We start from the raw sequence: 71,832 nt of genomic DNA, 5'->3' as shown, positions 1-71,832 counted from the left end.
CCAGAAGGGAACAGAAAGGAAGAAAGGGGCATCAGTCATCCTCTCCAAAGGCCTGGGCGAAGAACCAGGTCTTTAAGGCCCTTCAAAACACCAGCAGGGTGGGAGCCATTCAAATCTTGGGGGAACTTCATTCCAGAGGGCTTACTCAGGCTTCTTATGAAGTTAGCTTCTAAGCAAATATAATGATCATATTTATTGCTATTCTTGCTATTGTTGTCCAAGACATCCAGCAGACATCTTTCCTGATCCTTAATGTTTGACGCTCTTTTGCATGGCAATACTGTGAACTAGTTTAGGACCACCTTCATACAAAACTTGTGCAAATTCATAAACCAATTCCCAATCCAGGAACTAATAAAAAATGATCTCCTTTTGAAATTAATTCAATTATAACACATTGGGAATCATTACCTTCTATCTGTGCCATATTTCAGTTGTAACCAGAGAAGTTTCTACCATAGAGCTCGTAAGAATGTGTGGAATATTCAAACTAAGCATTCTCATAGCAAATTGTCCCAGGAAGAGAAAGTTATCAGTCTGGAAAAGATTAAAAGTATATGCTAGGACAAGCTCGATATCAGAAAGATATTTAGACTTAGCAAAGGTACAGAATAGGATCTCAAAGTAAGGTTATGTCAAGTAGGCTGAGTTTAATGTTAAGCTATTTGGCAGAATGTGGAGAACACCATCAAGTGGGAAAAGCAGGCTTTTGAACAGATGGAAAAGTATCAGGAAATGTGTGCAGCAGTTTCACCTCACAACAACAGTTGACCGTTTGGCTGCTATTTATCACATTTGGGAAGATATTGCTGTTCAACCTTGAAACTATGGAAGTGAAATCTCTACTACTATTGGTCCTACTGGTATCAAAATAATGAGATAGAAAAGAATCACTGAGAAGTAGGGAATTGTTATCCTCCGTTTCCCAGAGAATCTGTCAAGGAGAAGTGAATGTGTATGTTTGAGGTCATGAGGATTCTGACTTAGCATCTCATATAGTAAGAGGCAAAACAAAATAAAAGTGTAAGTCTTTTTACAGGGGTGTAAAAAGACCATCCCTGGTCCTTTGCTAGTTTATTGTTCATAGAAGTTCTTTTTTGCCTATCATGTAAAGTCTTTCTTTTGAGCTACAATGTCAAGATACAGTTTCCTAACAATCTATTAGGATACTGCTACTTGTATGGTAAAAAAAGATCTGGGGAGTTCTGTAGGGCTCTGAATGGCAGTGAAGGAACTAAGATTGTAGGCATATCATCTCAGGGGTGCAAACATCTAGATGACTACTAGGTGGCAGCAAAGAGCATCTCTGTGCTGTAATCTAGTGATTGTTCTATCTATTGTTCTATCTCTGTGCTGTACCTAGGTGGTGATTCAAATTTTTGTAGCTTGTTATGATATAGCTATAATTGAGCTTTGATGAAACATGAACTGGGTTGGATCCTAACATTAAAATAAGAATGGGCTGCATAACATGGTAGGGAAGAAAGAAGTACAACAAAGAATATAGTATCCATAAAAGAATATAACAAAATAATGAGTGATAGATATGTTGGAATTGATTGGAATTCAACCAGAACCTTTTGCAATTGAACATGAATTCCCTCACCAAGATAGAAACCTCTACCCGCTGCAATACTGTGAAATTCTAAAGGAAACTGAATTAGTTATTTTTAATTCAACATTATTTTGTATTTTTCTTTGGGAGTGAGCTTCTAGTAGACTGTAATGAGATCTACAATCTCTAGTAGATTGTAATGAGTTTTGTAAATCTTGTATGTTACTATTATACTACTGATGGTGATCATATCTTTTGATAATGAAGAATAAAGGATGTGACTCTCCTTTTTCAGCTCTCAGGAAAAAAAAAGAAAAGAAGTTGCCAAAAAGCTTCTAAAAATTTACAAGACTTATATTGACAACCAACCTTACTCTGATTGCTGAAAACCTAAGGGGCAGTATGCAGGCTGCTTTCTATTCTGACACTCTTGAACTATACAGATTACGCTGAAACACAGAGCAATTAGAAATAAGCAATTTTCGATACATAATCAGCTTAAAAAAATCACAGCAAATCACAGAACCAGTGTGCTTTCTTGGAATCAATTGCTTTCTTTTTTCACTGTTGTGAGCAGGGGGTTGATAAAAATACTGTATTTTATTGCACTGTAATTTTATTTCTGGATCAGTTACCCTGATAAAGGCTTTATTTACAGTTCAACAACTTAAAGTTGAAAAAAACCTGTAATGTGTGAACTACAAAAATATAACATAAACATATAATGGTAAAACAGAAATACAAATTTTAGCATGTAAATCTAAACAAACTCGCCTCCAAATGTGTCACAAAGATTCCTACAAGGGTGGTGGTGGTGATGATGATGATGATGATGATGATGATGATGATGACAACAGCCTGAGTGTGCTTGTAGTCATCAGGAGTCAGACTTCAACACTGCTGACCTCCAAATGTGTTAGAAGTAAAGTTCTTCAAATTACAGGCAAATATAGCTAGAATTCTGGGAGCTGTAAAATATGTGGAGGATGCCTGATTTGGAAGGGCTGTTTGGGAGGTTATGTTCAGCTACTATGTAAGAAACTCCCTTATCTACTGCATGGCTCTAGGATTATTATTAAGCTTTTACATCAGTTTTCAGTTCCTAGAGACCTTGATTATGGTACAAATCCAAAATAATGTAGCCCTGCTGGAGTGATTATGGAGGATTATGGCAAACAGAAAACAATGTTTCACCCCTTGAATAATATAATGGAATATCCTTATGATTATTACCTCTAATAATATTATAATACCTATTATAAGAAATTATAAAAAAATTATTAAAACCCTTTTCATAAGAAGGGTTACCGTATCACACTTATCTTATGGCTTTGTGTAGGTCAGCCAGGAAAATCAGTCCCTTTCTCTGATAGTTCTATAGCTTTAAAAGAGCAAGTATGAATAAATCCTACTTCAATGTCTCCCACAGCCAATATAGGCTGGAAGTGTTGAACAATCTCCTAGCATCTATGAATTGACATTCAGTTTTTCTCATGCTGCTTCCTTAATGGTTAACCAGGTGATAAATAACAGAAAAGGCTCCTGAAAGATAAGCAAGATGATCCTGTTTTACTCCTTTTTTCAATGGATACACTACTATTTGCAGACACTCTTTTCTTTCTTTCCACTGGGTTGGGTAGAAATGAACAAACCCACTCACCAGTATACTAGGATCATGAAGAGGTAAATACTGTAATGATTTTCCCTACAAGTCTGTTGTTCAGAACGACATATGCACATATACACATAGTTATTTTTGTTCGTAGCCTCATCTATTACATATGAATCCATTTGCTTGTAAGCTGTCCAAGATTGAGAATGAAGAGCAAGAGTTTTGAATTATGAAGGAGCTATAGATATAAAGCAAGGGTGGATGCTTGCAGAAAGTTCTCATGTACAGCAAGAAATCAATGCCCTCCTTTCATATGTATCAAGCATTCACTATCTAGTATTTGAACCTGGAATTAGCATCATTAACTTCACAAATTTGTCTAATTCTCTCTTAAAACAACCTTTCCCAGCATGATGCATTCCAGATATATTGGCTTATAATCCTCCCCACCCTTGGTCATCATGCCCCTTCATGACATCTAGTGTCTAATTTAATTTTTTTATTCGTTTGAAGATATAGCTTTCTTTCTTTTTTCTTGACCCTTCTTCATCTGTTGCTAATCAGTTTTGATGACAAGCCCAAATATTAGCTTTGTGAGGAAAGGAGAAAATCTGCAACCCTTTATTCAATGGGCTGAGTTGCTGTAAGCAAGATATTATCCTTTGGGCCCAAGCTCTAAAGATATGGGAGTTAACATAGAGAGTTAAGAGATAATATGGAATTTCCTGATCCTTGTTTATTCTTGGTGATCTATCAAATAGGACAGATCATCTATTTGTAGGCTACATTCTACAAATAGGATAGATAACCTGTTGTAGGATACATTCTAAATGCACTGGGAATCATCATCTTTGCCTTTTCAAACTCAGCTGAAGTTGCTTCAGTGACCCATTCTAGGAATGATTAAGTACAATGGTTGATCTTCCGAGGAGAAACATAAAAATCTAGATGACCTTTGAGAGTTTTGGAATACATAATCTCCACTTAACAGACTTGTGCTAATAACAATACTTTCATATTAAAACAAAAACAAAAATATACTATGTTAATTCTGGTTGCAGCAAAATGCAGACAGCTTATTTTAGGGAAAAATTTAGACAAAGCAATTGCATGAATTCTTAGGAGTTTTATCTCCAAATATATTCAGAAATGTTTACTTTTTATTAAATAGTCACAATACCTGAACGCTTTTCTGTTCTTATTGTATCAGTTGTGCCACAATCACCACTCCAGCAACTTTCCCCCCACTATTCCAGGAACTGAGGTTGAAGGCAGGAGAAGACTTCTTTGTTTCCCCTCCTTTGGTGAATCTTCATCTACTGTAAGAAAACCCTGCAGGAGAGGTGTCTAATAGTTGATAGGCATTGTGCAACCATCATTTAATTTCTTACAATGAAGTATAAAGAGCAAAGTTACACATGTTTTACACACAAACCAAATTTCCTTTTTATATGGCGCCTGCCAGTGTTATTTAGTGTTATGTCTGAACTGGAGAGAGAGGGATCTGCATTCTTGCTTGTGTTTGAAATCACTATGTAGCTTTGGTCTAATTACTGTCTCCATTTAGCTTACCTCCCACTATTATTATGGGAATAAAATCTCTTTTCACTAAGTAGGAAATCAATTGGCAGAGTGAATTCCAGCCAAGTTCTGATTGCCAGCTCTCCTTCTCTTGCAAAAGAATCAGTACATTGCCCCTGTACTAGACTTTAATAATCACCATCACCTTTTCAAACTACTTTTCATCTCAGCAAATGTCAGAATAAATTCTTTTCTTTCCTGCATGAAACAATACTTGGCACAATCATTCCAGAAACCAATTGCATAAGCACCTAAATAAATCTTCCCTTTTATTAATTAGAGCCATATATCTAAAAGCCAGGCAAGTACCGGACTTTCTGAAATTATCTTTTTCCAAACTTACAGGGGCTATTGGCTCTAAGAAACATGGCAGAAGATCATTTGGTATAGAAGAAGCCTATATAATCATCAAGCAACCATTGCCTTAATGGTATTTTTACTTTTTTTTCCAGAAAAAAATAACTACGGTACAATAATACACTAGCTAGTCCAGTTTGGTGTAGTGGTTAAGGCCCCAGGGTAGAAATCAGGAGTCCTGCCTTAGGCACAAAGCCAGCTGGGTGACCTTGGGCCAGTCACTCTCTGTCAGGCCTAGGAAGCAGGCAATGGCAAACCACTTCCAAAAACATTGCCAAGAAAAGCGCAGGGACCTGTCCAGGCAGTGGCCAGGAGGTAAGACTGACTTGAAGGCACCAAAAAAACAATAAACAAAACCTGGTGGTGGTTTTCCAGCTCTACAGGATCATGGTGAAAGCAAGCAGACTCACTTCCATCAGTGTTCAGTCAGGTAGCATCTGAAACAAACATGAATTTATTCCATTCTGGGAGAGAAACGAAAGGGTGATATCCCACTCCAGTACTGCAACCTAAAACAGCTATCTGCAAAGGACTAGGAAGTAAAGGACGGCCATGTTATTTTCCAGAAACATGAGACAAGGGAAGTGTTAGGAGGGAGAAGTTTCTACCAATGAAAGTGAATATCCGTCCTAGGCAATCCCTTTACATGGTTGTTGCTGTTGTTATTGCTGTTGTTGTCGTTGTTTTAACCTCCATTTTTCCATGCTTTCTGAAAAATGGCCTGCAGTTTCCTAAGAAGCTTTAAGAGGGAAAACTATATTAAGAGGACTCCAGAAGCAGCTTACAGATATCTATAATAGTGCAGTCCCTCAAGCTTATTATAAAAGACTGTACGGGGAGTCTCCAGTTTAAGAATGAGTTACGTTCCCAAGTCTGTCCTTAAGTTGAATTTGTATGTCAGCCGGAACAGTATTACTGTATAATATGTATATGCAGTATTGTGTATTTATTTATTTATTTATTTATTTATTTATTTATTTATTTATTTTTCAAATTTGTCACCACCCATCTCACTGTGGGGTGACTCTAGGCAGTTTACAGTAAAAATAGAATAAAACATTAATTAAAATAGATAAATATTAATTAGTTAATTAAAATATGCTAAAAACAAACTTCCTTTATAATACTTCCAAGAGGCAGATGTTAATTAATGGTTCAATTAACTTAAACCATTGTATATCTAACTTGAATTTTGCTACATTAGGCTTTGTTCTTAACTATGGGTCGTCTGTAACCGGGTGTTCTCAACTCAGGGACTACTTGTATTTCTGCAGCTTGCTAAAACATAAACCATGGCTTTCAAACCACACTGTTTAAGCCAGAAACAAACAAACAACATTAAGTCTTAGTATGATGATAAGCCCCCCAGAGTCACCCGTTGGGGGAGATGGGCAGCATACAAATTTAATAAATAAATAAATGAATTGTGTTTTCATTTTTTTTTTCTTTTTTTGCCTAGTCACAGTGGTTTTTCAAAACCACAATCAATGGTTTAGTGCGTTTTATGAGCAAAACCACTGAAATGCAATGGAAAGAAATGGGGTTTAAGAAAAAAAAACAATCTCCAACTCAGGGACATAGTTTCATTATTCATTTGTTGATATTACACTATTTCTTTATCTTCAGGGGAGACAAACTAGGCCACTTTCAGAACTCTTTCTTGATTTGGTAGTGCATATGTTTTGGGCTACATATTCAAAACTAATCTCATACTGCTTTGAAAGAGACACTGTCATTTCAATCTGCTGGATATAAATTATCAAATCATCATAAGTGGAGCCCTGGAATTGTCTGTTCTCTTTCATACTCCGCCTGTTGATCTGTGTTGTTCTTGCAATATGCCAGAGCCAATTTATTAACATTACAAATTTAGTGAATTGGTGTCAGATAATGGAATGGACAGGTGTCAGATTGGAGCAGGATAAGAGATTATGACTTCAAATCAAATTGGTATGTGATACGGAAGACTGATGATACTTGAATCACAATAAGCTTTTCCTTCTTCCTTTCTTTTGGGCATATCGTTGCAACCATTTGCGGTATATATCAGTCATCGCTAAAACAGATCAAAGTGGATCATGCTGTAATTATTTTCATTTTTATTTTGCAGAACTGCCAAGAGGCAGACTTGATACACCTTCAAGATGCATAAGGATGCTTTAGATCCTTAAGAAAGGATGCTTGAATTCCTCAGTCATTTCTATTAACTACTTTGCTAAAGAAGATGGGTATTTTTAGCTGCTTAAATGGACTTCTAACACCATTACTCTCTTCTGTCCCTTACTTCTTCAGCATTAAACAGCAGCTTCAGCAACTTCAGCAAAATAATTATAAAGAATAACATTGGTAAAATGAACTTTGCTTTTAAGTAGTAGGGATCCCAAACCCTCATAACGTCAAAAAATACTTCCGTTATTTATTTGCTTGTTTGTTTCTTATGCTTATATTCTGCCTTTCATTCAAGAGCTCAAGATGGTGTACATACTACTCTGTTCTTCTATTTTTTCCCAAAACAAAAACCCTGAGACATATTGGGCTCAGAGAGAGTGATTAGCTGGAAGTCACCCAGTGAACTCCTGTGGACAAGAATCGACTAGAACCTGGGTCTCCCCAGTGCCAGTCCAACATAAAATATTTTAAATGTACTTTACTTTCCTTATTTTGGCTAAAATGTTGAATTATTTTTTATGTATGACTTGGCATAACAGTTTATTGTTTCACTCTCTTTTCTCCAGAGGGGAGACTTTCTTAACCAAAGTATGTATAACAAATTAATATTCCAGTCTGTAATCTCTAGAGCAATTTTTAAAGTTTCTTTTAATGGAGCCTAAACAAGTCCTTTGAATGTCCAACACTGTTGCTATTCAATACTGTACTGGAGTTACTGCCCAAGGTAGAAAAAGTGATAGGAGTACAAAGTGTCAGGCAATTCTAATTTCCTCACCCTCTTCTGCATTTATTATGAAAATTGTGTTTATTCTTTTCTTGCTTTTATGAGCTAGGTATATGCATTTATCATACTATACTGTTCCAGAAATCAAAAGAAATAAGAAAGCTCAGACATACCCCCAATTGTGCTTTTTCATCTTTGTAGCTGTGTTGTCTTCCATGAAGTGTATTCTGAAGAGCCAGAAATTCTTAATCCTGGCCTGAGGGAAGTCAATGCATTATGCATAATTATTAAGCTGTAGCTGGAGATAGACAACTTTGTCCTGATAAAACTCGGGGTGTAAATTGGAGATAGGTTTGCATGTGAACATTTTGGCCTCATTTTCATAGTTCCCATAGTTCATAAATTAGCTGGGTGGCTCACTTTAAATAAAAAATAATAATAAAATAATAAAAGCAATTAAATTAAGACAACATCACTAAAACAATCCATGTGACATATTCTGTTATACATCTATATTACTATTATTAATTCGGGATGAAACAGAACCTCTTTTATGAAGGAAAGAGATATGTGCCTCTGATGTGTATATGGATGATGTGGATGGTGTATGAATGGGGCAAAACTGAGCTGGCAGTATGTATAACATCATCCAAATCTGAAAACGAAACAACTTCAAAGGAGCAACAGGAGCACTTTGAAGTAGTTTTCCCCCAGCATGGCTCTGCTTGCTAATACTCAAGCAGCAGAAAAGTCAACGAGTGTGGTTCTTTCTGAACTTGGCAAACTAATAATCCTTCCTTGCTTAGAAGGAGATATTAAGAGAGTCTCAATATCAGAAGCAGGTTCTCCAACTAGGACTCCTGCAAATGCAGCTCTCATTAATTTTGACAAACGCAGGGAAAGTCCCAGGGAACCAAGCAGAATTATGCTGGTCTTCAATGCTAGATGATGTGCTCAGAGCTTAGAAGAAGCTTTGCTCATAGAGCTACATGCTGGATAAGTCAGCCTATAGATTGGCTTAAGTCTGTAGTTTAGAGGTTGCCCATCTCTTTTCATGAGTACAGTGGGAGAGGATTTTTTGTAACTTGAAGAAATGTACCTTTAGAGGGACCAACTCCTTCTAACCACCAAATCAAACTTCAGAATTTGGCCAAATTATTTTCTAACTTTGCTGATATAAAGCAGATAATATTTCTTTATTTCTGTTCTCCAGCAGACCATATGGCTGTACACTTTGCCAATGGATCTATGTGAACTGTCTTTTTATATGCCATCCCAGTTACCTACGCTCTAAGAATCTTCAAAATAGACTCCTGCACGTGTTACATGTGTTCTGTCTTGGAAGATCAATCAGAAGTTTCAACCAGTATATCATAGGTCCACCTGGATGTTGTGGGCAGAACATCTGAACATATTCCTCCAATCTTTCATCAGCTGAACTGGCTACCAATATATTTCAAGGCCCAATTGAAACAGCTGCTTGTAAATGTCTGTGATTCATTTTATATATTAGCAGAACAACTTCATAAAGCAATTGTTTGCTATCTCTCATACGATCACTTGTAATTGCACTTATTTCTCTTTTTGCTCTATTACTTACAGTTGGGAAGGCACAACTGTAAAATATTTTTTTTAAAAAAAAATACTTAAAACAAATTAGTAAGAAATAATAACTGTACTAGATACTCTAGGCTCTAATCATTTTGTATACGAGAAAATACCTTGGTGAAATGAAAGTTATTTTCTAGGGTTAGATTGTGTTTTCAGAATGTTCCCCACCCAACTCCAAAAGCACATGTATTTGTGGCCAAAGAAGCTGGGGCGGGGGGGAAGATTGTGGTGATAGAGAGGAAAGTTGACTATAAAAATAGCATTTAAATCTACTCGTAATTTGGCTGTAAGCAGATTTAAAATCTATTTAACAGGCATGCCAAATGCATCTCATACATATTTTAGTAACCTCAAAAGCAGTTACTTTCTTTGGGCTTATTTTTTTTTAATTTTATTTTTAAATTTCTCATTATTGTCTTACTCATGCAATCAAATCTTTCATTTGTAGTTAGATATGTAGTTTGCAAGTCACACTTGCAATACCAGAGACTGAGAATTCCTATTACCTCAATTCTCTAAATCAATGTTTCTCAACCTTAGCAACTTTAAGAAATGTGGACTTCATCTCCCAGAATTCTCCAGCCAGCATTCTGGGGGTCGGGAATTCCCCATGCTGGTTGAAGAATTCTGAGAGTTGGTCCACATATCTTAAAGTTGCTAAGGTTGAGAAACACTGCTCTAAATCATTGCTTGAAATGTAGTGGATAAAAATGGACTTCTGAGATAATGCTATGTGGGATGTGAGAGTTGATACACATCTTATCTTTCTATTCCATAGTAGAGTTCATTGTAGCTAACTGCAGTTCAATTAAAACAATGATCAAATTCTGAATTAAAAAGTCCAGACAATAAAAGACAGTGGAGTGAGTAAGAAAGAAGCTACTAAAAGAAATTGAATGAGTTTGATCTTAAACATGTATGACCCCCAAATCCTTCATAAAAAGGTTTTAACAATATGTTAAATTAAAGGTTTGGACAAGAGAAGCTAATTAAGTCTCCTTGGAGAATGAAAACTAGAGTCTAGGTACATCCATGGAGAAGGCTGTTCTTTTCATACCAATCATAGGTACTCCTGTGGCTATTGGAACTAATGTAGGTTTTCACTCGTCTCATCTCATGTCAGAAATGCAGGAACTGTAATGGAGATAATTATTAATCTAAATTTTAAAAAATTAAAAACTTTAATAAAAATATAGATTTATATAATTCTTTATAATATATATATTAAAAAATTCCCCTCTCACTCCTATGGATGGTACATGTCTTCCTCAATCTCGGGTCTTCCACCAGAGGCCTGGGAGTTTGCGCAGTATCTGAGCTGTTCCTAGCACTGCCCTCTTCTGGACAAAGAGCTCTGATTATGTTCCTGGGATCTGTTGGAGCCATTCTCCCAGCTTAGGAGTCACGGCCCTGAGTGTTCCTACCACCACTGGGACCAGTTTGGCGCATATATATATATATATATATATATATATATATATATATATATACACATACATACATGCATACACATATACATACATACATACACACACATACATACATACATACATACATACATATACCTACATACATATAGGTTTTCACTGAAATGAAGGAAAGTGACCATTCAAATATGCTTCTCACAAACTATCAAGAGGGTGTCCTAAGTATCCTATACAAGCGGGATCTCTATTTACACAGGGATACAATTAATTACCTTTTGCAATTAAGGTTGAATTCTTCTGCTCTCTCTTCTCTACAACATAATTCACTTGTGTAACAAAGTTTTTCACTGAATGTCTTTGCAGGGGAAAGCCATCTTAACAAATTTTTGCTATAAGATAGGATTAGTGAAAAGATTTTTGAGATAAAATTCAGCTTTCATTATTCAAGAAACTTACTTTACAATGGATTCACAATATACTGAATTTTATTTGGAATACGTATAGCTTTATTTACTTTATTTCTTTTTCTTTTTAATGTACACTGTCTCTGTACATACCTAGGGAATGTACACAATATAAAAATTAAAATAATATTTTAATGCAGTAAAATATATAGATACATTTTAAAATAAACATATTATAGATAAAATCAAGGAAGCAAAGAGAATCAGCAATTACAGATCCTGGAAAAGCCAAGTTTTATCTAGACATATAAATCTGCATTTGGGCTGCAGATGTCTAATATAGTTTGCCATAATTGTATTCCACAGACATGGCGGACTGTTATTCTTATTTCCAACTCATGCTGTAGTGAATGGAGTAAGTGTTGTCCAACACATTTCAAGGGCAATGTTTGGGGAAGATCGCTTTTTCGTATGAACATACACACACACTCTGTCATCTCTGAGTATTCATTGACTAGTATTAAAGAAAGTTAGACTTATTTGAGACTGGGAAGGGTGTAGCTAGTTGAAGAAAAATATTGTAGAAAGATTTTTAAAAAGGCACTTGGCTTCTCTTACTAAATGACACTTTTAGCTGTTTTTCAGTAATTGGAAACAGGTCCAGGCTTTACAAATTTTCCTTTTTCTTTTTCAAGTCATCATTTAAAACATATCAGAGCAAATATTTCTTTCCTTTTAAAGCAATTGTTTCTTCATTTCCCATCTAGTTACTACAAGGTTGTTTTTAAAGCAACATGTGAATGTGCTTCTGCTTCTTTCACTGACCAATTCTTTCCCTTTTAAAGATGGACATTGTTACTCCTTCCTAAAAAAACCATGAACCTAGGATCTAAAGAATAATAATGTTAATTCTGTTTGGCGTTTTTTCTGGAGGTTTTTTTTTTTTTTTGCTCAGATTGATTTATTCACAGAAGCATCTGCATCATGACAAGATCTACCCTAATGGAGAGCACTGCTTTATCACCCTCTTAAGTCTGTTCTTGCCTATATGATCCATTTTCCCTATTGAAGAACTAGTAATTTTTAAAAAGAAAGCTTGTTCTTTGTTACAAGAAATATTTAATAATTCTTGCACTTGGCAAAATCCCTATGAAAACAAAATGAAGCTAGATATTATATAAACTAGATGGATGGAATTATCCAAGTTCAATTATCCAAGTTAAATGATTGTGTTCTCTTTGCCAGTGCCCTTTGCTAAATGCCCCTCAGAAGCTATTCTTCCCATTGAAAGGAAAATGTTCACTGATGCTACTGAAGGCTTCCTCTGAAGTTCAATTTAAAAGCAGAGCAGAAAAATTAGTGAAGAGAGTAAGAAAGAATTGTGCTCCAAAAATAAATTTTATATAAAAAAAATTCCCTTCTCACCCCTATGGTGGTATGTGTCTTCCTCAATCTCGGGTTCTCTACCAGAGGCCTGGGAGTTTGAGGGTTCTGTGCAGTATCTTAGCTGTTCCTAGCACTGCACTCTTCTGCACAGAGAGCTCTGATGTTATTCCTGTGATCTCTTGGAGCCATTCTCCCAGCTTAGGAGTCACGGCCCCAAGTGCTCCTATCACCACTGGGACCACTTTGGCCTTTACTTTCCACATCTTTACTCTTCCACATTTCCACATACATTTCCATATATATATATTGTCCTGCTACATCTTCCTCTACTGTAAGTGACAGTGTAGGCAGTAGGGAACAACTTGAAGAAGCCAGTAGAGTAATACCAAGAATCAGCTTAAGGACCAGGTCAGTACTAGCCTGGGGTTAAATTTCAGCACCATGGAGAGCAGTTTTGCAACTAAATTATAACAAATGTGATCCAGAACACATTCAGAGCTACTGTTTCATAGTAAAGCCACAGGAAGCCTTTTTTTAAAATATAATTTTTCTTGAAGAAATTTTAACAAGATAAAAGCAATACAAATATTAGAAAAAGCAAATAAAATAAAGAAGAATTGTGAATAAGAAAATAGAAATAATAGAAATAGAAAAGAAAAAGAAAAATATGATAAAGAAGTGGCTTCCAATCTTTTTGATGGTAGTTATAGCTCTTTTCTAATTGTCTGTCCATTGGTCCCAGCAAAAAAAGTTCTGGTTTCAGTTGAATATTAGTCTTTAAAATTCTTTGCATCATTGTATGTATTTGAACCCAAAATTTTCTGGCTTTTTTACAAGTCCAGTAGGGCATGATTGAAATGACCCTTCATGTTGCCCACATTTCCAACATAAATTTGAAGTACTTCTATACATTCTGGAATCATATACCAATGGTGCATCATTTAGTAAAACTTCTCTTTAATGTTATAACGTAATAAGAATTTCAATCCTTTCAACCATGTTTTCCCACTGTTCCAACAATATGTTATGTCCAAAATTCTTAGCCCATTTTATCATACACTCTTTCCCTAGTTTGTCCTCCAATTCAAATTTCAGCAAGATTTTACACATTTTGGCAACATAATTCAACTTCAAATTCTGTCTTTTGCTGCTCAATTCCAAATGTCCTGTTATCTACCTTGAATCTTTTTCTTAGCTGTACATACAAAAACCATTGAAAACTAAATCCCTCTGCGTCCAATTGTTCTCTTGATTTCATCTTATATTCGCCACACTCTTGTTCTAACAACTCTTGATAAGTGAACCATTTTTCTTTACCTGCTGTTTCTTTCCTATAAAACACTTCTTGTGTTGAGACCCATAAAGGCATTTTCAGGCACTGTCTGGGGTTATATCTGTTCCATATTCTCAATATGGCACTTCTAACATAATGATTCTGAAAATCTACATTAATCTTAACTTTATCATACCATAGAAAGCCATGTCATCCAAACCTCAAATTATGAGAACCCTTTTTGGATGTTTCCTACTCTGAAATGCTGCAGCTAGTTCTTAAACAAGGGAGACAGAGGACTTAAACTGTTATCTCCAAAACTACTTTTCTCCTTAGTTGAACATTATAATTTGATTTAATAGTTTGAAAAACTGAAGGGAGTGTATTTATTTTAAAGCCCTGTCCCTGAGCCTGTAAAGGGACAGGTGTAAATAAATTAATTCAATCTCCCTACCTCTTTGGTATGTTTACTGTGTTTACCTTCAGATCTGTGGAACTGCTTGTCTAATTCCTACATCTTTACATAGAGAAGTTAGAATGGTTCCCCATTGCAAAATAATAAATTGTAATGGTTCCTTTTCACAGAGATGCAATCATTAGTTGTTAAAATGCCATATGACTTTTTGTTGTTTCTGCTGCAAAATTTTAACAGAACTACTCCCATGGAAACTTCATTAAAGGAAGGCTATTTGTAGGTAACTCATAAGTGAGCAATTTCTAGCAATCTAGAAAGTTCAAGATTTCAGGCTCATTTGTAATAAGTTGACATTAGTATTTGTTACAGGAGCAACAGGCCAAAAAATTAATACATATCAGCATCATAAAATAACTCTAGGGCTCCAGAAAAACAGCATAGATGATTTATTTCTTTAGGTTAAGCTATTTAGAATTAACATGAGTAGAGAGGAAAACAGAGACAACAGTTACATCTTTTAAATAGAGCTGAAAAGTACATACAAAAAGTCTGCTTTTGGGGTTGTGGTAAAATATTTCATGTCTATATTTGTTTACCTTAAAATTTGTTCCAGAACTCAACAGTCAATTGTTTCTAGCCTTATCTTAGTCTACATTTTAACAGATTGAATGTATATATAAGGCTTGGCCAGGGATGAACAACAAACCTTTGTTCAGACAACATACTCACCCATGATAAATTAAACCACATTTTCTGGGCTCAGCAATTATCTATTCTGTAGTATATTCTGCTGTCCAATCTTTCTGAATCTGACATCACTCAGTTAACTATTTGTTACAGCTATCTCAGAAAAGCTGAGAACATTGGACATATGGTGAGGGTGGAAGCTACACTATATTACAAAATAGAGTTAGGCAATTTTTAATACTGCTTTTACAGTTTAGCTGCTTTGCTCAGATAGCAATCCTGATAGATGTTTGACCATGCATCAAACCAGATGAGGCAGGGAGACCCTTCAAGGGACTTGCCAAGTTTCTGAGAGAGGACGCAGAGAGCCTCTGCAAAGAACGGTCTTCCTCCAAAGCTTTATTTGGGCCTGAGTCATCTTGCATTTTGCCAAGGTTTAACATCTATTATAGTCAAGCAGGATTTTGGCCTCAGATAACTAGGGGTGGTTGCTACACATACTACATTTAATCAGTGCAATGCAATAGACACATTGCATTGATTCAGTGTAATATGTTGGAATACATTGCTCAGGGTTGGAATTATTAGGGCAGTTTACAAGTATTGTAATTATTTAAAAAAGCACTTCATCAGGGATTCTGAAAAGTGCTTTGTGGAACATCCTTCTGAATGGGTTTGCACAGTTTTAGTTTGTATTTGTGTTGCTATGAATGTCCAGCTACTTCAGGTACTTGGAATTCTTGCCTATCTGCAGTTGGGAAATATGGATGGTTAGGAAAAGACAGCTTAATGCATGAAAGTTGTATCGATAAAGGAGATCAGCAATAAATGAATGAACTATTTAGCAACTGCATGCAAAAGGCTATAAGATTCTGACATTGGATCAAATACTATTTTTATCAGATAGGGTAACTGTCAGAATATATATCAAACTGGCATACATTCTTCAATTATCTAATCCATCCAGGAGCATCTTGCAAAATTTGCCATCTTTCTAGCTTTCTTCAACAATAACTGTGAGGACATCACAACTCTTGCTACATATTCCTTACAGGACATATCACAATAGTAACGTTCTTCTTCTCAGTGGGATACAATGGTCTGCATAAATCTACACATCTTGCCTTCTTTATCCATGTTCCTCTAGGTTACTGGTAATTTGTCATATGGAGGCTCTGACCTGAATCCAGAGAATAATGATTTACTGAGTGGAAAGAAAGTTTCTTTATGCATTACAGTTAATGGAGCATTACTGCTGTATGCATTTGCCAGAGTTGGAAGTTGGAGGCAAGAGGTTGATGTAGTTTCATGGTAACTGACATTTTGTGGAAGTCACTCCTAAAGATGATCTCTCAGTGATTGTTCTCAGTAAAAGGGTCATAGCAATTACAGTCTTTGTTATTCAAATTTGCTATTATGCTTTTCTGCAGTTCAATAAGCTCCTTAGTCCTATTTGCCTATTTCTTGGTTTCTACAAGGAAGTCAAATATTGAAGTGTATTAAATAGAAAAACTTTGTTGCTAATTCACAAGTGAAAGAAAAAGGTAACAATACTTGTTGGTTAGTAAAGGAAGGGGGTCTGCTAAACTCTTTGTCGGGATTTATGCTCAGGATACAGGGGGTTTTAGTTAGGGGCATAAGAGTTGTGGCCATCCACGGAACAGACTGGACAACTTTAGACAGTACACTATCACTCCATGACATTTAACTCTGGGGAATATTGTGAAGATAAAATCTGACATGTGTATAGAAGAATAACAGACTGACATCTCTGAAGCAAGGGTATAATAATCAGAAGAATAAAAAATAAACAGCTATAAAATAAATAATCTTTTCCTTTTTCAAAAAAATAAATAACTATTGAGGGGAAATTTAAAAGGGGACGGTCTTTGGAATCAGGCCAAAATGGGGTTTGCAAAACCAAACTATGCTATTTTTTAGGCAATATATTTCAGACAGAGTGCAGGATGTGGTTCTAACAGGGATGCATCAATAAAGAATGGGAAAGATCAGCTCTAAAAACAAATTGCAAGATAAAAGCTACATAAAAGCTTTCAGTGACATACATAGCCCTTGACTCTTCTTTTTTAGTTTGCAAGATATTAGAGCAGTGTTTCTCAACCTCAGTAACTTTCAGATGTGTGGCCTTCAATTCCCAGAATTCTCCAGCCAGCATCTGGCTGGGGAATTCTGGGAGTTGAAGGCCACACATCTAAAAGTTGCTGAGGTTGAGAAACACTGCATTAGAGTAATATACTGTACATTAGCTGATACTGTGACCTTTGCCAAGTCAGGATTTCTGTTATTCTCTACACAATGGAAGGATTTGCTACTGAGGGTTGCAAATCTCAATATGAACAGGGAACCTCTCAATATGAACAGGGCACTCAGAGTAGAAAGTAAATTACCCCTTCATTACCTACAGTTTGATTTTCTCAACCAGAATAGCCCACCACTAATACTTGTCCAACATGAAGAGTTGATCACCAATGAACATCTCCCAACTTTGCCAACCTTGGATCTAGCTATACAAGTATATTCTAGTCTCCAGTTATGGCCACTCCTATCCTTATCATGTCTCCAATGCACTACTGTAATGTGCTCTACATAGGACTGCTCCTGAAGACCACCTGGCAACTCAGCTGATCCAGAATGTAGCTGCCCATGTACTATCAGAAGTGTCCTGATATTGTCACATGATACTAGTAGTACAGGAGCTGCATTGTTTTCAGATGCAATTCAAGGTGCTAGCAATAACCTATAAAATTATATAGGGCTCTCGACCCAGGTATCTGCAAATCTGCTTGTTCTGAACAGAATTTGCTTGCCCTGGGCATGTCAATAGAGAAACCACATAAAGAGTTCCCTACAGTGGGAGAAGACTTGAAAGCAATCACTCTCTGATGGAGCTCCTCTCCTTTAGAACCAGTCTTCCTCCAGAAATAAGATCAGTATTCTCATCATTAATACTTAGGAAGTTGCTGAAAACATGGTTGTTTAGGCAGGGAAACAGGGGTTGAAATGTTGGTGATGTATGTACTTGAAATGTGGGTGGGTGACACTGATGATTGAGTATTATTGTTTTTATTATGGCTTGGGTTGTGGATATTTATTTGCATTTGTATGGTTATTATTATTGTTGTTTGTTTTAACAAAGCTGCTTAGATTCATTTTGATTCAAGCATCATAAAAACACCAATAAATAAATAAATACTTGGACAAACTAGAAAAAAGATATGTCATATTAGTTTGGATGACACATTTTATCATAGTATTTGGAAAAAATGGGGGAAATATATTTTAAAACAACAACGACAACAAACATTTTTAGTATACTGACAATTTATTGAATTCAATCCATGCAACAGTTTCAAGTACTTTCATTCTCTGCTGCACCTTGTGTCAAACACTAGTTAAGCAGCCTGTCTTACTCAAAATCAAAGCATGGTATGAAAAAATGTTTAGTTGGAATCCAGGTCGTATTGTAAACTTTGTGGTCATATCGTAGAAGACAAATAATGAACTTTAACCTCTGTGGAGAGTTGATTTGGAATTTCACCTGATGTTTATTGGCTTGTATTCAGCTGTCCTAAAATAAATATAGCCTACAAAGCCAGTTGCTGATGGGTACTGTAAAAAGTATCCTAATTCTAGAATGACATGGTGGTCATTCTAGAATGGTCACAATGGTCACTTTTGCCATTTATCTGTTAAAATATCCCATTTAAAGTGTTTTGTTTTGTTTTATTTATTTATTAAATTTATATGCCGCCCATCTCCCCCAGAGGGTGACTCTGAAGGGCTTTTATCTATCAAAACATTTCAAACAATCAGAAAATGTAATTACAGTAGAATACTATATATCATAATTATGTGCCAATGAATTGGATCCTGATTTAGTCATAGAATGATCTAACAGACATTACATGTTTTGAAGTCCCTTGCGAAAGTTCTTGAGCAAACTTGGGAGCTGGGGGTAAAAGGACAAATGTTTTTATGATTTGGAAACTGGATACAAAATGAGAGATTAAGAGATTAAGAATAGATGGGACATTCCCCAAATGGATGTTGTTTAAAATGGAATTTGCCCCAAATAACATGTGGAATCATTAATTTTATACTTGTTTACAAACCATTTGGAATTAGGGGTGAAAAATGAAATGGCTAAGTTTGCTGATGATAACAAACCCTTCATGGTACTTAAATAACAGACCAGTTGTGAAGAGCTCCAGAGAGCTGTTTCCAAACAGTGTAAATAAATGTCCATGAGCAAGTGCAGATCTATGGCAAATGCAATTGGAGTACTATGTACAGTTTGGGTCACCACAAGAAGTGTTGTGCAAGTGCAGCTGGGAAACATACACAGAAGGGCAAGCAACATTGCTAGAGCAGCTGCTTAGCAAGGACAGATGACAGCAACTGGAGATGTTTAGAGTGGAGCAAAGGTGAGTAAGAGAAAACTTAATACAGGTACAGTATGTAAAATTATTGTGGTATGGAAACTATGAAGAGAAAGCATTTCTTCTCTCATAATCCAACTTCAAGACATCCATTAAAAGTAAATACAGGGAATGGTAAAAGGAAGGATTTCTTTACATAACACAGACTATGGAATTTGCTGCTATCAGATGTGATAATGGCCAACCATTAAAATGGTTTTAAGGAAGACTGGATGTATTCATCTCAGTTTGCTATCCCAGAATTATGAATTTCAAACTCTGAATATCAGTTTCTAGGGAGCAGTAATGAGGGATCACACCAATCCATGTTGGTGAACTTCCTAATGTCTTTAGTAGGTTAAATGACAAATTGCGGAGCAAAGGGGCATTGACCTGATTCAGCACAGATCTTATGTTCTTTTCATTTTTGGTTGCCGTGTATGGCTAGGTTGGATCCAACCATTGAGTACAGATGGGCTTACTTCCAGGTAAGTACATCTAGAATTGCAACTTTTATCATCACTATCTGGGATCTAATTGGAGAAAAGGAGAGAAGTTGTGTATTTCTCAGATCAGTCCCTGGCCTTGGCAGAGGCAACCTGATATTGAAGAATAATACTTTGTCTATGAATCAAGCTCTTTCTATATGCTTGATCCTAGTGGGGTCAGCAGAGCACCAAATGGCATCTGCCAAGTCAACTTCCCAAGGAGGCCAACCAAGTTATTTTGGCACACAAGGTAGAAAATCCTCACCTCTCTCATCACTGGCAGTAAAATAAATAAATAAATATAAATATATATACACACACACACACACACACACAATAGTAAGAAAGTATGTAACAATTCACTGCTGTTTCATAACAACATGCCTCATTTTGCCTAATGCTAGTTTATCCCTTGATGTTATAGGGCCAATTTCCTGAACATTAGGATGTATGAAATCTTAGAGGTTTATTCATTATATTACCTACATTTTACAGATGAGGGAAGCTGATTCTGAGACCTAATGGCACTTTTTATATGAATGAGACTGAGGTAAGATTTGAACTCGGAACCATAAAGCTGATGGCTGAAACTTCTAGCTAATAAAATAAACACTATGCAGTGTCCTTTAGCCTTATTTTACCTTTTTTTGACTTAAGATCTAAAATGTACATTATACATTAGTTGTTCTGGGCAATTAAAGTTCTATTATGCTGTCCTTTCTAGCAGGATCTTTGGGGAAAGTATATGATTTTGATCCTATGCTGAAGAAAAAAAAATATTATTCTACATTGGGAACTATTTTATGGATAGATGGATAGATAAATAGATAGATGCAATTGTAGATTAAGTATTTTATATACATATATGCACTCTTAATTATTTGCAGTACCTTATAGCTTGAACAATAAGTATCTTGATTCACTGAATGTTTGTAAAACAACAGTATTTGCGATAAAACTATTCCCCAACCTAAAAGCACAACAGAACCAAATATGGCCATCACTCAGATTAGTATTTGGGAATTCTACATTTGTAGCTGGGAGTCCTCAGTCTATGCAGCTGAAGGTTGTTTAGTAAAATGCATGATTAATAACCTTAACGACTTTAATTCATAACCTTAACCTTATTAATAGCAACTTGCTTTAAGATACACAGAAATTAGATGCTGCTAGAACTTAGTTTAACAAGAACCTAAATAATGAGCACTACTACAGGAAGATGAAAACTGCTGCAGTACTTACTATTGTATCCATTTCCTCCACGCATTCACAGAACATGTAGAGGGAGGAGTTTTAGAATGTATAGCTGTTTGCATAGAAGTAGAAATTCTATCCATACAAATTTTCTCATTACTTGAAGTTTCTGTAACTATATAACTTTCTGCAAGGGGAGACTGTCTTATTCTATTCAGTTGAATATCTTCCCAATCCCTTGCCCCCAAAGACATGTGATCTCATCCACCTTTATTAACTGTCCCTCTTATCAAAAGTTCTTTTATGCCACTCAGATACCCTAGGAATTCCATGCTATAAGTGCTAAATCCACAGAACTTCTCACTACTTGGGGAAGATTGCATATAACAGTCTGAGATATAGGAACTGAGCGTGATTAATTAAGGAGAAAAAGACCCTTTGTATTGATACAAAGGCATTTTCTTTTGTGCATCTAGCATGTTTCACAAGTGAAACTGGTTGAAACTGAATCTTGTATTTGAAGATCGACAAAGCTTTACTATTCCAAAGACAGTATCTTCAGATAATGCCATCTGTCTCATTCTATTGGTGTCCACATTATAGATGTCTAAAATGTCTGCAGTTCTGGCCTGATTTCTCATGCCAGATGCTAAAGTGATTGTACTTGGCTTTGCTGAGCAAATCAAGCAACTGCAGAACTGACCTTCATAAATCCCCAGAGTGAGTGTGAGAAGCTCTGAGCCACTGTTTGTGAGATAGATGTGTGCCAGTCCTGTCATATGAAAAGCTGATATGTCTGACAGGTTGAGTGATTATTCCAACTTCCTAGAAGCAAAAAAAAAAAAGTCATTTAAATTACATTATTTGGTGTTTGAGTAGATCAATGTTTCTCAACCTTGGCAACTTTACGATGTGTGGACTTCAACTCCAAGGCTGGCTGGGGAGTTCTGGAAGCTGAAGTCCATACATCATAAAGTTGCCAAGGTTGAGAAACACTGGAGTAGATAGTTGAGTATACATTTTGCTTTATTTTGACATTTACTAAGTTACATAATTAAAGCACAAAATTTGCATAATTCACTTGCTGCTTTTGCTTTTTCTCATTTGAAGAAAAGCAGGATCGTATTGAAAACTGAATTATTGCCAATCTCAAGGGAAAAAGCCATCTTTAAATTCATGCTGGCCAGCAATACAAAGGTCTACCCTCTTAGACTGTTTGCTTGTGGATCTGCACACTTCTGCTAATTCATTGAGTGGGAGCATATGAGCACAGGAAGCTGCATGATATCATGTTAGATAAGTTAATGATCCATCTAATACAGTTACTGTCTCCACTGATGGACAGCCGTTTTTCATAGTCTCAAGCATGGGTCTTTCCCAAGCCTGCCTGAAACACCAGCAGTTAAACCTGGAACCTTCTGAATGTAAATATTATAAATTATAGATTGTATTCTGAATACAACAATCTATCATTTAATATCTGAATATATCAATTGAATATCTCCTATGTATAAAAGATTTCTGTAAGCTCTTGAGGTTATATCCCTCTGTACATTGTTAATGGTTCAAATAATATCATTTGATTGACATTTCAGTCAAGCCTTTTCATATATACTTGTATGAATAATATTAATACAAAACAATAGGGAGAGAAACTCTGTTAACATTATCTTAGCTAACATGCAAACAAATCAGAACTGTGAACAACATGAATATTAACAAGCTGTCTCATTATTAGTATATAATGTTTGGGAGATAGCTCAGATGCTTGTAGAGCTGATTTTTCCCCCCCCATGAAGTTGGAACTAGATGTTTGACAGATTGGATTTCTCAAGATGTGTTGACAGGTTGGCAAATGAAACTGTTTAGTTCCTACTTTGGTGCTATGGAGAGTTGGTTTAGAACTCAGATTGAATTACGTGACTTGATAACAAATCATAAATTTATTTTTCTTAATAAGGTATTATGCATATTTCTTTATTATGCAATCCATATATTTATAAGGACTGTATAAAAAGGACCATTATAAAAGAGACCTATGACTGTGCCTCAATGACTGATAAACCTCAAACCTCAAAAACAGAAAATTCAAGGATTCACACTATTGTGTATTTCTTATATTTTGTACCTGCAGGAAAGGACAGTACAGCTTCTTAGAACAACCAAATCTTTCATGCAAACTTGTATATCAAAGCTATCACGTTGCCACTAAGGAATGTGCCTGTTCTGTTCCTGTACTATATGGAATACCTGTGTTTTCTTTCTCTTATTTACATTCTTATCAGTTTTAATGTAATTCTTTCTCAGTTGAGTCTCTTTACTGTATATATTCAAGTTGTCTTTGATCAATCTTCTATATATAGTACTGTAAGATCAGAACGGCATTGCAATTCTTGCTCTTGGCCTGCCCAGATGCAAAAGGCCAGACACTCACTGTAAATTGCTAGCCTTGGATGAATAAACAACTGTTGGGACCCTCTCTAATTTTTTATTTTCTTGATGAGTTATTTTTGCTATGATGGTGCTAATTTGTTATTTGTGTATCTGTGGGACTGTTATGAATCTGCCTGGTCACCCAGATCAGCAGGAGAAGCCCATTTGAAAAGATGTTCACTACACATAGGAAATAACTTGTTTCCTGCATTCCGGACTGGAATGTGTTCCCTAAGAAGATAGACCTGCCCCTCATTCTCCCAGGATTTAGCACATCTGTTCTGCTAAGTTTTTAACTAAATTTAATTGTGAATTTAATTTATGTCTTTGTAACGTTTGACCTTCATCTATATTTTGGTTACATTGTTGTTTGATCTACAACAGTAGAGGGGTGGGGCACTGAGACACTGTTTTACCATGGTGACCCCTTCTTTGTGGAACATCTTCTCCCAAAAGATTCATCTGCTTGGACATCACCTGGAAGGCTGTTAAACAGAAATCTCTGTAAGGCCTTTGAAATGCAGTGTTATGGTTACTATATTGGAATTTTCACCCAAGTTTGTTATTTTTACTTTATTTTACTGATTTTAATTTTAAAGTGGTTGCGTTTTTATTGTGGTGTTCTAGTGCTGATGTACACACTGTAATTTTATCTGACTATAAACATCTAGGAATTGCTCTTCATTACAGAAATACATTTTGGATTCTTTTTATTATTGTAAGTTAATTTGACAATCAAATAGATAGAAAGGCCAGGTATAAATCCAGAAAATAAACAAACAAACAAACAAATAAATAAATAAATATTAACTAATTTGTAAAATAGATAATACTGATATACTGTGATTTCAATTGCTTTCCTATCATAGAGGGCTGAATGAAATCTAAAAGATAGCAGTTTATAGCAGTTTACACAATAGCATTTTGTGAATTCATGGGAAAGACAGGAATTAACCTTAGGTATTGCCCTGACCAGTTTTCTCAACCAACTGCCCTCCAGATGTGCTGGACAATAAGTCCTCTAATCCATACCCAATAAGGTCAGTCATGTTAAGTGGAGATTTAAAGGCTTGAAATTCACACCTGAAGGATATTGGTTTGAAATAACCTGGGCTACATTTTTCCTATTAATTCTTCTAATTTCTCATTGGAGTGGAATATTACCTTAGAGAACATGTTGTAGCAACCTTGAAAAAACAAACAAGTCTGGATCCTTAAATTGGATTCCACCTGACACATCATATGAAATGAGATTAGAATTTTGTTGAAGAAAGCCTGGATGTAAATATAATATAAACAATGCCATCCTTCATTCTCAAAAGCTGATATTCTTAAACAAAAAAGAGTTTTGAACTTGAATTAGAGAGTGCCAATGCTGAAGACAATGCAGAATTAATTGCAACAAGATGTAGCAGTTGTCCACCCCTAAAACAATGGATTTTTTGGTGATTGATTCTTCTGAACATCTGCACTGTTGTCAGACAAGGAATTCACAGCTGTAATAATTAAAGTTACTAAGAGAGAACAAAGACATTCATGCCTTAATTTATAATATCATTACTTTCCAGGGATATTTCACATCTAATTTCCTCCAGAAGTCTTGAAACCATTATGTTTTTGCAGTGACGGTATTCAGAGTGTTCCATTCTGCGTGAAATGTTTCTGCACTGCCACAGTGGCTTTGGGCTCCATGTAAATACATCAACAAGTGTGTTTATTATTATGACTGGTTGCACAGTCAGCCAGATGTTTAGACTGGATTTGGCATTTGTATCCACCTATTGAGTCCTTCCCAAGGACCTGGAATAGGTAGAAGTTGTTGTTTGATGGTGTTCAAGGTATCATCGCAGGATGTAAGCTGTTCCAAGTGAAGCTGCCTTTTGCAATTGACTGATGGTGATTTTGTCAATGCCGATGGTATTCAAGTGGTACTCCAGATGTTTTGGGATTGCACCCAAGGCACCTATTATGACTGGTACTATCTTTGCTTCCTTTTGCCACAGTAGTTCTATTTCTATTTGCAGGTATTTGTATTTTGTGATTTTCTCCAGTTGTTTCTCTTCTCTACTGCTGTCTCTAGGTATTGCAATGTCCCAGACTTTTTTGTCTTTCTTATCAACGATTGTTAAGTCTGGGGTGTTGTGTTGCAGGTGCTTGTCTATTTGAATTCTAAAGTCCCAGAGCACTTTAGCTTCCTCATTTTCTATTACTTTGTCTGTTTTGTGGTCCCACCAGTTCTGGCTTGCATGCAAATGGTATTTTTTGCAGATATTCCAGTGCACCATTGTTGCTATTTTGTCATGCCGTTGTTTGTAGTCAGTCTGTTGATCTTCTTGCAGCAGCTGACTAGGTGGTCCACTGTTTCATCAGCTTCTTTGCAGAGGTGGCATTTGGTGTCTGTTGCTGTCTTCTCAATTCTGGCTTAGTATATTTTTATTCTAAAGGTTTAGCCTCTGTCTCTTTCTTCAACTTTCCTGCTCTTAGCCATTGCCAGGTCTTGTTGTTATCTGCTTTGCCTGCTAGGTGATGATGATGATGATGATGATGATGATACAGTTTCCCTTGTATCTGTTTCAAAACTGATAAAAGGGAAACTGTACTCTCTGTGAAACATAGAATGCCCAAGTCATGTTAAAAGAAGAGGGATCTAACTTAGCAGCAAAGGAGCCAACAGGTAAGGGCCACTGAATCCTTCCAGTTTGTACTTCAGAAACCCTCTTCCCATGTGATTTTGGCATACTGAGAACATTCCTGTATTAGGCCTTGACCATGCAAAGAGCTACTGGAATGAGATAAGCTAGGGTGAGATAAACAAGGAATGCAAGGGTAGGGTTTGTTTTTTCTATTGCTCTTGTTGCTATTAATATATCATCATCATCATCATCATCATCATCATCATCATCATCATCATCATCATCATCATCATCATCATCTTCCCCAGCACTGCCACCACCTCTTTTAAGTGAAGAAGCTAGTGAAGGAATTGGGGAAGAGGAGTTGTACAACAAGTGGTCCCCTCCTGGGGCAGAACAGGGAAGGAGTTTTATGCTGCCATGCAGAAATGCCAAATTCTCGGCTGTCCTTTGGTAGGTTGTAGGATGCCTGTAGCCATGGCTAGGAGCCATTGCTCATCTTTAAGTCCTTGGGCATGGCTGCTTTTCTCCCTTTCTCTTGTTTTGTGTTCATCTATTCTGTCTCAGTAACAGTAATTTTCACCTCTTTTTCTTACCCCACTCCCCTCCCCTCCCCTCCTCTCTGGAAGCTCTTGCTAATTACGCCTAGAGAAAAAGGCTATGTGTGAGGTTGAGGTCGAAAGCAGTCCCCATACTCAAAGACTGGGAGTCACTGTAAGTACGTTATGACAGCATCCCCAACCTAAATTTCTAGATATAAATGAAAGTTTCCGTGCAGTTTGACAGCAGCCTCTTAATTGTATAAACAGGATTCATTCATTTAATTAATTTGATTAATGTGGCTGCCCATCTCACCACTGCGGCTCTGGGCAGCTAAGAGTAGACCAAAGCACTCTGCAATGTGATGGAAAAATAATAAAATAAGGCTGGAAACTCTCCCCCCATCCCCCTTGCCTCTCCTGCAAACTCTTTCCTCCACTTCCTTCTGCCATTCTTTGCTCATGCAAAACAGCTATTGCATGACCCAAGAGTGACCACGTTCCCCTTCCAAAAATAGCCCTCTTAACACTATCACACTGAAACAATGGGAGGGCCATCACCTGTCTGCTTAAGGGCTTGCAGAAGGGGCAACCTGGATAAGGAAATCAAGTGAGAAACCACAGGAATTCCATTCTTATTAAAAACATGCACCTGCTCTTCGTAACATTCCATTCTCTTTTGCAATAGATTCCTTGACTCACAGAAAAAAAAACATTTGTCCCCTGTTTAACACCTATCCAAAACTTGCCCACCAATGAGATCCCAAGGATTTCCCGCCTCTCAACCTCAAAGTGTATAAGAATCTCTGCCTTTCTATGGTTCAGGGTCCCTCTTTCTTGGAAAGCAGGCACCCAATGGTCATTGCAATAAACAAGGTTCTTCTCCTCAGGATTGTGCTCCTGTCTTTGGCAAAAATTCCACAACAGCAAAATAGGATCAAAAACAACCGATATATAAAATCTATACTGATCACCATGGCAAATAGATATTAATGGATATTAATTAGATCTAGAAAATCCATCAAGCACTCTTAACATATTCAGTTTAACAGTGATTATTGCCCTCATGTTATCATCTGAAATCCTTATTTCAGCAGTGCAAGTTATTTTTACAGTGGTTTGCCTGAGCAACATCTAAGTAATGTATGCCCAAACTGTATTCAGACAGCATCTAGTACAATAATAGCAGCTACTCTCACAAGCGGGCTCATTTTCAATACAAATAAGGAGTGATCCACTCAGGAGGCTGGCAAACATAATAGAGTGGAGAACAATTGATCTCTTCCTAGCAGTAGTTCCTTTAATGACTATACAGAACTATAGCCTAATTGTAGATAGAGTCAAGGGTGCAAATTGTCATATGTGAATATCACATCATCACCATCATCATGGGAGGCAGGAATGGAGGCCATTTTGTCATTTCCAAATGAAAAGCATTATTTCAATTAGCTCCTGTTGGCTCCATCACCGCCTTATGCAGCATGTGACTGAGTTAGATGCCCCCAGACAATAGACCCACACAGATGATTCACAACAATTCTGTGTTTGAGCTGTCATCTGTCTTCCCAGCACCTGCTGCAGCTGATGGCCCCATCTGTGCATTTCAGAGACTGTGACATGTCAGCATTTAATATGCCTGGGTCTCGTTTCCTTTCCTATGCTCTTGCTTTCTATTAATGAGAATGACTTTTGAGATTGATTCATACATAAGCCTAACTTTAAGAAGGAATTGTTTTGCTGTAGATGCAATAAAGCATCTGGAAGCAGGAAGAACCAAATCTTTATAAAATGGGAACCTTCTACTGTGCAGTCTCCTGAAGATTGGACTGCATGGATTGAAAAGGCTTTCTTTTCACTTTTTGAAATGCATGCATATCTGCATGAGAAGCAGCACCAATAGAAGAATCACAGTAGGTGACATACCCAGCCAGCTCTGTTTAGTTTTTAAACCCAGATAGGTTTGGTCAGATGCTGAGGTCTGCTCCTGATTTGCATATCACAATAAATAAACCATGGAAGGAGCATCTGTAGCTTATTTAGTTGCTACTGCTGGCAAGAGGAACCAATGGGAATTATTAAGTCACATGCACCAGCACACTTGCTCATTAACAGTAATTCAGAATGCTGGTCTATCTTGATGTGTGAACACCATTTGGAATGTAGTGGTGTTGAAGTGAACAATGCATCATTCTGCTAATCTTACATTACCCAGACTGAATTAAGAAAATTGAGCAATGAACCAGCTGTAGGAACTGAAGAAACCAAGACTGAATTTATCAGAATTACAGGGCGGTCCTACCAAGAGATAGAGTGAAGTAACTACCTGTCACAAATCTCAAGTTTGGTATGGCACAATAGTGCCCTCTAAAGCATTTGTTAAACTGATCCTATTCTGAATAGATGGAATATAGCTTTCGTTTTTCCCCAAAGCCTCCTCCAAGTACAATGAAACCTATTTTAATGGACTAAGTGGGGAGGAGGGGGTTCCATTATTAATGAATTCCCAGTAAACCAAAGCGAATATAATCATTACAATATATGTCATTTGATTAAAGACAGCATCAGATTTAAAGCAGATTACATCAATTGTATCAGTTTGGACTGTTTGTGTGATGATGTCATAAATCATGTCAATCACAAAGCCTGTTGTATTGAGGTCTGATTAACTGAAGTTTCAATGTAATCTGATATATACAAAGGAACAACTGTTGCATTTCTGGGCTTTGGGTAGGAAGATTCCAAGCAACTTCTTCTCTTCCAGTTTCTCTAGAACTGGGCTGAAGGGAGAAGTCCTGGGTAGAGGGGCTCAGAATTCCCCACTTATACAGACCAGAGCAGTGTTTCTCTACCTTAGCAACTTGAAGATGCGTGGACTTCAACTCCCAGAATCCCCCAGCCAGCAAGCTGTCTGGGGAATTCTAGGAATTGAAGTCCACGCATCTTCAAGTTGCCAAGGCTGAAAAACACTAGATTAAAGAGTGTGAAGAAGTTCAGCCTGACTGGTGGTAGCTTATCATAATTATCTTTTACTCAAGAATCCCCAAAGAAGCAGTCAGCTGAAAAATGCCAAGTCATTATCTTAGAGTACAGGTTTGAAGAGATATTGTAGTTAGATGCTATAGTCCCAAGCTGGGAATGGCTTTATAGATTAAGATCCTTGAATTGGGAACATAAATGAATTGGGAGTCAGCGGAGATCATAGATCATATTTGTCCAACTTTGCTACAAATTTGACTGAAGTTTTATATCCTCAACATTCAGAGGCTCTCTGACTCCACGTGATTCTGGGTGGCTTACATTAAAAAAGTCAAAACAATTGAAAAAACAACAACAGATCATAAGCACCCAGAAGGCAGACTATATGACAATATCTTTCAGGGACTCAGCCACCATCTTACCCCAAGGCCTGGGAGAAAAGCAGTTTTCAGTGATTTAATGAATGTCATCAGGGTGGGAGATGCTGTTCCAGACGGCAAGTGCTGCAACAGAGAAGGTGTTTTTGTAAAGATAATTCAATGAGAAGGGGCTTAACACAGCACTAATCATGCTCCATATTTTCTTAGAAGACATTAGAAATCAGGTGAGTCTCAGGTATATGCAGTTCACCAATTGTTCATGTCAATGTAATAGATTAAAATTCATTTTAATGGAATAGCTACATTGATTCATTTAATGCCAATATACATAAAATCTCACTTGTTTTTTTATCCTAGCCTTGCCCACTTCTCCTAGCCTTGCATACTAGTTAAAGGATGACCCCTGATATAACAGTCAAAAGCGAGTATGGCCCTCAGCTTTAAAATGGTTTCCTATCCTGCTAGTGAATGATGAGGATTTATCCATGTAAAACTGCTACCTGGAAATACATCTGAATCTGGTAAGCCTGTCAAGGCATATATATGCTTTAGGTTTTGTCAAGCTGTTGTAGAAAAGTGCAAGGTCTGTGGCTAGAGCTAATAGTGGTTTTAACCTACTGAGGAACTTGATAAGCCTCTATCTAGAAGGAACCCCAGAATTTTGACAGATATGGTCCAGATAATCTGATGGGTCATGAGGCCAAACTTAGTGGCTTTTATTCAGGTGTGAAAATTGGCAGTGGAGTATCATACAAATACAGGTATAGAGTCAGCAAAAATACTGACTGGACAAGTCAAATATGGCCAACTTAATATACACCACAAATTTAGCCTAGTTTTCTGCAATCCTCTATACTTACCCATATATAGATCACGTTGAATAAGACCTAGAGGCTGTTTGCCCAACATGGGACCTAGATTTCATACACAGAGGAAAGTTACATCCACTGACTTTCCTTGTTTATTGGAAGAGCCACCCCAGTTTGATGTCTGTTGTCATAGTGTAGTTTGCGACGAACAATTTTGTCAGATTTTTAGGTTTTCCTTTTCTCTCACCCAGGTTCAATAAGTTAGAAATACTCAAGAGGAAGAGAAGGTTTTCTTCCCAAAACAAACCATCTGTGAGGTGAGTGAGATGTCTTACATTGTTGATAAGAAACTGTTTTTGTTTTTTTTAAGGAATTGGCAACAAACGTCTGAAGACTAGCCATTCCTGGGTGTGGCAATTGGCCTGGTCAGTTTTAACACTTCCAGTAAAACCTAAACAGGTTTTGCTCTTTTCTTTCTTCTTCTTTCTTCCTTTTACCTACTCTCTAGCCAGTTTTGTTCTCCACTTTCTCTTCCTCCCCTTTCCTGTTGCAGCTACCCTTTACTCCTTCCTCTTCCATTTGCACCAAACTCCAATCTGTGTTTTCTATTACATCTTCTGCCAGAAGGTGGGAAGACGTGTCTGTGTGTAGCATCTTTCTTTGTGGGAGAGTTTTTTTCTTTTCTTTCCTGTATGGGAAGGGCTGATGTACAAAGTTCAGGGGTCAATACATTTTATAAATGTATTACAGGAATTAGTTCTAAATGATAGTTATTGATTCCAGTAATATAAATGCCCATTTTTAGAGCATGTCTTTATTCACATGAACATATTTATTGGAGGGGAAATCTCCAGGTGTAATTCAGCTGAATTTGGCAATCTTAGGTATGTAAGTGTGGAATTAAAACACGGGACACAAAGGCAAAATAATCAAGACTTCACTGCAGTGTTTATTAGGCAGTACTGTACATACTGGAGGGGGATCCCATCAAAGGTTAGTGTGAGCAAAATGGATGCCCTGACATTTATACAGGTCTACAAGAAAGGGGGAGGGAAAAGAACACATAGGTATACATATTCATATGATGATGCAGGCATACCTAAATGAGCAATACTTCTCAAGTTACTTTATGTCCCTGTTCTTGGCCGCTATCTACAAGGACGGAACAACTGCTATCTATAAGGAAAGCAATAGTGTCAGAGGGGAAGAAACAAATTGTTCAAGGTGCCAACTGCCAGGAAGGAGACATCCTCCCTTACATTGCTATGGGGATGTTTGTGATAAGGGGTTTACAATCAGCCTAGTTCATGTCAGCTTCAAGGGTGCTGCACATTCCTTTATGTTTCAATTTTATTAAGGCGATCCCATTCATCTGAGGCCTCTAAAAACTTGCTTCTTTTACCCAAAGATTCACCCGAAGTTGGGTATTGCACAGGTCTTATCTCTGTGCTTTTAATTTTTTTTCCCTTCACTCTTCATTTTTGGGGGACCATCTTAAATTCGGGGTTGTTTTCATTTCAGATAATATGGTATACTTTCAGATAATATGATAGAAGATCAAACATATCATGTATATGGAGGACAGAAGAGGGAGACAGAGTTGACTTAATATTTTTTTCTTTTCAGAATGGTACTAATCTGAATTTAAAACCTACAGTTTTACCCTAGTTGACATTCTACAGATGATTTGATAGGACAGAATACTCTCAAATGGATAGCATGGTTTCAATTAATATGAGAGAAAGAGAGAGAGACAGAGAGATGTGGTAGCAAATCATTTCAATAAATTAAGCCTTCCATATGTAAAATAATGGCTGACATGAGAAGAGCAATGACTTTGCATTACAAAAATGTAATGTAGCAAATGCATTAAGAATACCTTCAGAAGCCATAGGCATGCCAGCAGCTATAAAAGAGTCATCTACTGAAACACATTAACATTCTATAATTTATTTAATGTTGGAATATTCTGTTTCCAGAAAAGATTTACTTCAGTCACTGGGATATTTATATGATCAGTATAAATTGTTTCCTGATGAATAATTTTATAGATTCTCTTCCAGCATCACCAATGACTCTCCCTTTTCTTCTTATCCCACCATTTGTTAGGCCAGACGTATAAATTCAATGGATATAGCTTGCTTTTCAGTGACAATGGTTTCTTGACACTTTGTGCAGAATGCTACTTTAGTTTGCAAAGTCAGCTGTGACATTTATTTATCTGGTGATGCCAGTTTCTATTTTTTCCTTAAAGACTTTTCAATCTCTGGTGGAGACAAGTAAAAGTTTGAAGTGTGTGGGCAGCTCAGAATGTGTACATAAAAGATGCTGCGATATTTATGCTGAATTTCTAGTTGCCAGAGCTGTATTCGGTTTCCCCATTGATGTAATTTTTGTTTTCATTTTAAAACCCTCATGGAATTATGATACTGGCAATAAGGAATTTTGATTGTTCGGGGCAAGTTTGTCTACATAGTAGAAAAGCTGCAACTATTAAGATTTTGACTATAATCTAATACATGCCTATTTTGCATAAATTCTATTCTTATCTGAGTAGACATGCCCTGCGTTGCACTTTTTCATATTAGATCTGTCTGTTCCACCATAACCCTCCATCTATTGCTCTATAGTGCCAAAGCTGAGGCATCAAAAGGATAGACTATGCTCTGCATAGCTATAGTCCCCACTGAACATGCTATAGATATATGTGTGTGCAAACAGTATGGATTAAAATCCTTTATTATCTTTACTGTACACCATTTTCTGCAAACTCTTTCAATGGACCAGTCTAAGGTATTTTGACTGAAAGCCAAGTTGTTCTCACCTCCATTTCATATACAAAACTGCAATGGACTGTTAGTTGAATATTAGATATGGTACAAAGTCCTCCATTGCACCAGAAATCTTAGGAGGCATAGGTCAGACCAGTAGATATACACAGCTATGTCCAGTACTGGCCTTAACCCATGGTATCTGCTACTGGAGATGGCCTCCTCATTTTGTTTATGGGTAATATTAGACCAGCTCATTGGTGAGAATAAGGCATAAAGTCAGCCAGTCAGTCAGTCACTCTTTATTTTGGATAACAACCAGCATAAAACAAAATTTTGGCCATCATGCTATTAATAAACCTAACCTCCATGAATTTGTTGCCCTTAATTATTATTCAATGTTCAGTGGCATGCATTATCTATGACTAAACAGTACATATTTTGCAGGTTGACAATCCTTTTTTTAAAAATTCAGTTACTATCCACCAACACAAAGTAAATTCTTTGCACCTCATTCATTCAATAAATTATTCACTTTTGCTAAGGACATTTTAACCTATTCTCACATCCAAAATTGAACAATAAAAGTTGCAACCCGGGCAATCTTTCTTTCCTTCTCCCCCCTCCTCTCCCACAGCACTTTTCTTCGCCCACCAAAAGTCAATTGTTCATAAAAGCTATTTGGTAAATGAGTGAGTTGTTTTGATTTTCTTCTGATGGGTTTTTGGCTGTCTCCAGAAAAGAGTTGCTGAACTTGATAAGAGACAAGTAAATCCCTTAGTGAATTGAAGCCCTTAGTGAATTCCTTTAGCACTGATTCTAAACATAGATGGTAATGGAACTAGGGAAAAAATGAAGCCTAAAATGTGAGAAACTTTGCAGGAAAGTGTACGCATCAGCTAGGAAACAAACACCTTTCATTTTGAATGCACAAAGCACCTTCATTCTGTGAAGTTCACAAAGGGTTTAGAAGAGCCTCAGGGCTTGTGCCTCAGGGTTTGCTTTTACTTTGCAGTAAAGTAGCTGTACTTGATTTTCTTCAGATACCTTTTTGGAGAACTGAAAAATACTTGTGAAAAATGTAAGACTGAGAAATACTGCACATAAGGTATTTTTTTCTTTCTCTCTCTCTAATCCGGTTGTATACACTTGTGTCCAATTGCAGCGGAGTTTGCATTGCATCAGAGTGTATTAAACTGTGTGTCTTGTTTCTGCATATCACAGAGACTTTAGTCTGCCTAGGATTCATCTACATAATATAATTCCTGGATCTGGTGTTAAACTGGGTCCGGGTGGTTTGAATGAGATGCTCTAATTAGCTCTCTGATGCTTGGAGGATCTGCTACCAATGAAGTAGTCTCTTGAGGTTGGGCAAGGCTATGCCCTCCTTGCTTTGCTTCTGCTCAACATGAAATATTGGTCATGAGGAAGAAGATGGTAGTGGTAACACTGGATTTTCCACAATGAACTGGAATGATAACATTAATGAAGTGCCAGAATGGGACCCCTGGTTCAATCTTTCCTTCCAACACTTTCTACCATTTCCTCTGTGATGTTTGATTGCCCACTACTGGCATGAATGCTTGTTCTGCTACATACATAGTACATCAGATTTTGGGGCATGGGAATATTCATCAGGGAGAATAATAGATGCTGTGGCAATATTTAAATAATGAAGAAGGCAGAGGGAGCTTTGACTTAGCCAAGTCTGCTTAGTTCCTGCAGCTTTTTCCAACCTACCATCTTCTAAATGTCTGGGGCTTTGATTTCCACAATTCTCAATCAGAATTCAACCAGAGGATTGCAGATCTGGACCTCTTTCATTGTGGTTTCAGACCAGAGCATGGGGGTTAATACAGCATTAGGATGAAAAGCTGGTGTATTTCCTTGTAGAGTGCCACAAGAAGTCATTCCTCTCTCCCTTGGTGTATTGTCATTATGCCGACAGTTCTCAGTTATACTTTGCCACCAACGCCCAGCTGGAGATACCATGGAAGTCTTGTCTTTGTGCCTGGAGGCTGTTAGGGTCTGGATGAAAGAAAACAGGCTAAGCAAGACAGAATTTCTCTTTGTCCATTACAGCATTTTTTCAGCTCCAATAGTGTAGGGGGCAGCCTTGCACCTGAGGGAGTATGTCCATGACTTGGGGGTCCTCCTGGACTCACAGTTACTGCTGGAAGGATAGGTGGAAGCTCTGGTGCCAGTTTCAGCACTACATGGAGAAAGTGGACCTTGTTACATTGACTCATGCCTTCATCATCACATACCTGGATTTTGGGGAGATCAAAGGCTGAATTTTGTGTTAGGGGAGTGCCAAATGCAACACTCCAAAAAGTTGCCATGACCTGGAAAAAGCTAAATTTGATTTAATTTAATTCAACTGAAGTTAAAAATTAAATGCAATCAATATGATTCTCCTCCTCTTTTGTAAAATTATGAATTAAAACTTGTGGCAGGTTTTGTGGGGCCTCTAGGACATACCATAGGCTTAGGGAACAGCAAGTGACCTTTGGACTACAGAATCCCCCCCCCCCCCCAAATTGTACACTTATATTTATGGGATGCAGGGTGAAACATTTTCAGTTGATCCAGGAAATGTTTTATTATTTATTTAAATCTATTTCAATGCATGCAACTTTTGTTGCTGATATATTTGCAGTTTGTGATGGACACAGTGAAAACATGTCTCTCAACTGGACTACAAATTCACAAGAACCATTAGTAATAAAAATCATGCATATGAGTTCATAGAGTCTCAGCCAGTTTATCTCTGCCAGTAAAGATGAGCAAGAACAACCCAAACATGGGTACTGATTATTACTGAATGTAATGGATTTGTGGTCAGTTCCCTGATTAACTGGCAAGCTGTATAGACTAATTCTGCACTTAAAAGCACTTAATGGCTCCATGTACCCCAGATGCATCAACATTGTCTACAGAAATCTAGCACTGAGTATTTTCCTGCTCCTTTTCTTTTCCTGTACTTCTGCTCACACCACTGCTTTCTGGTAATTCCTTGTTGCCCCAGGGTTTTCTCTGCAGCTAAAACTAGGTGTAAAGCCATTTTTGTCATAGCATTATTTTATTTATTTATTTTATTTATTTATTAAAATTTTCAACCATTTATTTATCAAATTTTTCAAATGGGGGAACTCTGGGCAATTCACAATAAACATTAGAACACAAATATATAAACACATAAAACCATAAATTAAAACATAACTAAAAAGAAGAAGGAGAGACCAAGGGGATGAAAACCTGAGGCTGAAGGCCGAGGCCCATATGGGGCTAGCCATCCCCATGCTTGAGGTATTCTCAACCCACCCCAGGCCAGGTGGCAGAACCAGGTCTTCAAAACTTTACGGAAGGCCAGGAGTGCGGGGGCTAATCGCATCTCCGGGGGCAGGATGTTCCAAAGAGCAGGGGCTACTGCAGAGAAGGCCCACCTTCTGGACCCCGCCAGTCAAAGTACTTTCACTGAGGGGATCCGAAGCATGCCCTCTCTGTGTGGTCGGGTGGGACGGGTTGAAGTCATAGGGGAGAGGCGGTCCCTTAGATAACCTGGTCCCATGCCATGTAGGGCTTTAAAGGTGATAACTAACACCTTGAATTGGACCTGGAAGCAAACTGGCACCCAATGCAGTTCGTGGAGCAGAGGCATTACATGGGCCCTCCTTGGGGCACCAACAATAGCCTGGGTGGCTGCATTCTGGACCAGCTATAGCTTCCGGATACTCTTCAAGGGTAGCCCCATGTAGAGCGCATTGCAGTAGTCTATCTGGGAGATAACAAGGGCGTGAGTGACTGTTCGAAGGGCATCCCGATCCAGGAAAGGGCGTAACTGATGCACAACCCGAAGTTGTGCAAAGGTCCTCCTTGCCATGGCTGCCACCTGCCCTTCAAGCAGGAGCCGTGAGTCTAGGAGGACTCCCAGATTACGCACTGGGTCTGTCTGGGGCAGTGCTACCCCATCCAGCACCAAAGATGACAAAATCCCGGATACAGAGGAGCCATTAACCCACAGCCACTCCATCTTACCAGGGTTCAGTCGAAGCTTGTTGCTCCCCATCCAGATCCTTACAGCCTCCAGGCACCGCGAAAGGGCGGCCACAGCATCACTTACTTCACCAAGGATGGAGATGAATAGCTGCGTATCATCAGCATACTGATGATACCTCACCCCATGATGACGGATGATCTTGCCCAGCGGTTTCATGTAGATGTTGAAAAGGAATGGAGAGAGAACCGAACCCTGTGGCATCCCACAAAGGAGGGGCTGAGGATGGGACCTCTCACTCCCTATCACCACCGATTGGGATCAGCCCCAGAGAAAGGAAGCGAATCAGCACAAGACCATGCCGCCCACCCCCAATTCCCTGAGCTGTCCCAACAGGATACCGTGGTCGACGGCATCGAAAGCTGCTGAGAAATCAAGGAGAGCAAGGATGGTCGCACTTCCACCATCCCGCTCCCACCAGAGGTCATCCATAAGTGTGACCAATGCTGTTTCTGTTCCATATCCGGGCCTGAAACCTGACTGGAAGGGATCCAGATAATCCGTTTCCTCCAGAACCCTTTGGAGCTGTGATGCCACCACTTTCTCAACCACCTTCCCCAAAAAGGGGAGGTGGGAGACTAGGCGAAAATTGTCCAGCATGGTAGGATCCAGGAAGGGTTTCTTGAGGAGGGGATGCACCAATGCCTTCTTAAAGGCAGCTGGAAACCCTCCCTCTTGCAAGGATGTAATAACCATCGCCTGGATCCAACCACATGTCACCTCCCAAGTTGCTTTCACCAGCCAGGAGCGGCATGGGTCAAGATGGCAAGTGGTGGCCTTCACAGTCCCCAGGATCCTATCCACTTCCTCAGGAGCAACAGGGTCAAACCGCTCCCAGATAACTGGGTAAGAAGAGTCCCTCGGTGTCTCCCCAGACCCTGCCCCACCCTTGGAGTCTAACTTGGAATGAATCCAAGCGACTTTGTCCTGCAGATGCTCTGAAAATTCCTCTGCATGGTCCTGCAAATGAACCCCCACATCCCCCTTACCAAGGAGGGACCTAGTGATCCTAAACAGGGCCACCAGGCAGCATTCTGCGGACACGATAAGGGCGGAGAAGTAGAGGCGTTTTGCCGCTCTTATTGCCACAAGGTAGGCCTTGATAGTGGCTCTAACATGTGTTCCATCAGATTCGGTCTTTGTTTTCCTCCAAGGCGCTCTAGACGTCTCTTAACCCTCTTCAGCACCCTCAGGTCCTCCGTGAACCATGGGGAGTGTTGGGGCCGATGTGGCAAGAGAGGTCGCATAGGCACGATCCTGTCCAAGGCCCCGGCTGCTTCCCTGTCCAGGCAGCAGCCAAGGCCTCAGCTGGACCGTGCAGCAGATCCGTGGGAATATCCCCCAGCTCCTTCTGAAACCCTGATGGGTCCATCAGGCGCCGGGGGTGGACCAATCGCATGGGTCCGGCCTCCCTGCAGAGGGGGTGGTATAGGAGAAACTCAGGGTCACCAGGACATGATCTGACCATGACAACGGGGAAAGCTGTAGATCTCCCCTCAGATCACTTTGCCATTGCTCCGACAAGAAAACCAAATCTGGCATGTGGCCACTATCCTGGGTTGGGTCCCGCACAATTTGAGACAGCCCCATGGTTGCCATGGTAGCCATGAACTCCCGAGCCGCCTCTGAAGACTGCCCCAGGGACGGAAGGTTGAAGTCTCCCAGAACCATAAACCTGGGGAACTCCACCACCAGCCCCGAGATGGCCTCCAGCAGCTCAGGCAGGGAGGCTGCCACACAGCAGGGAGGCTGGTACAATAGCAGAACTCCCAACTGTTCGCGGGCGCCTAACCTAATAAACAGTGTCTCATGGCCAGAAACTTGTGAAGCAATGCCCCTGAAGGCTACTAGAGATTCCCGGATCACAATAGCCACCCCTCCTCCCCTGCCCTGGTCTCTCGGCTGGTGCCACACCGAGAACCCAGCTGGGCACATTTCCGAGAGGGACACCCCCCCTCGAGCCCCAGCCAGGTCTCAGTAATACATGCCAGGTCTGCCCCCTCCTCGGTGATCAAGTCACATATGAGGGGGGCCTTGTTGTTAACTGACCTGGCATTAAGCAGCAGCAGCCGAAGGCCAGAGCCCCTATGAATCTGCTGACCAGGCTCTGGGAATGAGCCAGGAGGGCCAGAACACGCCACTGGTAACACACATTGGGGGCGTCTTCCCCAAAGATGGCCCGCCCTCCAGCTCCTGCCATATCGTCCCCTACCTGTCACCACCTCAATAGAGTAGCCCACCGCATAATCCCCGGGGGCTGTAGGCCCAGATGTCTCCAATCCTGAACCTCCAGGTTCCCCAACCCGGGGCAAGGGTCCCTCCTTCCAGCCACTCATCCTCATTCACACCCAAACACTTGCAGGTGAGGGAAGGTCGCCTTGGCACACAAGCTCGCGCTCTCGGCGCCATTAGGACCCACCCCCCACCAAACCTTACACTCCCACACACCCTCTGCCATCCTGCATGACCTCTCTCACTAGTTGGCAGGGTGGACCTCCCATTCACTCCCTCGCACCTCCTGTCTCCCACCCAGAAGGTGGATCCTGACCCTAATATCCTCATGCACTCCCCAGACTCCCTCCCAGACTCTCATTCCCGGGAGGGAGTCCCAGACTCACACTGGAGGGACTCCACGGATCTCCACTGGCCCTGGGGGGGGGTAGGTGTGGGTGGATAGCTTCCGATGTGCTGGTTTTAAAACCAAGGGCCGTTGGTTTCTTTTGCTGTCCGGCTGCTCCCCAGTCCAGCTGTTCCTCTGATGCCAACGATCTTCCTCCACAGCTGGACTGCAAGTCCACAACAGCCTCAGCCCCCCCAACCCACCCAGCGTCTTTGTGCCAGACCATCAAGTTCCCAGGACTCCAGCCGCCTGTGTGTTCCCACATCCCTGGAGATTGCTACCTTGCTCGGGGGCTCACTAAAACACAACATGTGGCCCCGAGGTTGATGGAGCTCGCAGCGCTGCTCCAGGGGCCCCTAGGGCTCGCTATGCCACATTAGGGCCTGCTGCACCTGATGGATCTTGGATTGGGTCCACTGCGACTGGGTCTTACTGGGCCCTCTAGGCCTGGGATTCGATGTTTCGCACCGGTGTCCATTGCAGTTCGCCGTACCATGTTAGGGCTCGCTGGGGCTTCCCGTGCTGCGCTAGAGCTCGCTAGGACTTGCCGTGGCTCATTGCACCCCTCTGGGGCCTCGTCGGCTCAGGCTCGATGAAGGTCGCTGCCCACGCCGAGGTCTGCAAGGACTCTCTCCATCACGCTCAGCTCAGGTGGGCTCAGTTGGCTTGCCGCATTACACTGATGCCCCTTGGGGTGTGTCACACCAAGGACCAGCCAAGCCCTCCACTCTGGGGGCTCGGCACACCATACAGGGACCGCGCCGCACCGGAGCTTGCCCGAGGCTTGTCCGAGGCCGTTGCTCTCCGCCGTGACCGCCACTCACTGCTCGCGCCCTGCCGCTCTGTCCAGGGTAGCGCCCGAGGAGACACACCAAAGGGGAACCCCCCTGTCGAGGTCTCCTCCGCACCCAGTCCACCCCCTAAAAGATGGTAAGTCCCGGGGGGAGGGGGGTCAAAACTATAAACCCCCTAATGCAGCGACAATGACTGGCGTTCGCTGGTGGCCGCCATCTTGGAAAAAAAAATTATACAGAATGCATTACACTTTTATTTCAGTCCAAGATTCTCATCTTTTGTAGCCAGTCAGTAATGACAAAACTTGAAAATACCAACATTCTCTGATAACTCTACTGAAACTGCAACATCCTTAAAAAGTATAACCTAATCCAGAAGCCAACAATGTACTTGGCTATAATGTGATTTAAATGAGTCAGGGAGACTAGGTTTGCGATCTTTTATGCATTTACTCAGGAGTAATACCCTCTGTATTTTGCCCATTGCTATTTTAGTTCAAACTATTGAAATCCATGTTAGCATAAAGTATTGTTGTCCTCATTAAAACACAATGTACAATGTATAAATGGGGGAAGGTGCAGAAATCAAAAGTGTAAAGTTTGGAGGATGGAGTCTCCTTGACTCAACTGGGATAGTTGACAAGTATAAGATCTCATTCCTACCTCTTTTAGGATATGCTGCAATCCCATCTTGTTGTGAAGGAAAGGAGAAAGCTCTCAAACTGTGTGATGCACTTCCTTGAGTTGTGGAGTCCTTGGGGTTCTCTGAGCTCAGAGAACCCCAAGGACTCCACAGTTCAACCCTGAGCTACACATATTCACTGCTATTGGCACTTCCTTGAGACTTCCACTTGCTCTTACTATTTCTAGGAAAGGAGTCAAGACCTTCCTTTGTAGCCAGGCCTTTTCAGTCTGAATTAGTTAATAACACATTTAAAATAATTATCAGTTTTTGTTTTACCTTTTCTTATTAGCTTTTTTGAGTGCTGTCTGGATAGAAATCAAATAAATAACTAAGGTAGCCTTCAGCCACTAACTTTATCCCATTCAGCTAGTCTGCCATTTTTATAAGCCAAGAGGGACAAGGGACAAGGGATAAGTTCACTTAGGATGGAGCTCTCCACAGTATTGGTCAAGGGTTGGTTGTTTGGTAGGTTTTAATCTCACTCAGGACCCTTTGTGGGATTTGCTATTCAGGCCCCCAACAACAAGCACCCATTTAGCTCTGCATTTATCAGAAGTCCTTAGAAAAGGGTGGAGCTGTATTTGTGGTAAGAAGTTAAGTAGATTCCAGACTTTTAGAGTGTGATGCAAAGCACTGCTGATCAAGATGATTACTGAGATGAAGAAATGATTAAAAAGTTCTGCTGCTACAATGTCCTTAAAATCAAATCCATTAAGTCATCAATTATGTGGACTGAATTAAATTATTGGCAAGGAAGAGCAACCCACTGACAACAGTTGCCATGTGACTCTGACAAACCATGATACAGTATATTGGATGTATGCTGGAACCCTAGTTCTTCCCAACATATCAGTACAGTGAAATATAGACTGGTGGTCTGAAAATATAGTCCATAAATTTAATGGAAGGCATATAAAATGAAAAATATCTCTAATTCTCAACAATTGCCTTTGAATAAAATTGGGCAAATAATTATTTAAATATACAGTCCACTTCATACCCAATATCTGAGGCAGATAAAATAAAAAACTTCTAATGGAAATGTTGCACTGAAACAGGACAAATTTTAATCATTTATTTTGAAATCATCTGCTGATTTTAATCAGGATTCCAACAAAGCATATAATCACTCAAAAAGTACCTTGTAGAGCTGATGCTTTAGACCACTCAGGCACGTGAGAGGAGATGCAAAATTAAATGATGATGATGATGATGATGCATCCCTAAGTCAGCCTTTCCCTGGAGAAAATGCATCCATCAAGGGTGTTACTTAATAGCCACTAACCACATCACAATTATTTAAACTATAAAGTGTTGACTGTAGCCTGCCCCAAACCCACACCATAAAAACAATTTTACTACACCGCTATAATACCATTGGAATTGCATAGCTCAGTTGCAGATTTTTATTGTAAAAATCAGAAGGAATATGGAAATCCACATAAGCTATCTAGTGTAACATTCTATTTTGTTAAAAGTAGGTCAAATGTGCTGATTCTCTTTGAACAAATATAGTTATGTTTGTATTTTTACAAGCACCTTGAGACTATCCATACTAGCTAGCTACAGTGCCATTTGGGCATCCCTGTGGTGATATCTTACTAATGCAGATAGACTTTATATAGTGCCACACAATGGTTGGGTAATGTTATAGATGACAGCCAGTTTGGTGTAGTGGTTAAGGTATCAGGCTAGAACCAGGAGTCTGTGAGTTCTAGTTTTGCCTTGGACACAAAGCCAGCTGGGTGACCTTGGGCCAGTCACTTTCTCATAGCCCTAGGAAGCAAGCAATGGCAAATCAATTTCAAAAAACCTTGCCAAGAAAACTGCAGGGACTAGTCCAGGTAATCTCCAGGAGTCAAAAAGTGACCTGAAGGCATTAAAAAAAATGTTGTAGAAAGCTAGTGTGGATAGCCTCATCTCAATTTTTTTTTTTCCTGGAAGAATTAGCAGAACCAGAAGCTTGAAAATATTCCAGCTGTAAGAAGTTGACTTCAGAAATCAGACTGTAAGTATCTATATGTTTCTACCATTACTTAAAAAAGTATTGTCACATAAATGCCTGCCAGCCAGCAGATCTACAAGGATACCTGGAAACTGGCCAATCCAATCTTGATTTGTTGAAGTTTAATTAGTAAGAGTAATTAAATTAATTGATTAATCAATTAACTTTAATTTTATGTAGATGAATTAGCTTAATCTGGTCATTGGGATGGAAAATTGCTTTGAATCCTTGAGTTCTATCATAAAAAGATTGTGGAATAAATCTAACAGATAATTAAGTAATTGTGACCCTAAAAATGTTTATGAAGTCTAAATCATCATATCCTTTTCAAACATTTCCAACCTTAATGAGAAAACCCTAACTTCATGGCAAGAAATATTTACAATATAATAGAAACATTTTGTATTAAAAAAGAAAAGGCAATGAATAAATAGAAAATAATTATACTTTAAATCCTTAAATTGGGGATGGGGATTTCCTAACATATTTTTTACTTTTCTACTGAAACATATTGTCTCCATTATACTGAAATATAAATATAAAAAAATGGATAGAGTTTGAAAATTCCCATTTATATAGCAAAAAATTAGCGTAATCTTGTTTAAAAAGCCAATCTACAAAATCCTTTCCTGAAGTACACAATTGAAACAGGTGAAAATGGCATCAGAAATTAGCACCATACTGTTGCTCCCTACCCTTAATGCCTCTTATAGGATATCAGTCTTTTCTAATGAATGTAAAGGCTCTACAAATCAAGACACAGAAACAGGCAATTCTAGACAGACTAAAATGATGTTTGATAAATGGAAAAATGAGACCCAGTACAGAGATAAACTATTAATTTTTTTTTATCCCACCTTTATTATTTTTGTAAATAACTCTAGGTGGTGAACATACCTAATACTCCTTCCTCCTCCTATTTTCCCCACAACAACAACCCTGTGAGGTGAGTTTGGCTGAAAGAGAGCGACTGGCCCAAAGTCATCCAGCCGGCTTTCATGCCTAAGGCAGGACTAGAACTCACAATCTCCTGCTTACCCACTAGACCAAACTGGCTTTAGGAAAGAATTGGCCACAGCATTGACATGTCCTATTTTTCTTTAAATATGAAGATGTAAAAGAACTAGCCCTACACACTCTTACTGACTTTGAAAAACTCAAAAAGAAAATTCAAAATAGATAAATGTAAAGAAACTGTAGTGTTGTATTAAATGTCTCTAGAATGTAAAAATCAATCTTTAAAACATTTTGGGAATGGGATCTTGGGAAAAAGTATTAGTGATCCATTGGTGATAAGCCTATCAGTCTATCCCAACCCCTGGGGGAAAAGCCACCCTTCACCACCCTCCAGAAGGCTAAAAGGGCAGGGCCTGCTGGATCGCAGGGGAAGACTGTTCCACAGGGAAGGAGCTGCTACAGAAGGGTGGGCACATTCCTAGTCCCATTAGATGGCGACAAATAACCTGGCTCCATGCCATGTAGGGCTTTAAGGGTAATAACCAGCACTTTAAATTGCACCTGGAAAAAGACTGGGAGCCAGTGTAGCTCGCACAGTAGTGGTGTTAACATGAGCAAACCAAGGGGTACCCAGCAGTGCACCAGAATTTGTTCCAAGAAGCCTCACAAAAATTATATACATATATGTTTTGCGTGTGTGTGTGTTTTGTGTGCATGTAGGTAAGAGAGAGAAAGGAAATCTTTCTTTGGGTCCACACTTCTCTAATTTCTGAGGGGAAGTATCTGAAGCATCTGTTCTTGGCTTAGATGCACTGGACTGAGATTGATAGGATGGTCCCATAGGTAAGTCTTGTACACCTTTATAGGTTAACACCAACAGTTTCATTGGGGAAAAGGGAAATCTGACTTCTCCCACTCATGCCTGCGACACAGCGGCATTTATACACAGGTTTTGCTCTTTTTCATTCAGAGGAAAAGGGGAGCCTCATAGCTCCTGTCCTACATCACCCAGTAAATGAACAGCTCACTTCTATGAGAGAGGTGAACTAGACCTGTCAGCTGCAGCGACCACTAGTTTTCTGCATTGAAGCTCTTGTGAGAGCAGACACAGCATATGTGAATGGATGCCAAAAAGTTTAACCAACTTTTTATTAACCTACTATTTATCATTGTAGACTCAGCTCTCATGAAAGACTGAGGAGTTATACATTTTTAAAGTAATATATTTTTAAAAGTTGCATTTTGAGCCCACAACCTTATCCAAACAAGGTAATTCTGTTACAATAACTGAATCTGAAATGAAACTGTGCCACTAATCAGTAAGATGAAGCAGTGGTTTACTTGAAAGGAAGTACTTCAGTATATTCATTATAAGTCAGACTATTAATGCAATTGCCCTGAAAGGATTTCAAACGGCTTCACAGTGCTTATGGAATTCAGATACAATTATTTCATAGATTTCTAAATAGAAACAAATGTTGAGTCAATTGTATGATGCAGGTGCAATTAACAGCAAGAAGCAAACAGAATAGTTTTAGATATTGGACTCAATTGTCCTTTGTCAGCTCAGTTCACTGCTCAGTGTTTATCAGCCCAAAAATGTGGAAGAGATGAATTAAGAACCCTCAATAGGTTCTTGAATTAAGAACCCTTAATAGCTTACTGAACCTCCTTAGTCCTTTATTCTACAGCCAGCCACAACCACAACTTTCTCAAAAAACCAAGTTAAAATGATCATTAGCTTCCTCCAACCTGTGATTCCATTGCATCATTGGGTATGCCTCCTGCAGTTTGGAGAAAAAGAAAAGTATGTCCTCTCACTGAAGTTTGGAAAAGTTGCTGTATCTGCCATATAAGTTTTATCACAATATTCTCCATAGTTCAAGAAATTGCCTAAAAAATGAAAGAATAACACATAGGACTCATGAAATTGAATATTTATTTATTTATTTATTTATTTAATTTATGCTTTATTTTAATTGCAAATACATGTTAAATGCATGTTGAAAGAACATAAAATACACCTTTGTATGTAGTTACATCCCACATCTGCAAATAATGACTTGCTTAAGCTACTGTAAGATTCTGTTATCACTAAGTTCACAGTAGCCAAGCTCCCCATCCATATAAATTCCAAACATAGAATCAATCCCTGGATAAATGTTAAAAAAATCAGCCTCTTTACAAAGTATAGCAATATACTGTGTTGCAAATAGCATACTGAAACAACTGCAATATAAATGTACTGTTCTTCAGGATGTGTATCGTCTGAACTAGGGATAAGGGAATCAACCATTCCACTGTGCTGTTTAGTCCAATGTGAACCAAGATGGACGTTTCCTGTTTCTTTCTATAATTCGCTTGCCTTCATCTTCAGTTCTGGGGGTTTCTCCTGTATACAGCACAATGCTTTCTACAGTGGGAGCCTTATGTGGTCCATCTTCCAGTAGTCTTATTTGCTTTCTTATGGCATAAGTTTCTTGTTTAACTTTTTCATAACAGTAGCCACAAAGAACATGCTTCTCTTTCAAGTTGCCACATTCAGGACAGATATCTACATTTTTCTAAAAGAAAAAAAGAGAGAGTCTTAAGATGCAGTGATGAGAGAATGTTTAATTATTTATAAAAATTCTTATCTGTTTTTCATTAATAACCATAACAATAAAGTGGAGTACAAAACAGGATTAAACAACATATCAAAATCATAAAACTAGGGCAACAAGAACAGCACTGCCCAATGCCAGGGAATATTTGAAGGGTTGAGTCTGCATTTCAGATTCCTGATGTTCTAGAGGGTTGCAGGAGGCTGTTTGGTGAAGAAGCAGGAGTGAATTTTTGGGGGGAGAGGTATGTAGGGTTTGAAGGAGAGCAGGTCTCTGAAAGCCAATCTGCTCCATTTCACCCTTAACCTTTCCAAGGACCGGAACTCGAGTGTGCGTATGGAAGGGATTCTTTCATTTTCCAGGAATCTCCTATTCCTAATGCCCTACTTAAAAAATAGTCTGAAACTAGGCAGAAAATAGGTACCGCGTGGGTAGGGTAGATGGATAGTTTTCTGGCTGAAACAGTTTGTTTTCCAGGAGGTTAGGAGTTAAAGTAAACAAAATAAAAACAAAACCACACTAAAATCCAGCTACTTTGCAATCAAACTTTGATTGCACACTCTCAGCTGGTAGGGGCTTTATGCAACCCACAGACTGCTCAGATTTATACTATACATTTGCAGCAAAACCACTGTGAAACAAATGTACATTTATACTTCTGAACTTACTTGCCAACTTACTCCTGTTGGTGCTGAAGAACAGACATTTTAGAAATACTGCAAGAGAGGCAAATTTCAATTTTCTGCAAACAGAAATTTAACAAATTACCTTTATCTTTATAAGGTGGTTAGAAGCCCTTCGCCTGCAGCGATTCACTTCAATTGTTCGCCTTGACTTTGGAGCTGGCATCCAAAATATGCTGTCTAAAAAGCTTGGATTCTCATCATATTCAGTTTTTTCTTCCACAGGATTCGGTAAAGAAGCTGGAGCTTGTACAGCCAAAGCAGGAGCTTAAGGAAGAGATATCAACTCCAAATAGTATCATATCTTAGTCTGTTTAAGGTAGTTTGTTTAAATTCAATATGGGATGCTAAAACTTTTTTCCAATGGGGTTCATTTTGAACTGACAAGTATTTAGATTTTAAACCAATGACATCTCAAGCTAGCCACATGCAGTACACTCTTCAACATATTTACTGAATAATCAAGTATCACTGTATTAACACATGATTTATTGACTAGGATAGCAATTTTAAACACTTGAAAAGAAGTAGGCAGCACTAAAAACAAAGGGGGTTACTTCTGAATAAACACGCACGCACACAATTGCAACCTAAAGTATATACATCATTCAATTGTTTTTTTAAAACAAAAAAGTCTCTTTTGTTCCTTGTTTTTTGTTTTGGTGCCTTCGAGTCGGCGTTAACTCCTGCCCGGATTAGTCCTTGCAGTTTTCTTGGCAAGATTTCAGAGGTGGTTTGCCATTGCCTCCTTCCTAGGGATGAGGGAAAGTGACTGGTCCAAGGTTACCCAGCTGGCTTGCCTTAAGGGAAGCTAAAACTCACCGTCTCCCAGTTTCTAGCCTGGTGCCTTTACCACTACACCAAACTGGCTCTCATAATCTTTTACCGTTACTTACCCTAATATTTTCTGTTCCTACATTTTAAGGCTATGGACAACACGTGAGGGAGATACACAATTTTGGAGCCTAGTATAAGAATGCTGTACTTTCAGCTTTAATACTACCCTCCATTTTAACCAACATTGTTTCTCTGTAAAAAATCCCCTCCCTGCACTGTCTCCATACCATACCGTTTGTCTTGGGAAAGAGCAGAAAAAGAATAACAGGCAAGGGAGCAAACAGACCGGCCAGCTAGCGTGAAAGGAGATGAAACAGCAGAGTCGAAGCTACTCCGACTAGCAAATCTGCAGTGGAGTTCATTAGAAATAATAAAGTCTTAATAGCTTTAAAATCCCTCCTTGGCTTGAGTGACGCTAAGCACCTCCAACAAGTAGCTTGAAGATCACTGCGGAAATTTTCTTTTGAGCTCTTGAGGACTAGCATGATGAACAACACATTAGTGACTCTTACCCCATGGCGATCCGTGGCCGCCAAGCTGCCCCCAGCAGCTTCGGAGGAAACGACGGAGTTTGGGCAAAGGGGATGAGAATACTAACAACGAGGCCATGTCACTCAATCCTCGCTTTCCCGGCACCTCTCGCTGCTCCGCCCACAATTCAGCTACGGAATCGGAACTTACAAGTTAGTGGTCACCGCAAAGAATCCTGGGAAACCGAGTCAAACTACCTGCCATTAAACCATTAAGCAACTCTTACACGCCTTTGACGAGCTACCTTGCTCGTTCGGTGAGTTTTGAGTTTCAAAGTGCACAAGAGGCTGCAACTGAGAGCACGCGCAGCCGACCTCAAAGATTCCCCATAATTCACCGCACTCCTGGCAATTTAGAGCCACGTGCTGCTTGGGGATTTATCAGGCGAAATTCTTTTGTCATAAAACTGCGAAGGCGAAGAACGCTCGAAAATCCTCTGTCCCCGGAAGCTTTTTTCTTCTGCGCACGTGCTACAGTTCCAGCGCGCGCAGCCGCAGTGGCCAGAGTCGGCTGTGAGTGTCGGTGGCGCGGAACAAAATGGCGGAACGCGGCTATAGCTTTTCTCTCACCACCTTCAGGTAGGAGCTTCTCTTGAGGGGGGAGCTTTGAGGCGGCCCGGTTGAACCGGCCAGAGCGGCATGGATGGGTTGTGTCTGGACTGAGGGAAAGCTCTTTGTTTGATGGGTTGCTGTATCGGGAATAAGAGAACGGAGAGAGATTTTGTGGAGTCACTGCTGCTGCTGTCGGTGGCGCGGCCTTGTTGTAGGAAGAAGTGGCACGAAGGTGCAGTAATGGTAAAACTGTGAGCTGCGTTACACACGAAGGAGGAAGAATTTGAGTTTAGTTATGGGATTTTTGAATGGACTTAAGTCTTTAGTGTGAGATAGGCCTTGTTTCTCTGCTCTGCGAAGACCACATTTGTCACCTACCGGCACCTTTGGCAGATTAATTAGTGGTGCTAGATAATATATCAAGAGCATGTAAGTAGCGCTGTTACTGAAATGAGGGAAAAGATACTTGGAGTAAAAGTCGGCGGTATAATTTATTGTAGCTCTTTTTCCTCCTAAGGAATACAATCCTAATGTTATAAAATGGGTGCTGAAAAAGCCCTTTTAATTGCGATACATTTCTACCTAGGACTGTTTTTTGAAATAATAAATTAGCAGTTCATTTGTGGCCGGCGATGTCGAGGATTGCACAGTTCATTAGTACGTTCATTGCTACAATGCTACATTAGTGATATTAAAATTGTGGAATATGATTATACTGTTGTCGCAATAAATCAGTTTTTGTCACTTTTGTGACACATGCTCTTAATAAAAAATGCTATGCTACACCTTTCGATTTTGTATAATTAAAGGCTGGACATACTGTGACTGTACATGTTCTGTCTGCCACTTGATTTTTCATTAGATTTTCTTTCTATGATAGACTATAATGCTAAAAAAGGAATCTACACTTTTAAATATATATAAAAATGGTTGAATATTCCCATTTTAGTTTTATTTTAAAAAAACACACAAAACTATTAATTCAACATGCATTTTTCAGATTATGTAAATTCAAATTGCAATCCTTTAAAAAAGAAGCTTGCTCACAAGAGGATTGAGTACGATTTTGTAACAGCTTTTGGTTTCATTCTTTGTTCCCAGCCTTAGACTAATTTCCACCAATTTATGTTGAGTTTTTCAGCTACTTTTTGACTTTGAGGACTGGTAAATATACATGACTGCACTGACTTGTCACCTGTGTGAATATTTTATGAAAAATTATATTGTTAGATTCTGTGATGGTTTCCTTGAAGTAAACCACATTAAATTCAATGGATATTATAGTTAATCCAGATTAGTTTTCTGAGGATTGCATCTTGGCAACTATACCCTAGATAAATTTATTCAGAAGTCCTTTAGCATATGTAGGCTTTTTGAGCTATTAGTTGCATAGAGCCTTGCAAAGAATATTCCAGAAATAAAAAATGAAACTGAAACTGAACATTAACTTTTTTGAGAAAATTGCATAACATTTCAGCTCTTGGCAAATATTTTGAGGAAAATTAGTTTCAATTGCTAACTGTACACATTTTAATGTTCTGTACAATGTGCTTGATAGGCTTTTGTTAAAAAGAGGCAAGTAGTTAATTTGATTGGTGTTTTTGTTGGAAAATGTTTTCTCAGCAACTTGTCTCATGAATGAATTATATGCTTTTTTTCAGCCCTTCTGGAAAGCTTGTTCAAATTGAATATGCTTTGGCAGCTGTTGCAGCAGGAGCCCCATCGGTTGGAATTAAAGGTGTTAAAGATGCTTATATAATTAATAATGTTTACCAAATGTTTTAGCTTAAATATTCTCATGCCCCCATTTTAAATATTTGTGACTTGGTGGAAAAAAAAATACTGGTAAAATGTTGTTGTCTGATCACTTAAAAGAAACTTTTACTTGGCCCTGCGAGAACAAATTGCTAGAATAAATGTTTGGCCTGATCAAGCAAACTTAGAATTTTGAGACTCCATGCATGCTATTCATCTTATAAGATAAAGAGTTTCTTACATGAAAGGCTTTACTCTTTTATGAGAAGGTAGTTCCTATATTGTGCAAGGATTTCATGTCTGGACTATTGCTCAGATAGGGCATTTCCAGGGTTCTAAAATATGTGTTATTTAAAATAAGACACAAATCCGTCAGTAAGAAAGAGGTTAATTTATTTAACTGAACATTTTTTTCTTTTTAAATAAACGTTTCTAAGAAAATTAAAATAAACAATTATTACTTTGGTAATTCAGGGTAAATTCTATGGTTTATTTGACATCCCACATTTCCTTTGGAAATTTAAATAATAAATCTTATATAAGATAAATGGAAGCAGATTTATAATTTGATAAAGTATAATTCAAAACAAGGGATAGTGTGGTGTTTATCAACAGCAAGGCACAGGATGATCCAAGTATTGTAAGATCATATTAAAAAGAGAAACAGTGGTAAAGAGAAGCAGCTGCCTACAACAAACATGGATGAAAATCTGCTGAGTCAGTTTACACTGAGGCCTATAAAGGGACCATACACTATAGATAGGGTTGGGAAAAGAAAAAGGATAAAGCATAATTTATAATGATTCATAATCTTCTTTTTCTTTTGATACAACCTGCTAGAGTGGCAGTTGGATGGTTGGAGGTAAACACCTGATAAAATGTCTGTGGTATGATACATAAGCAAATGAATTCATCAGTTAATTGATTTATACAGTGAATATTTGAAATGTTGGAAGGAAGAAGTTTTCTAATAACACTAATTCAGTGCTTTCTTTTTTTAATGTAGCTGCAAATGGTGTTGTACTAGCAACAGAGAAAAAGCAGAAATCTATACTGTACGATGAACGGAGTGTACACAAAGTGGAACCTATTACCAAACACATAGGCTTGGTATATAGTGGCATGGGCCCTGATTACAGGTAACTAAGAAAAATAGCATTAAACAGAAGTATTACTATTAGCCTTTGGGCTGGTTTTGAGATAGATAAAATCAAGTTGGTTAAATGTTGTTTGGAATTCAATAGGCACTATACATCATATTGTTTAGAAGACATCTTTGCAGAAAGTTAAACACTTAAGCCCTTGCATATATACATATGTATACTAGCAGCCTGGCTTTGTGGCATGATTCTATTCATGGTTCCCTCTGTGCTCTGCCAAATGTGAACAAGTTTTTAACTGTAAAGACTGTAATCCCAGATGTATTTCTTAATGTGGAAATACAGGTCCTTGATTACTAACAGCTAGGGCCTTTTTCTGAAATATGCGTGTTATACGTGTGTGTACATACATATATCAGTATAATGAGACTGACCAAGTAGCCTGATAGATAAAGTCAATGAATTAGCTAAAAACTTTTTTTTTTTTAAATCATTCTTGGAGGTTTGTGGCCTTTCACTTTGTAGAATAGTATGAGAATAATTGCTCTCCTGTTATTCAGCTGGAGATTGCGATGAAGAAGGAAAGTACCAGAGGCAGGCTAAAAGACAGTAAGATACACAGTATGTTAGTATTATGCTTGTAAATGTTTTACTTTCTGCCTAGATTCCAGGTTTTCAGAGAATCTGACTAGCCAGTTTTAAAAATCAGCATAAGCCCTATCATTAAATTAATGTAAGTTAAAAAACAAAGCCACGCAAACTTTACTCAAGGAGGAAAAAAACACTTAAAATCTCAGTGTTGTCTGTGTGTGATATGGCCCTTTTTTATTTTGCACATTATTTTGCTCCCTGGAACCGTAGTTTCTCCACAAAAATTAAGTGCAACCCTCAGCCATGAAAAATTGTCTACTCCTGCTGTAATTTAATAATCGGTTTTGCTTTTTTTTTGTCGTCAGAGTACTTGTTCATAGAGCACGTAAATTGGCTCAGCAGTACTACTTGGTTTATCATGAGCCTATTCCAACAGCCCAGCTAGTGCAGAGGATTGCTTCTGTGATGCAAGAATACACGCAATCTGGGTATGCTACTTGCTTCTAAATAAAATTCACTTGTTTCTTTATTCTTCATGTTATGCAGGTGGTGACCAGTCATTTTGTCTAATATACCAGGCACTAGTTATGTCAGGATTACTCAATAACCATAACCGTGCATGTATATGAATGCAGACTCTTCCACCTGCTATTTCCCAGCACACAAGCTTACTGGGTCACCTTCAGGGACTTTGCAGTACTACTAACTAGAGAGCATCCCCATAAATAAAAAAGAAATAGGCTGCCTGATTACTAATGCCCAGAAGTACCTGCAGACCATGCAATAAGTTTAAAACAAACCATTGATATCTGTTTTCTATTTAGGCCACTTTGGTGGGATGGGGATTGACAGAGCATGACCAGGCACAGTGCACTTCAATTGCTAAGCTGTATTTACAGTTTAGTGTGTTACTAAACCGTAAATACCTATTAAGTATATTAAAATATGAGGTGTCACGATGATGCAGCAACTAAAATTTTCTAAGACTGTACACAGGCTTAAATTCTTTTCTGGAAGAAAATATTCTATTCTTGCTTACCCTGCCTTGGTGAGATCTTTGTTCCAGTTTGGTGAATTGGACAATTGTTACAATTTGCTGGCATATAGGCTTAAATGTCACCTTTTCTTTGTACCATAGGCAGACTCATGAGCTCTCCTGCTTCTGCTTTTCCACTTCCTTTTGAAGAGCCTTCATTTAGGACATTCTTGAATGTGCGGCCTGAACAAGAGTGCCACAATCACTTGCTGCCTAACCCATGTTTTCATTATGCTGGTCATCTGTAACCTAGGAAGCTGTTAAGTGAAGAAAAATGAATAACAGAAAATAATTATTATATATCTCAAGAAACTAGCATGACTAATGCCATAACAAATGAGTTCTCAGTGCTCTTAATGTGAGGAAGATTTTTTAAAGTAATATTAATACATTTGACTAATGTTTTAGGGAGAGTAAGTACTGACAATTCCTCTGTCACTCCTTTAGTAGTAGCTTGATTTGCAGATGCATTTTTTCCATCAGTCTCCATACTAATAAAATTTTCACCTGCTTGAATTTCTGTATATAAAGCTGCTGCTAAAGGTATAGGAGCAGAATCAGCAAAATAGTTGGCAGCCTTACAATTATTTAATACATAATGTATCTCTTTCAAATTATAAAATGATATGACTGTAACAATAACTGACTCAATAACTTCTTCAATGCTGCCCTTGAGTGTTTCTGATGTCTGTTTTACCTGATAGGGGTGTACGTCCATTTGGAGTGTCATTGTTAATATGTGGATGGAATGAGGGGCGACCATATTTATTCCAGTCTGATCCATCTGTAAGTATTTAAGATTGGACTATTTTATAGCCTTACTGTATATAAAAACCTGGTATAGCTATCTGCTTGAAGAATTTTCTCAAGTATTGTTTTTTGGTAGCACTTTTTTAAAGCAATATATATGGATAATTTATGGTTAAAAATGCCAGGACAAAACGTTGTTCACAGCTACTAGGACAGCTTAGCTGATGAGCTTTAAAATCACGTGAGGAGATCTACTAGATCTGAATAAGGAGGCGTCATGTTCAATATCCTTCTTTCAGTGCTGTTGCTCTTTTATTTCAATATTCACCCACAGAACAACTTCTGAACTTGGAGGTTCCATTTAGTTATCTTGGCTAATAGCGCTTGCTATTACCATGATTTTTTAAATTTTTGCCAAAGTGATTTCATATTTTATATTGTCCAAAGAAGTTCACTTTGATCTTTGGTTCTGGTTCCTATATTATAAAACAGCCAGATGTCTTTTTATCTTCTCAAGACTTCTTGTAACTTTGTAACCCCTTGGTTGATTTAATTGATAATCTTTGTAAAATGTATTAGATTGTACTGGCTCAGCTCTCTTATTTTTGTGGTATTCTGTACTTATAGATAAAGTGACATAAAAATGCTACTGTATATACTTGTGAATAAGCCAAGAATTTTAGGTGTCAGAATGCACCCAAAAAATTGGGTTCGGCTTATCCGTTAATAGGATTAACTGTGAGTATATACAGTAATATTTTTTAAAGTACCTATATATCCCATATATACTCACAGGTAAACCATCCACGGATAAGCCGACCCTCAAATTTTTAACCAAATTACATGAAAAACAGACTACCCATGGATAAGCCAATTGTGAAAGTTAAAGCATATAAAATTTTTGAGGGTCAGCTTATCCACAGATGAGCTTATAAGCTAGTATATATGGTACTCCTCTCTCCCTCCTCCCATTTCATCAGAACCTTACTGCAGGTAGTTCTTGATTTATGACCACAGTTGGGACTGGAACTTTGGTTGCTAAGTGATGCAGCTGTTAAGTGAGTTGTGCCTGATTTTACAACGTTTTTTGCCATGGTCGTTAAGCAAATCACTCTGGCTGTTAAATGAATCATGTGGTCGTCCCTGGGAAGGTCATAAATGGCAATTGTGACTGTGACTCGGGGACTCTGCAACTGTTGTAAATGCATGCCGGTTGCCAAGCACCCGAATTTTGATCACGTGACCATGGGGATGCTGCAACAGTTGTAAGTGTGAGGACCGGTTGTAAGTTGCTTGTTTCAGTGCCGTCGTAATTTTGAGTGGTTGTTAAACGAGTGGGTATAAGTCGAGGACTACCCATAGTCAGAATAATCCTGAGGTAAAATCTCATACACTGTCAGAATGTTGGTGAATTTAACCCATTATTATCTCATTCAGCTTGCAATTGGAGAATACTAGGGTTTTGCATGCTGGAGAAGACTCTTAAGAGTCCCCTGGACAGCTAGGAGGTCAAACCAGTCAATCTTAAAGGAAATCAACCCTGATTGCTCATTGGAATGATTGATAATGAAGCTCAAGCTCAGATACTTTGGTCACCTAATGCGAAGAGAGGACTCTTTGGAAAAGACCCTGATGCTGGGAAAGATTGAAGGCAAAAGGAGAAGAGGACGGCAGAGGATGAGATGTTTAGATAGCATCACTGAAGCAATGAGCATGAAACAGCAAACTCAGGGAGGCAGTGAAGGACAGGAAGGCCTAGCGCAATATGGTTCATGGGGTCACAAAGAGTCGGACACGACTTAACAACTGAACAACAACAGGGTTTTGCATGAAAAAGAAGATGAGTTTTGTTTCAGACTTGAAGCAAACTTCTTGTATTTTGGAAGTTCTGCAGAACCCTTCTGGCAACTGTTGTTCTGGAAGGATCTTTCTAGGTGATAGAGTAAGGCAAGCACACTTGGAGTGCAGGATATTTTCACTGATAGCAGCTAAGTTGACTTCAAGTGTGGTATATACAGTGGCCTACCTGCCTCTTCTGATGTTCCTAGAGTCTTCTTTTCTGTATTTACCCCTATCTGCTGCCAGTGTTCTTGGGTTTTTCTTTTCTTCTCTCCCCATTACTCCAATACTTCTGCTTGGAGTACATGCCTCTATCAGAACCAAATACATACTTTAGTTTGGATACAGACTACTTGTTCTGTGTGTAGAATGTTTTGTATATCTCTAGAGAATACTATTTTCTCAAAAGCCTAAAAAGTAAGTATTTGCTTGGTAGTGGAATTTATCAGACTTCTTTTGAACATTTAAAATTTGATCCTTTCCTCCCCTTCTTAAAATCTGCTTTTAGAACTTCTTTCTATGAATTTGTACAGAGATGGGACATTTCCAAGGAATTTCTAGTAAAATGTTTATTTTAAAATTAGTATTTTAAAGGTAAAATTTAATATCATATATGCAAAAGATTTTTAACTTATTTCACCTACATTCTGTGTGTCCTCTAACTTTTTAGTCTCAGCTGGGTCTTTGTAATTTTAGAGAGAGATTAAAATATAATTGTACTTATAACTGCTGTGAAACCACTTCTTTATATCTTTCTTTATATCTTTTTCTTTTTTTCCTACTTCTACTTTTTTCCCTTATACTTTTAGTTCTTTTATTTCTTTATGTTCTCCTTATTCTGTTTTGATTTGTATTAGTTCTTATTATCGCTCTTAAAACTTTCAGTGAAAATTGTAAAAAAAAAACCCTGAGACTTTAGATTGTTTCACTCAATGAGTCTTAAACTTTTTTTCTCCCAGGTCCTCTTCCCACATTTAAAAATTATGGAGGACCCCAAAAGAGCTTTTGTTTGTATGGATTATAATAATGTTTACCATATTAAAAACTAAAATTGACTCATTTCCTGCTACTACCACTTCTCATGATTGTTTAATGAGATTTTAATATTGTATTATTTTTCAACATAGGCTGGCAAATAATTTAGATTTCACAGACCCCTGAAAGGATCTTAGGGGACCCCCAGGGGTCCTATGACCACACTTTAAGAAACACTGGTTTAACAGTGTTAACAGAGTATAAGCAGCAGTTTGAAAACTCAGCAAGTGGAAAGAAAACATTCTGTTTTAGTAAAACAGGATTGCAATTATAGACCTCAATTTATTTTTTTGTCCTATTCTCACTGAAGTAAAGTAACCTGTACTATAGAGAATACTTTATTTTATTGGTAAGAAGAATACATATTCCTAATTCCCTATACTTTTTACTTCCCAGGGGGCATACTTTGCATGGAAAGCAACTGCAATGGGGAAAAACTATGTAAATGGAAAGACATTCCTTGAGAAAAGGTAATGATATATTAATACTCATAGAAATTCTATAATTTGTAGTAAATGATCATAGACCTTATAGTCATGGGTTCTTATCTGAGTTTTCCAAGACCCACACCAGCCATACATTTTTTATATATTTTATTTTTATTTAATATTTTAAATTTTGTTTTAAAACGTTCCATTTATGAATCATTCTGTATAACAAGCTGGGTTTGGGTGGTCCTTGCGCACATTTCAGGTAGTGAATATGATAACAAGTGCTGTGTTTGGCCTGTGAAACATGTTTTCTCTGAGTTTAGCATGCTGCCCATAACCCAAATATTTTCCATTTCTGGCTTGCCCTTTCCTAAATTCTTGGGAAGATTTATAGTTAAACAGTAGTGCTAAAAACTCATGCAAAACTGAATTTTTCAAAATTCATCTTGTTCCATACAAACTCATCAAATTCATCTCTGTACATTTTTGGTTTGATTTTCTGAGTCTATTTTTAGAAGGGATAGAAGGGGTGTTCAGCGGCAAAATAGTATTGTAGCACCATTTTGATACCCCCCATCCCTGGGGAAAAAAATGGTGTGAGGTTTAAAGTATCCATGTTGCTTCTTAAATCCAATAATCCCCCCCCCCCACGCACACAGACACACACACGAGAGGGGTGTAAAATGTTGAGCCTGCTGTTTTGCAGTGGCTGAGGTCTGTAAATGGGAAGTTGGGAGTTGTATGCAACAGCAGGTTTTCCACCATGCTGTAATACAAGCGCAAGTCTAGCACCCTTTTACTTCACAAAAATGTCTTTAGACCCCACAAAGAGTTTTAGAAAATAACAGTGGTGATAACAAGCTGCTACTTTGGAAGCTGGTCCAGAAAAAGAGACCGAGTATAGCAAGGGTTGAAAAGGAATGTAGGAACTTTATCACATTATTTTCTAGTAAATTGGTATTTTGTAATATTCTGGTGACAAGCCTTTTTGTGACATTTTATCAGTTAGCAAGCTCTTCTATCTCAATAGCAGTTATTTCTCCACGGCAGTCCCTAGTATAGTTGAAAAATTCCAAATGTGCTTTATTGGCCCAAAAAACAGTTTCTTGACAATGAAGTAACCAAGAAAAAAAATTCCTGAATTTATGGAGCTATTTCTGCACTTCTTGTAGGTTTTAGCTTTGTAATTATGATAACACTGGAGGAATATTTTAAATTTCTTAGAAAATGTCTGTTCTTTTGCAGATACAATGAAGATTTAGAGCTTGAAGATGCTATTCATACTGCTATCTTGACATTAAAGGTGAAAAATGTTCATTTTAAATTTGATAAAACTTTCAAAGTTGACATTCTATTTAACAAAATTATGTACCTTTTCATTTCTAGGAAAGTTTTGAAGGACAGATGACTGAAGATAACATAGAAGTTGGCATCTGTAACGAGGCAGGATTTAGAAGACTCACTCCAACTGAAGTTAAAGATTATCTGGCTGCAATCGCCTAATCTGGTTTTTTTTAAAAAAGAAAATAGGGATTCACGTGCTACTGAAATATGGAGTGAATTTACTTATTAATGTGCAAGAATACAATTATTTACACAGTCTGAAAAAATGCGTATAAAAGGTGGTATATATTCTGTGTAAATTTCCAAAAGACTTCACTATAATAACCTCAGATGATGCTAAAATTGCTTCAAAATTCAGATTTTGAAGATAGGGCTGCATGAGTAGAACTAGTATGCATGTTTTCCATAGCAGAAGTCATACTGGGAAGAGAATTTGTAAAGAAGAGCCAATGATTTATGTATATACTGAAGGCTTTTGGAAATTTTTTTTTTTTTTTAATGTGAACCATTAGGAGGGGCAGGAAAACTGTCAAGCATCTAGAGAAATATCTTTGGGTGCATTTGGCATCCCAGGTTTACTTTGGTGGTAATTTTTCAAAGTTTCAGATGGATTCTTTACCAACCCAAGGTGGCCAGAGACTATATTTGGGACTTTCTGTATGAAAATCAGGCTCTGCTGATGAACTATGACTCTGCCCTTTATCTTGGAAACCTTGGGTGAGCGTTCTGAACAGGGTAGCAGCAGAGTTTGTAAAATTATTTTGCAGTGGGGATGGGAAGAAATAGATATATTTGGCCATGATCTGGAGCATCTTTTTGTTTTACTTGTTGATTCACCCCTTTTTAATAAATACTTTTTTTCCCATTCCTTGTATTTTATATTATATAGATGCTTTCAGAACTGCATATTTCATCCTGACACTGCAGATTTTGTGCTTAGTTGTACATTTAATTTAAAAAAAAAGCTTGAGAACATGAGAACAGGTCCTTGATATACTGTATTTTACTTACTGTAATCAATTTCATTCTCCCTCTATAATCTGCACAACCCTAAATAAAAAACTACCAAGAAGTTAGATAATGAACTACTCCACAGTGTTAGCATTCTTCCTACCTGCCTAGGTATAGCAATATTGGATTACTTTGCAGAATTGGCATGACTAAAATCTAACTCTGCTGCTTTTTGCAGCGTATGTATAATGGCTGGGCATTCACTGTAATATACAAATATACATTTTTTATGTATTGTCGAAGGCTTTCACGGCCAGAATACGATCGCTGTTGTGGCCTTGTTCTGGAAGTTCTGTTTCCTAACGTTTCGCCAGCATCTGTGACCGGCAACTTCAGAGGGCAGGAGCATAGACAGGAGCAGTTCTCTCTGTGCCCAGGATGATGTGACCCTTTTGTGGGTATTTATAGAGATCAGTGAGGGTGCCTGAAGGGGAGGTTGGGTTAACAAGTGGCTGCTTGACACCAGCTGACATCAAAACAAGCCCAGAAGACCCACACCAGCCATACATTTTTTATATTTTTATTTTATTTTTATTTAATATTTTAAATTTTGTTTTAAAACGTTCCATTTATGAATCATTCTGTATAACAAGCTGGGTTTGGGTGGTCCTTGCGCACATTTCAGGTAGTGAATATGATAACAAGTGCTGTGTTTGGGCTGTGAAACATGTTTTCTCTGAGTTTAGCATGCTGCCCATAACCCAAATATAAACATACTATTTTTATTTTTGATGAGATGTAGTCCCATGGAAATTTATGAAGGCTTATAACTTGGTTCAGGTTTAAAATGACTGTGTTTTAAACCTGCTACCATTCCCATTTTATATACTATATATACTTTATGTATCTAATGTGGAAGAAACTAATGAGCTCTTACTGGACCTTTACACTGATAAAACTCCTGCTTTAGATCTGATAAGTGGTATTCGCTGCTCATCCTCAATATGTTAACATCTGTTCACAAAGCCTTTTTTCTCTGATAAATTGTTAAACCAAAAGAAATGAAAACTCATTATATTGAACTTGTAGTAACACCCTCCCCACCACAGATTTGGTTGAACTGGAGCACGCAGGAATATTTATAAAACTGTAGGAGAGGCATGGATGAATTCAGAGATCCTGACCAAGGAAACAGGATGGGTGAAAAAACATAACCAACTGGAAACTAAAAATGACTACTTCAAAAGGTTGGATGTTACGGAAGATGCTGCTATGAAAAATGGGAGCCAAGAAATGAAATGGTTAAAAGAATAATAGGTACAATGTGGCCAAAGAAGTGAAAATGGAGCATCTGTTCTCATTACTAACCAGCAATCTTTTATTGGGTTGTATAGCATTGTGTTCCCCGAGAAAAATCAGTGAGACCACATTTTCACTCGTGTATTTATAGCAGTTAATACAAGTACATCGGTTGAAAGACGATCGAGTCCGGTCTGATTCATTTCCATTCCAAGTTATCCCAGAAAATTTGAATTATTTCTAAACCTCTAGAGTCTATCCTAGCAAAAAACAACATAGTGGTTAAGGCCGAAGATGTGACTCTCAATTGCCACCGTAGCGACAGGGAGCCTCCCATATTACCGATCCTTCAGCGTTTCGCCCCGCATATGGCGGCTTCCCATCTAAACCGGAAGCGAGGCTGTCTGAAAGCGGTCCGTCGGAATGACTCCGTGCTGTTTTTCTCTGTGGGATAAAGGAGGAAATCGAAACTGCAGCCGTGGGCTCCAGTCATAAACGCTCTCCGCTTACCTTACTCGTGAGTATTGGTCACCCCTGAAATTTGTGAGAGGCTGTGCGAATGAGGGCTTCAGACCCCAAATGACGGGAGCCTTACTCTAATGGGGACGGAGAACGAGGAGACATCCGTGGGATGTTTCTTTTCTGCAGATGTTAGAAAGCCAGGCTTCCGATCAGGGAAGCCTCGGTCGGAGGACAGACGGAAAACAGCCAAGCGCCCTGCGGTAACGTGTCGAGTTTTTGGGCAATTTACAGGCATCGGGAAAGCAGTAACTTGTCGCGTTTGGAAAGGTGGAGCGCGCGTTTCGAAGCAGCGCTCTGGGCTCGCCGAAGCCTGGTCCTTTCGCTGGGGAAGGGCGCCTGCTGTTGCATCAGATGAAACGGTGGCGTGTGCTTAATTCTCCCAGTCGTCCTTAAAATGTAATCCGAAGAGCTTTTAAAATCCTGTCGGGTCTGAGGTGGGCTGTGGACGCGGAGAGGTAGGCTTCACTCGGGTAAATTAGTCCTGGGCGTCATCAAGAAGAAAAACTCCAGGCTCTTTAAAAAGCACAGTACTGGCATTACAGGAGCATTAAGAAAGTTGCTACATCGCTGTTTTAGGCCTCATCTATCAGACTTAATTTCACTTTGCCAAGGGATCTGGGTCAAAGTCGGATTCATACAGTGCATTTGGAAAGTATTCAGACTCCCTTCACTTTTTTCAATTTTGTTATGTTGCAGCCTGATACTACAATCGTTCAAATTCATTTTTTTTCTCATTAATCTACACTCAGTACCCCATAATGACAAAGTGAAAACAGAATTTTAGAAATGTCTGTAAATTTATTAAAAAAGAAAAACTGAAATATCACATTGGCATAAGTATTCAGACCCTTTACTCAGTACTTTGTTGAAGTGCCTTTGGCAGCAATTACAAGCCTCGAATCTTTTTTGGTATGTCAGCACAACAAGCTTTGCACACCTGGATTGGGGGATTTTCTGCCATTCTTCTTTGCAAATCCTCTCAAGCTCAATCAGGTTGGATGGGGACCATTGGTGGACAGCCATTTTCAGGTCTCTCCAGAGATGTTCAGTAGGTTCAAGTCAGGGCTCTGGCTGGGCCGCTCTAGGGCATTCACAGCGTTGCCCCTAAGCCATTCCTATGTTGTCTTGGCTGTGTGCTTAGGATTGTTGTCATGTTGGAAGGTGAACCTTTGGCCCAGTCTGAGCTCCTGAGCTCTGTGGAACAGGTTTTCATTGAGGATATCTCTGTACTTTTCTCCATTCAGCTTTCCCTCAACCCTGACCAGTCTCTCAGTCCCTGCTGCTGAAAAACACCCCCACAGCATGATGCTGCCACCACCATGCTTCACTGTTGGGATGGTATTGGGCAGATGATGAGTGGTGCCTGGTTTCCTCCAGGCATAATGTTTAGAATTGAGGCCAAACAGTTCAATCTTGGTTTCATCAGACCAGGTGCTCTTTTGCAAACTTCACGCAGGCTTTCATGTGTTTTGCACTGAGGAGAGGCTTCTGTGATGGTTGTCCATCTGGAACTTTGTCCCATCTCCACACAGGATCTCTGGAGCTCAGTCAGAGTGACCATCAGGTTCTTGGTCACCTCTCTTACTGAGGCACTTCTCCCCCAATTGCTCAGTTTGGCTGGGCGACCAGCTCTTGGAAGAGTCCTGGTTGTGCCAAACTTCTTCCATTTGAGAATTATAGAGGCCACTGTGCTCTTGGGGACCTTCAATTCAGCAGAAATTTTTTGGTAGCATTCCCCAGATCTGTGCCTTGCAATAATCCTGTCTCTGAGCTGTGCAGGCAGTTCCTTTGACCTCATGGCTTTTGCTCTGACACAGTATGTGCTATCAGCTGTGAGGCCTTCTATAGAGAGGTGTGTGCCTTTCCAAAGCATGTCCAATCAATTTAATTTACCACGGGTGGACTCCAATCAAGGTGTAGAAACAGCTCAGCAACGATCAAGGGCACCTGAACTAAATTTCAAGTGTTGTTGCAAAGGGTCTGAATTCTTACGCCAATGTGATATTTCAGTTTTTCCTTTTTAATAAATTTACAGACATTTCTAAAATTCTGTTTTCACTTTGTCATTATGGGGTACTGAGTGTAGATTAATGAGAAAAAAAATGAATTTGAACAATTGTAGTATCAGGCTGCAACATAACAAAATTGAAAAAAGTGAAGGGGGTCTGAATACTTTCCAAATGCACTGTATGTAGATGGTCATGGGTTCTCACAGTTTATATATGGGATCCACCTGAAATCCCTGTCAGATCACAGATTACACCCATGTGCCGTACTGAATGACTACAGAACAAAGACTGATTTGGTCCTGAAACATAGATCTCTCTTGAGATTATGTGAACCCAAAGTCAGGTTAGCTCTGTCCCTGCTATCATTCTGGAAGTCCCTCAAGACCTGGTTATGTCACCAGACCTGGGGGCCCCAGGGGACTGGAGACATTTTTAGATGGTGTTGTGGTTGATCTTTTTAGTCTCTCTGTGTGGTTTGTATATTTTAAAATTGTTATAGTGTTTTTGATTTTTAATAATGACTTTTTATATATTTTTATAATGATTGTTTTTATCTATTTGTTGTTTTTCTTTATTGTTGTATGCTGCCCAGAGATGCTTTTGTGAGATGGGTGGACATATTAAATGTGTTAAATAAATAAAGGATTTACCTACCATCAAATTACAGATTGTATTTCTCTCTCCACAGAAAGAGCTGAAAGTATCACACATTTGCTGACTGGTGCTGCCATGGCAGACAAACTAATTTTTATCCAATTTACTTGAAATCACTGCCAAAATGCAGGGGCCATCTCTTTTATATTCATAAACTATAGTTTAGTTTATATAAACTATTCTGAACCAGAATGGAGTGGTTGTTTGTGATTCCTGGAATGCTAGCTGCATCTTCCTATGTGAATATTTAAATCTATCTTCATTGCGGTCTTACTATTGGTCCAGGAGGTGGCACTATGTTATACACTTAAAGCGTTTATGTTACAATCACGGGATATGGCCAGTACAACATGTTACTCAAAATAGTAGAGAAATTGCCACATAAGCAGAGGTGAGGAATCCCTCTCTTCTGTCAGTTGTGCTGGGGTGTCAGTGAAAAAGTGGTCATCCCAGGGTGCAACACAATTGCAGCATGGAAAACTTGATATAGAGAGCAGAACACTTAAAGATTGATAGATGATTCCATAACTTGCACTATTAGAGTTTGAACTCACTTGGAAGCTTTAGTATGTACAGGTCTACAGAGCAAAGGCTTCCTTGCATAGATGGTCATGCTGCCATTCACTGGCAGCACAACATAATTTACAAAAGGGAGGGACTGTTCAGTTCTGCTGGGATCAACATGGATTTTAAAGATTTGAATAACGATTGTAAACAAGGATCAAAAGCACTGCAAGTTACCTGGAAGCTGATCTCTGGTGCATGTATTGTAGAAGCATTTCAAGTACTAAGCCTGGCTAGTACTTGGAGAAAAGATCAAGGAATCCCAGGGCTATAAGTTAGACTGGTAAGTAAAAATATTGTATAAGGTGAATGCAAACCACTTCCACACCGTTGCCAAGGAGATTACAAGAATGGATCCATGTAGGCACCAGCAGCTTGACTTGAGGGATTCTTTATCTTTAGTAACTCTACAATTTTTCTTATCTTTCTTAGGAATGTTACCAACATGTCTGCACATTCCTTGCTGTATGAGAGAATTGTTCTGGCTAAGGAGCTAATTAAAAGAGCAGAAGCTCTTTGCAGATCCCGAAAAGATGGCATAGAAGGTGGATCAAAACTCTGCAGTAAATTAAAGGCAGAATTGAAATTCTTGCAGAAGGTAGAAGCTGGTAAAGTTTGCATCAAAGAGTCTCATCTGCAGAGTACAAATCTCACTCATCTGCAAGCCGTCATTGAATCAGCAGAGAACTTGGAGGATGTTGCTGGTGTTCTCCATGTCTTTACTTATGAAGACTCATTTGGTGAAAAGCAAAATTTGGTGGTAGATGTAGTTGCGAATAATGGGCACACTTGGGTGAAAGCAGTTGGTCGGAAAGCTGAAGCTCTGCATAACATTTGGTTGGGCAGGGGCCAGTATGGTGACAAGAGCATTATTGAACAAGCAGAGGATTTCCTGCAAGCAAGTTGTCAACAACCAGTACAGTACTGCAGCCCACGCATTATTTTTGCTTTCTACAATGGTGTGCCCTGCCCAATGGCAGAAAGGCTGAAAGAAATGGGTATATCTGTGCGGGGGGATATTGTGGCTGTGAACCCATCAATGAAATATGTTAAAGAAGACCTCTGTTTAAGTTCAAGTGAATCTGATGATGGGGACGAATGCTTTCAAGTGACTAAAGTAGATCGGGATACCTTAATAGCCAGTGTTGCATTTCCTACAACGTTCAAAGTAGATATATGCAATAGGGTTAATTTAGATATTACTACTCTGATTACATATGTCTCAGCCCTAAGCTATGGAGGCTGTTACTTTGTTTTCAAAGAGAAAGTCTTAACTGAGCAGGCCTTACAGGAGCGAGGCGAGAGTGTTCTCCCACAACTGGAGGAATTCATGAAGGGCAAAGAATTGTTTGCTTGTGAATCTGCAATCAAAGATTTTCAGATCATCTTAGAAACTATAGGAGGGCCTGGGGAGAAATACAGAGCCACATTACTTATGGATAGAATCAACGTGGTGCCAGATCAACCCTCTGAACGTGCCTCAAGACTAGTGCCCAGCTCTAAAATCAATAGCCGTTCTCTGATCATCTTTGGGACAGGAGATACTTTAAAGGCCATCACTATGACAGCAAACAGTGGCTTTGTTCGGGCAGCAGCAAATCAGGGAGTAAAGTTTAGTGTGTTTGTTCATCAACCAAGGGCACTGACAGAAAGCAAAGAACCTTCTGCCACTCCTTTACTAAAGCATTGAGTTGGTTCCAAATAACTATTTATACTGTTCCTAACAGAAGGAGTTTTAGAAACAAAAAAGTGTAATGCATATAAATATTGATGTGATGTGAGTACATAGGGCTGAATTAAACTAAAAAGAAATGTAGGGCAGACACAAAAGTATTAACACTATGTTGTGCTTTACCTACTCACAATAAAAAATGTCATACAACTTTTCCTATGTGCTGCCTGAACACTTCCTTGTGCGGTTCCACATTGTTGCTTGATGTTGACATGGATATGCACAATATAACGATGTCAGTGCAAACTGTGGGATTAAAACATTCTTAAATTTGGCTGGAGTGAACCTCAATATTTTTTTCTAGGATTATCATCAGAGAAATGCATGAGGAAAACAAGGGTTGGTACATAAATCAGAGTGTCAAAGCATGATTAAAACAAAGTTAAGAAATGTTAGATCTCATTGATTGAAATATGTGGAGCTTAGACTCATTCTAAAATCTCCCACTGAAGCCAGTGGATGTTTAAAAGAAAACTTTTCTTTGTCTACATTGTAAACTTACTTTTGTATTGAATTTCTCAGATTTTCAGTTTGGTCGCTGTACTGTAATTTATGTGGATAATTACAGTGTTGATAAAGTACATATAATTAAAATGTTAGCATACAGATTACATTTGCGTATGTGGAGACTGATCTCTTGAACGCTAACTTTAAGACTTTGAGGTTTAGCTGCTATTTATGTGGCTGGGAGAATGGAGATTGGAACTCTGTGAGTGTATATAGGACATGTAGCTAATTACACTTTTTGTTCAGTAAGTGGGCAGAATTTCAGTTCATTTAATGAAAAGAAGAGCATGATCGCTATTAAGGTAACTTGTGAAATTGCAGTAAATGGGCAGAGGTTTTTGCCGACTTAGTAGAAAGCCTGTTTTTTTTTTTAACGAAATACTTAAAAACGTTGTCTTATGTGAGTTGTATTATGTGGAGAATTATGCTGCTGTTTTCAAGAAATGGATTAACATTTATCTACTTCCTGAACACAAAGCACTGTTGCACTATGTTACAAAATGGCGAGCTTCCCCATATACTGAGCAATTTCATTTAAAGGTTACAGCATAAGTATTATTTGCTGTTAAATGATTGTTAGTAATGTGGCTATCATTGACAAAAAATCATGGGCCTGGAAATTATTGTTGACTTCAGCTGTCAGTGATTAATTTGGGTAAGAATGGGGCTGGGAGAGATTTTCACATATCTTTCTGACTGCAGAAAATCCTTACCTAAGGATGTAGGCTGCAGTCCTCTGCTTACATACAGTGGGGCAAAAAAGTATTTAGTCAGCCACCAATTGTGCAAGTTCTCCCACTTAAAAAGATGAGAGAGGCCTGTAATTTTCATCATAGGTATACCTCAACTATGAGAGACAAAATGGGGGGGAAAATCCAGAAAATCACATTGTCTGATTTTTAAAGAATTTATTTGCAAATCATGGCAGAAAATAAGTATTTGGTCACCTACAAACAAGCAAGATGTCTGGCTCTCACAGACCTGTAACTACTTATTTAAGAGGCTCCTCTGTCCTCCACTCGTTACCTGTAGTAATGGCACCTGTTATCAGTATAAAAGACACCTGTCCACAACCTCAAACAGTCACACTCCAAACTCCACTATGGCCAAGACCAAAGAGCTGTCGAAGGACACCAGAAACAAAATTGTAGACCTGCACCAGGCTGGGAAGACTGAATCTGCAGTAGGCAAGCAGCTTGGTGTGAAGAAATCAACTGTGGGAGCAATAATTAGAAAATGGAAGACATACAAGACCACTGATAATCTCCGTTGATCTGGGGCTCCATACAAGATCTCACCCCGTGGGGTCTAAATGATCACAAGAACGGTGAGCAAAAATCCCAGAACCACACTGGGGGACCTAGTGAATGACCTGCAGAGAGCTGGGACCAAAGTAACAAAGGCTACCATCAGTAACACACTACGCTGCCAGGGACTCAAATCCTGCAGTGCCAGACGTGTCCCCCTGCTTAAGCCAGTACATGTCCGGGCCCGTCTGAAGTTTGCTAGAGAGCATTTGGATGATCCAGAAGAGGATTGGGAGAATGTCATATGGTCAGATGAAACCAAAGTAGAACGTTTTGGTCTAAACTCAACTCATCGTGTTTGGAGGAGAGAGAATGCTGAGTTGCATCCAAAGAACACCATACCTACTGTGAAGCATGGGGGTGGAAACATCATGCTTTGGGGCTGTTTTTCTGCAAAGGGACCAGGACGACTGATCCGTGTAAAGGAAAGAATGAATGGGGCCACGTATCGTGAGATTTTGAGTGAACACCTCCTTCCATCAGCAAGGGCATTGAAGATGAAACGTGGCTGGGTCTTTCAGCATGACAATGATCCCAAACACACCGCCGAAGTGGCAACGAAGGAGTGGCTTCGTAAGAAGCATTTCAAGGTCCTGGAGTGGCCTAGCCAGTCTCCAGATCTCAACCCCATGGAAAACCTTTGGAGGGAGTTGAAAGTCCGTGTTGCCCAGCGAGAGCCCCAAAACATCACTGCTCTAGAGGAGATCTGCATGGAGGAATGGGCCAAAATACCAGCAACAGTGTGTGAAAACCTTGTGAAGACTTACAGAAAACGTTTGACCTCTGTCATTGCCAACAAAGGATATATAACAAAGTATTGAGATGAACTTTTGATATTGACCAAATACTTATTTTCCACCATGATTTGCAAATAAATTCTTTAAAAATCAGACAATGTGATTTTCTGGATTTTCCCCCCCATTTTGTCTCTCATAGTTGAGGTATACCTATGATGAAAATTACAGGCCTCTCTCATCTTTTAAAGTGGGAGAACTTGCACAATTGGTGGCTGACTAAATACTTTTTTGCCCCACTGTATCTTGTGGGCTGTGCATGCTTTGGAAATTATCTGGAAGAAGTCCTTCACAGCTCATGCATAAGTTCCCTACAGCAGTAGATTTTTTTTTTTTTCAGTCTCATGTGGAAGCCTGAAGAAAGTCAAACCACTTTAATGAATAGCAGAAAGGTGTTCACATGAGATCTGAAGCACTTCTTCCAAATTATTTTCAAAGCATATGTAGCCCTAATAGGAGGAAGCTTTAATGAACGTAGAAGGATAAATAACTAGCCATGGAATTGTAATGTAAGGAGACGTTTATTCAGGTTAGCAAGCTATTCTAGCAAGATATAGACTCTTGGGGTATTTCTGTTCTGAAACGTATCAGACCAAAAGAAAAGTCCAGTTGCCATGACTCAACCTCCAGATAATTCCACCTGGATGCCTGAGAATCTTCATCAACATAGGGCATTTCTGTTGTTTTAAATAAAATACATGATGGCTCTCTAAATATTTTAATGCCAAATACATCTTTAGTTTCTGTACAGCATTTCACTGATGAAATGTTTTGTTTGATTTATGCCAGTCGGAGGATTTTGCAAGTCATGGTTGTTATGAAAATATTTACTGTTTGCAAACAGGAGAGAGGGGAAAACATCAACAAATGCACTGTAAAGATGGCAGTTTTGCATACCATTAGGTTACAAAAATATTTACTTTTTGCAAATAGGGGAGAGGAGAAAACATCAACAAATACATTTTAAAGTTCTGCATACCATTAGGTGGGTTATTCTACTGAAGTCACTGAACTTTATATAGCCTGGATCTGTAAAGGAGAAAATGTGATACAAAAATGGTTTAAGGAGTTGTCCACAGGTACAACTTGCACACCCGCTTGCATTTTCCTCTTTGAATCCAGATCAACACTCCCTCATATGCTGCTCATATTGGCCTGTTTTATTAATTACGTTGTGTGCAAAAAAATGACTTGTTTTTATCATTTTAAGTTACAGTCATGTGAAAAAGTAAGTACACCCCATGTAAAGGTTTTTCTTTTTTAACATATGTGGGCAAATCTATATTTTATCTTCATTCAAACAGTATATAAAGATAAAGGTGATATAATTGAATAACAACAACAACAACAAAAACACTGAATAATTGAGTTTACAACCATTTGAATAAAAATTAACATAAATTAACCGGCAAAAAATTAACAGATA

The 71,832-nt window shown here is 38.7% G+C and overlaps 3 protein-coding genes and 1 pseudogene across 7 annotated transcripts; 2 read left to right on the top strand and 2 right to left on the bottom strand.

Moving 5' to 3' along the window:
- Positions 1-36,534: 36,534 nt before the first annotated feature.
- On the bottom strand, positions 36,535-41,334 carry LOC148214626 (uncharacterized; annotated as a pseudogene).
- Positions 41,335-43,098: 1,764 nt separating this feature from the next.
- On the bottom strand, positions 43,099-49,859 carry MRPL32 (mitochondrial ribosomal protein L32). Of its 2 annotated transcripts, XM_025163119.2 has the most exons (5): positions 49,617-49,824; positions 48,353-48,534; positions 47,347-47,545; positions 46,734-46,874; positions 43,099-43,258 (listed from the first exon to the last, which is right to left on the bottom strand). In XM_025163119.2, exons 1-4 carry the CDS (start codon positions 49,711-49,713, stop codon positions 46,750-46,752), a joined length of 603 nt encoding a protein of 200 aa, XP_025018887.1. In that variant the 5' UTR covers positions 49,714-49,824; the 3' UTR covers positions 43,099-43,258; positions 46,734-46,749. The 2 variants fall into 2 exon arrangements, with proteins under 2 accessions (XP_025018887.1, XP_088006139.1); XM_088150013.1 differs by lacking the exons at positions 43,099-43,258; positions 46,734-46,874 and having other exon boundaries at positions 46,911-47,545; positions 49,617-49,859.
- A 163-nt stretch (positions 49,860-50,022) lies between these two features.
- PSMA2 (proteasome 20S subunit alpha 2) lies at positions 50,023-61,152 on the top strand. Its single transcript, XM_007422831.4, has 8 exons — positions 50,023-50,213; positions 51,848-51,924; positions 52,948-53,080; positions 53,998-54,120; positions 55,373-55,454; positions 58,689-58,762; positions 59,969-60,026; positions 60,110-61,152. Exons 1-8 carry the CDS (start codon positions 50,173-50,175, stop codon positions 60,224-60,226), a joined length of 705 nt encoding a protein of 234 aa, XP_007422893.1. The 5' UTR covers positions 50,023-50,172; the 3' UTR covers positions 60,227-61,152.
- A 1,534-nt stretch (positions 61,153-62,686) lies between these two features.
- CUNH7orf25 (chromosome unknown C7orf25 homolog) lies at positions 62,687-68,421 on the top strand. Of its 4 annotated transcripts, none has more exons than XM_007422828.3 (2): positions 62,687-62,834; positions 66,499-68,420. In XM_007422828.3, exon 2 carries the CDS (start codon positions 66,512-66,514, stop codon positions 67,754-67,756), a length of 1,245 nt encoding a protein of 414 aa, XP_007422890.1. In that variant the 5' UTR covers positions 62,687-62,834; positions 66,499-66,511; the 3' UTR covers positions 67,757-68,420. The 4 variants fall into 4 exon arrangements, with proteins under 4 accessions (XP_007422890.1, XP_025018885.1, XP_025018886.1 ...); XM_025163117.2 differs by lacking the exon at positions 62,687-62,834 and adding an exon at positions 62,909-63,039 and having other exon boundaries at positions 66,499-68,421; XM_025163118.2 differs by lacking the exon at positions 62,687-62,834 and adding an exon at positions 63,047-63,235 and having other exon boundaries at positions 66,499-68,421.
- The last annotated feature ends 3,411 nt before the right edge of the window (positions 68,422-71,832 follow it).

This window comes from Python bivittatus, unplaced genomic scaffold (genome assembly GCF_059951505.1).
Source record: "Python bivittatus isolate LINGU-HERP-01145 unplaced genomic scaffold, Pbiv_v1 ctg000610_np1212, whole genome shotgun sequence".
NCBI classification, from domain to species: domain Eukaryota; kingdom Metazoa; phylum Chordata; class Lepidosauria; order Squamata; family Pythonidae; genus Python; species Python bivittatus.
This window is presented reverse-complemented; position numbering and strand designations above follow the sequence as displayed.

What these genes read in the sequence shown, in the direction of transcription:
- MRPL32 (XM_025163119.2), bottom strand. Translation starts at nt 49,713, where the DNA reads ATGGCCTCGTTGTTAGTATTCTCATCCCCTTTGCCCAAACTCCGTCGT. An exon ending in CGGCCACGGATCGCCATGGG is followed by an intron (nt 48,535 to 49,616) that starts GTAAGAGTCACT and finishes CTCTTCCTTAAG; the next exon opens with CTCCTGCTTTGGCTGTACAA. An exon ending in CCCCAGAACTGAAGATGAAG is followed by an intron (nt 46,875 to 47,346) that starts GCAAGCGAATTA and finishes TTCATTTTTTAG; the next exon opens with GCAATTTCTTGAACTATGGA.
- PSMA2 (XM_007422831.4), top strand. Translation starts at nt 50,173, where the DNA reads ATGGCGGAACGCGGCTATAGCTTTTCTCTCACCACCTTCAG. An exon ending in TTTTCTCTCACCACCTTCAG is followed by an intron (nt 50,214 to 51,847) that starts GTAGGAGCTTCT and finishes GCTTTTTTTCAG; the next exon opens with CCCTTCTGGAAAGCTTGTTC. An exon ending in CTGCTATCTTGACATTAAAG is followed by an intron (nt 60,027 to 60,109) that starts GTGAAAAATGTT and finishes TTTCATTTCTAG; the next exon opens with GAAAGTTTTGAAGGACAGAT.
- CUNH7orf25 (XM_025163117.2), top strand. Translation starts at nt 62,966, where the DNA reads ATGTTAGAAAGCCAGGCTTCCGATCAGGGAAGCCTCGGTCGGAGGACA. An exon ending in AAACAGCCAAGCGCCCTGCG is followed by an intron (nt 63,040 to 66,498) that starts GTAACGTGTCGA and finishes TATCTTTCTTAG; the next exon opens with GAATGTTACCAACATGTCTG.